This window comes from Chelonoidis abingdonii, chromosome 5, assembly GCF_003597395.2.
Source record: "Chelonoidis abingdonii isolate Lonesome George chromosome 5, CheloAbing_2.0, whole genome shotgun sequence".
Classification (NCBI taxonomy): Eukaryota; Metazoa; Chordata; order Testudines; family Testudinidae; genus Chelonoidis; species Chelonoidis abingdonii.
In genome coordinates, this window is record NC_133773.1 from 63,992,622 (window position 1) to 64,064,710 (window position 72,089).

At 39.9% G+C, this 72,089-nt stretch overlaps 2 protein-coding genes across 2 annotated transcripts; one reads left to right on the forward strand and one right to left on the reverse strand.

Annotated features, from left to right (window-relative positions):
* The first annotated feature begins 11,517 nt into the window (after nt 1-11,517).
* On the forward strand, nt 11,518-25,870 carry TDO2 (tryptophan 2,3-dioxygenase). The gene is made up of 12 exons (XM_032779103.2): nt 11,518-11,552; nt 11,936-12,041; nt 15,031-15,121; nt 16,190-16,260; nt 18,827-18,954; nt 20,720-20,906; nt 21,200-21,307; nt 22,406-22,517; nt 22,841-22,898; nt 23,295-23,374; nt 24,087-24,177; nt 25,717-25,870. The coding sequence occupies exons 1-12, from the start codon at nt 11,518-11,520 to the stop codon at nt 25,868-25,870; spliced, it is 1,221 nt and encodes a 406-aa protein (XP_032634994.1).
* Nucleotides 25,871-28,152: 2,282 nt separating this feature from the next.
* CTSO (cathepsin O) lies at nt 28,153-48,666 on the reverse strand. The gene is made up of 8 exons (XM_032779131.2): nt 48,398-48,666; nt 43,165-43,273; nt 40,887-41,020; nt 36,225-36,392; nt 35,097-35,218; nt 33,390-33,553; nt 32,773-32,865; nt 28,153-30,152 (listed from the first exon to the last, which is right to left on the reverse strand). Exons 1-8 carry the CDS (start codon nt 48,578-48,580, stop codon nt 30,118-30,120), a joined length of 1,008 nt encoding a protein of 335 aa, XP_032635022.1. The 5' UTR covers nt 48,581-48,666; the 3' UTR covers nt 28,153-30,117.
* Nucleotides 48,667-72,089: the final 23,423 nt, after the last annotated feature.

The window sequence follows — 72,089 nt, forward strand, 5'->3', positions numbered from 1 at the left end:
TCTAGAATAACCTACTGCATAGAGGATTGAAAGGAAAGAAGACTGGTCAAGCAGAAAACACAGGCTTGAATAGGGGGTCCTGTCTACTTTGCACAAGAGTAATGTTCTGAACTGCTTACAGGAAGACAGTCATGTTAGGGTTAACTTCTGGAAGAAATGAAATATTAACTGAGAATGATGTGGTGTAGATGTAGCTGTTTTGGTCCCAGGATATTGCAGAGACAAGGTAGATGAGGTAATATCTTTTATTGTACAAGCATCTACTGGTGAGAGAGACAAGCTTTCGAGCCACCCAGAGCACTTCAGATCTGGGAAAAGGTACTTCCATTATCACAGCAAAATGCAAGATTGTTTAGCATAAGTAGTTAACACATATTATAAAGGAATATTCAAGGTAGACACCTCTTCAGTCATAGGACAAAAAGGGGGAAGGGGAGAGTGGGTTACAGATTATTGTAATAAAACATAAATCCAGTGTCTTCATTAAGACCATGATTTTTTAGTGAGCATAATGAATTTAAGTTTCCAGGGTTGTCTTTTGAAAGTGTTGTGCAGGCAGACCCATAATATCTGGGCAAGGCATTCTTACTGAAGGAATAACAGGACTCATAGAAACCATTCGCAAACCACTCACCACACAAAAGGCCAGCTTCCTCCAGGACACAACCAATATCCTCTACAAACTCCATAATATTGACAACCTCCCTCAGAACACCATCCTTGTTACCACAGATGTCATTTCCCTATACACCAACATCCCTCACAATGACAGCATAGCTGGCTGCCTCAAATATTTACAGGACTATGGACAACCCTAAGATATCCATCCCAAACATATCGTCAAACTCATCTTCACTCATAACAATTTTACATTAAGCAAAAAACACCTTGTCCAAACCATGGGAACTGCCAAGGGTAAAAGGATGGCTCCTAATATGCCAACCTCTTTATAAACCACCTTGAAAAAGAATTTATGGACAAATGCACCACAAAACTAATGATTTACCTGAGATACAGTGATTTATATTTTCATCCTCTGGACAGACAGCTTAAACTCCCTCATATATTTCCACTGCAACTTCAACAACGTCACCTATCCATTAAATTCATTCTGGCACACTCCTAGATGAGCATCAACTTTCTGAACACCACAATCAACTTTTACAATGGAACCCTACAGACAAGCATATACAAGAAACCTACAGATCACTACATCATCACTACCTTCATAGATCTAGTTATCACCCCAAACACACCAAGAAATCTGTTATCATAGGCACACACATACCACAGAAAGTGTTCCAAGGAGAAAGTCTGGGATATACACCTTAATGCACTTAAAATCACCTTCATCAAACAAGGCCACTCCACCAGAGGACTAGATTGCATCATTGAACGGGCCACCCAAATACCCTGAGAGAACCTGTTTCAATATGGAAATAAACCCCCCTCTGGCTGAACACCCCTAGTTGTTACTTACCACCCCACACTGGAACCCATGCAGGATATCATGAAACAACTACAACCCATCCTGAAAGAAATATTTTCTGAATCCCCACTTCTGGCCTTCCCATTACGCCCAACCTTTCCAAGCTCATGATCAGAAGCAAGCTCCTCACAGACCAGGACACACAAACTCAAAGTGATGCTAGACCCTGCCAGAACAACAGATGCAAAACCTGCAGCCATATCTCCACGGCTATAATGATCAACACTCCCCACAACAAACCTTCATGGAACGTGGTGAACAAAACTGAATGGACAAGATGCACTCATGTTACTGCTCCAGAGATGGATTTTATGCTATGGTATTAATCAATAACAGAGAAGGAAAAAAGAGATTACAAAACATTTGAAGATAAATACAAATACTGGACCAATCAGCCAGGCTAGTGGTGCAACATTATCAGAGTTCATGTCCTGAGCCTTGCCCTGTCTCTCCCTGGGTCAGCTGTGCTGACAGTGTTACAAAACAACCAGCATCATGTGCTCAGCTGGGAGGGATGGGAGTGCCTTATATCACTGTAGTTCCTTCTACATGGCTTTTGAGTGGCATCTATAGGTTTGTGAGGGAAAGGCAGCCAGCTCTCCTCAGCTGGAGAGTCACTGCAACACAGATCCCTAGCAGTTATTAAGAGAAGGAAATGAGATTACCCCTCCAAAATAATAACTTGGCAGAGTGCTGTAAAAGTCTACAAGTTTGTGCATCTATTTAAGGTTTATCTTTGTAGGTACTGTTTTCATTGCCATTGATGTATTTAATTGTTAATAGTTTCTCCTCTCTTGGTGTTCACACCTCAACTGCTAGAAGAGGGCCTCATCCTCCCTGATTGAACTATCCTTGTTATCTCTTGCGTGATTCTTGCTTGCTTGCATATTTATACCTGCCTCTGGAAATTTCCACTACATGCATCCGACGAAGTGAGTATTCACCCATGAAAGCTCATGCTCCCATACGTTTGTTAGTCTATAAGGTGCCACAGAACTCTTTGCTGTTTAATTGGGGGAAGAAGGGAAGTTTTGTTAACAACTGTGAGGATATCTTTCTGAATATACTTTGGAAATAATGATAGAACTGTTGAGGAGGGACAACAGCCCATTGTGTTTAGAAGGCCAGTCATATTCAGCAGTTGAAAAAAATCCTCTTGGGTACTACCTTTCTTCACTATGTTTTACAAAGCAATGGTTTAGTAGTTTGCAAGACTTTGAACTTTATTCCTCTCACAAAGTACAAATGGCTGATTGGGTTATTAATGTTGTGTCAGCCTTTTTCCTTATTTGTCTAACCTTGAGTTATTGAATCTTTATTTGACTTAAAACAAACTATTTATTGCAAGTGATGGTTAACTGCAAAGGGCACTACAAGCTACGGAAATTACAAAATACTCATTGAACACATGGGAACTTTTGCTTCTGATGTGAATTTAATAGCACAGCAGTTTATATATTGATGTTTTGTGACAGAATTGATTTGTCAAAGTACTTTTTCCTGCCCAAACCCAGATCAAAGATTATATGTTTAAAGTCTTTGTTAGTAGAATCATCATCAAGTATTGTTGTTTTAATATTATCTTTCATTCACAATTTTATACATAATAAAACAAAGCAAGAGGAAATGCATATATGATTAGAGCAGTATTTCTCAAACTGGGGTCTGCGGACCCCTGGGGGTCCACGTGGGTACTCCAGGGTGTCCACGGCCCCGCTGATCAGTGTCTCCCTCTCCCTCCCAGCACCTCCTGCATGCCAGGGAACAGCTATTCAGCAACATGCAGGAGGTGCTGGGAGGGAGAGGGAGGAGCGGGGATGGGGCACACACAGGGGCGGGGGTGGAATCATGTCTGGGGCTGCCGGCCCCATTGATCAACATCTTCCCTTCCCTCTCATTACCTCCTGCTCTCCGGGGAACAGCTGTTCGGTGGCGGGCAGGAGGTGTTGGGAGGGCAGAGGAGGAGCAGGGATGGGGCGCACTTGGGGGAGGGGGCAGAAAGAGGTGGGGGAGAGGAGGAGCAGGGTGGATTGGGGACAGGAAGAGGTGGGGTGGGCTCTTGGGGGGAGGGGTGGAGTGGGAGCAGGGCCTGGCTGAGCAGGGGACTTGGGCGTCTGCAAAAAAATTTAAATCAAAATGGGGGTCCTCAGGTTGCTAAAGTTTGAGAACTGCTGGGTTACAGCATGCATTATACATAGTAATGAAAAGTTATGCTAAGCTCAATTTTCAGTGTTGCAGCACTTTATTTCTGAATGCTTTGCCACCCATTGAAATCTACAGTCCTGAATTAAGTGCCTAGAGTCCCTACACAATGTTTGGGGGTGGAGAGGGGTTTTAAAATAGGAACCACAAAAGCCAGAATGCTAAGGAGAAAGCTGCTCAAGCTAGCCAATTGAAGATGGTGAAGAGAGGAGTGGGTCCTAAGCCACACCTCTCAAAGGGACTTAGGTGTCCAAGTCCAAGCTGGAGGGAGGTGCCAAGCTACACATGGGATTCATGAACCCTCTGCTGGAGTTAGCTATTTCATGCGAGAAAGGCTGTAGCTTTCCATATAACCTTTAGCCTGGTGGTTAATATACTCACCTGTGATATGGGAGACCCAGATTCAATTCCCCTTCTACCTGATGTAGAGAAGGCATTTAAACACTGTTCAGGTGAGTGCCCTAAGAAGTGGACTATAGAGTCATTCCCACTCTCTGGCCCAATGCGTATGAATTATTTATAAACAGTGAAAGAGCAATAGCACAGACTGAGAGAGACCCATACCAGAATATCCCATAGACCAGGAGTTAGAGCACTCGTTTGAGAGGAATGAAATCTCTTGTCATCAAGCTGGGGAGAGGGAGGGAGGGAACAAAACTGGGCTGTCACACATTCCAGTGAATGCCCTAACCACTGAGCTAAACATTATAAGAGAGGCGTCCTCTACCTCCTCCATCTACCCCTGGCTATTCTGTGTGGAGCCAGGTATGCTCTGAAAATGCCTATGGGTTCTGATCCTGTAGTCAGCATAGGTGAGGGAACATCTAGCTTGGGGATCCTGCTGGGGATTAGGTGCTCAGACTGAGGTGGCTGTGACAGAAACACAGCATGTCAGCATGCTACTGATAGAAACACAGCTTCCCAGAGAGCATTAACTTTGGAAATATAGGCACCTAGAAGGGAGGGAGCAGCTGAGCGGGAATTTTGAGGTGGTACCTAAATGGTGGATGTAGGGGCCTAAGTCCTTTTGTAGATCTACCCTTTGTGACTTGCTTACCAGAGCTGCTGCTTTCAGTCCAAGCAAACAAACCAGATCTTGTTTGAATCAGCCTGAACATTATCACCCCTGAGAGAGGGTAAGCTAATCCAGACACCAGGAAGGAGAGAGGGGTGGGGTTGACAGAGAACGCTGTTAATTGGATGCCTATTCCCGTGTCCAGCCACATGTTTCCAGATGCTAAAGCATCATAACTCTAAGCCCTGCCCAAGAGAACATGGCAGTTGAGTTAAAGGCCACACAGTCGAGTTCCAAGAATATCAGTGTTTTCCTAGTCTGTTATACTGTTTATACTGAGTTTAGCCTCATGATGGAACAGAACATTCTCACTGTACAGTTACAATTAGAGTCCTTTATTGACTGGTATCTCAGTTCATCCCAGAATGCATCTGGCTTCCACACTGCAGAAACCTGAACAAGGTTAGGGGGAAGCACTCAAAGCTGATTTCCATTACAGCCTGCCCTAGTCTCCCACAGGAAGAGTAGCATCTGCATATTTTGTTGCATCAGGCCCTGAATGATTCTGGGTCTCAGACATAAAAATAGGAAAAAGGAAGATGTCACATTCAAGAGCACTGGATAATACTATTAATTAAAAAGACGGTTAAATTCTGCCCTGAGATGTATTCACATAAGGGAGCTTTATCCATACCCTGGAGCCCATTTGTGGTTGAGCTAGCATAAAGGGCTATGAAGTACCTCCTGGCCAGCTATAAGGGTCTCTCCAGTAAAAGCAGAGCCAGCACCCCACAGGAGCCCTTGGCACAGCTGATATGTCAAAGGCAGAAGAAGACATGACTGGGTCATTACTCTCCAGTAGCCCACAGGGCCATTGTAGCTGGCTTACAATCTAAGGCAGTCTTCAGGGCTGTTCTAAACTTCACCACTGGCCAAATTGCCACCTGGTAACCCTATGATTGCCACCTGGTGACAAGCCAGTTCCCCTCCACTGTCCTGGACTCTGTGCAGATCTCAGCACGGGCTGCTGATGAATCAGGGCCTTGGATCGCAGCTCGGTCCCATTGATGTTAGCCCTTACAATCAAGGAATGACAGCAGTTTGTTTACTCTTGTTTTTATTGCTTTAAAATGGTCTCCAACTGTTCACTTGAGCCCCCTTTTTTACTTTTAGGGTGAACAGAGTGAAGGATGCTAGAATCTGATTGGTTGGAGCACAGAACAAGTCTGTCTGAATGAGTGAGAATGTGGCCTTTTAAAAATGGGGGCGGTGAGCACTGGTGTCCTATGTTACGAGCTGGTTTTACAAAGAAGGCAATTTACGGGAACTGTCCTGGCTAAATACCAACTTGCCAGTTTAAGTCTCACACTCTTCATCTCTGCAGTAATTTACCGAAAGTAGCAATGATCAGTATTTTTTCCCTCAAGTTAAACACAAAACTACTTCTAACTAGTCCTGCTGGAAAGGCTGAAATTGTGCATGAATCATGGAGTATTTAATCACCGAAACTCCACTTCAGTGGTATTTCAATTGAAATCTGCAAAGAAATGGAAACTTACCTCTGAATGCAGAAGGAATCCTTTTCTATGTGTTACTATAATGACTGAGATGGGGGTAAATAATGTACAACCGCTATTAAACTCCCTTTTCCTGCACCTCACCTTAACTCCTGTTCAAGCGCAGGCCAGAATTCTGTTTTTTCGGGACTTTCCAGAAAGTATGAGACAAAGGCAACCCCAGGCAATTGTTTTCAGAATGCTGCATTTATATGTTAGTAACAGCTCCTGTTCATCTTCAAAGAGAGGGTGCCGCAAAATTTGCTAGCAAACAAATCTTTAATATGAACAAAGAAAAATATTGTAAACAATATTTTGAAATAACTGTTAAAAACTATTAAGTTGTAATTCCAATATTATTTTCTAGATGTTTTTTCATAAACTCTTTCTGCTACTATTAAGAATGTCAGACTTCTAATTAAACCTCTATGTTTTACTTTAGCCAGCTGCAATAATCAGGGAGTGAGCAGTCAGGCATAGTGGTTAGAGCAAGAGTCAGAATTAGGGTTGCCAACACTGTATTTCAAAAACAAAATGAAGATGAAATCACAGATGAGATGCGCAGGTCATGTCACCAGGATGTCAGATGAGAGACTGCCAAAGATCTTTTATGGTGAACTAGAGGAGGGAAAGTGCTGTCCGGGAGGCCAAAAGAAACATTTCAAGGACTCCCTCAAGTTATCTTTGAGCATTTCAACATAGAGTTCCCAGAGTTTTGGGATGATCTTGCTCATGATTGTTCTACCTAGTGAAGTCTCGTCCATACTGGAGCTACATGCTCTGAACATAGGAGAACTGCTGAGGCAGAGCAGAAGAGCTAGTAGCGTAAATCTCACACCAGCAGCATGTCCACAGTTAATCAAATAACCCATAGAGGCATTTCTTGTTCAGTGTGCCAGAGACAGCTCAAAGCTCAAATTGGCCTGATCAGCTACTCACATGTTCACGGAAACCAAACCAATCAGTGATGTCCTGGTCATCTTCGAACTTGGACGAACAACATTTCAAAAATAAGGGACTGTTTTCTCAGCACCTGTGCCCCACTCCTCCTCTCAATATTGTTATTCTTATTCTTATTTGTTATTAAGAAGAAGAAGCACTCACCTACATTCACCAGAGGTATTTCTTGCTGCTTTCTGCAGCACTCAGCAACTTGTGATCTTATTATATACAGATGAAGAAATAAGGGACATCCCTTGTACTAAGGGACTGTTGGCAACCCTAGTGAGAACAGATGGTCAAAATCAAAGACAGTATCAGGTACCAGGTCAAAGATCAGAGAGAGTATCAGGTGCCAGGCCAGGGGTCAGAGCTAGTATCAGGGTAAGGCGGAGGAGCAGGGGCCTGAATTAAGGGCAGGTCATCAGGAACTGGGAGTAGATGGGGTCTGCAATGAGAGAACAGGATCCAGGAGCAGGCAGGGAAGCAGTAACTGGGAGCGGTCAGGAATACAGGGCTCAGGAGTCAGGTAAGCCGGTGGTATTCATAGCTGCCACCATAGCTGCCTTCCTCTAGTTGCTAGAAAACTTCCTGGTTTATATAGTACTCCCTAGACAATTGTTTTCGCCCAATCAGGAGCTTTGGGGCAGGGCCCTCTGCAAGCTGGCCTTTCCCTGGACCATTCCCTAATTACTCAGGTGAGCTGCTGGGTGGCAGGTATGGCCTGAGTAGTGCCTGTAGGCCTGGTTTTGAGGCCTGAGATCCCTCACACCCATAAATATAACACTCCTATATCGCTGATATTCTCCAGAGGTGATTTTCCCAGGCTACTGTGTGCCTGGATTCTGAATTCTTGGTTGAGGGGATCTGGCTATGGAACAATCTTCCAGAAGAGATCAGATGAATCCTGTTTTGGGGAAATGCTTCAGAAAACTTCCTCTTTGGAAAAAGCCTTTCTATCATAAAAATGACATTTCCAACACTGACTGCCCTCCACTTTTGAATGATACAGTCTAGTTTGCTCATATCTCAAGTGAAACCAAGGGGAAATGTATCCATGTTCCTCTCATCACTATACTGAAATGTCAAAAGATTCACCTTTCAGCATAAAGACTCAAGAGCAGAGAAGTGAAGTCATTGGCATCATCCCTAGAAATGACACACCTAGCCAAGGAGTCAAATAAGGAAGGAGTTCTGCCATCATACTGATTTTTAAACACCGTATGTGAGGGACCAACATATTAATGACTTTCTTATTCTAAACGTTACATCCTAAATTTTCAAAAGTGAAGAATTATCCATGCAGCCACATGCACTAGGATTCATAAGACACATGTAGATTTAAGTTTTCAAAAGGTGCTAGTGATTTTGGCTGCCTCAGTTTTTGGCTACTCAATTTGATCGCCTCTAGAAGGGCCTCAATTTTTCAAAGTGCTGAGCATGCTTCTTCTGAAAATCCAGCATCTTTAAAGTATGTCAACTTTGGCAACCAAAATCACTAGCTACTTTTGAAAACGTAGGTGTCTGTGTCATCTGAATGTCAGTTCATGTGACTGCATGGATAGATCGGTGACAGCCAAGGGAGCTGAGTAAGACTAAGTGACTGTAATGACTATTGGTGCTCAGATTATTCTGTCATTCTGGGGTCTGGTTGAACATTTTGTTGATTTATTGGCTCTGGGGATCCCACACTTCTGCACTTATGCAGCAACACTGAATGTACAAACTGCAGAATTCTCATGTAGATGTTCTTAATATCAGCATGATGCACCTTAAGCATGATTAGGAGATTTTATTTGTGGCCCAGATAGCGCATGAGATGAACCATACATACAGCCCTTTGGCCAATATCTTTGTGATCTTTTGAAGATGTTGAGAATAATTTTTTTGTATCTTGTTGGACGTTTATATTTCATATTATTACGTAACTGAGATCCTTGGCTGCTGGTGAAATAGTAGAGAAACTGCTGGAAGACGCAGATGTGAGGATACAGGACACTAGGCCGTAGGTGGCAGGTGAGTCTTTTGTTTGGGGATGCTACTCCATAGTTTTGCCTTGTATTTACTAAACCAAATGATGTACAGGAAGACTCATGTGCAAAGGTGGCAGGCTGCCTGCTTCCAAAGCTCATTTGAAATCTCTAGTAAATCAGTACCAGTGTCAGATTTCAAATGCAGGGTCGGTGGCCAATTGCATAGGCAGCACCAAAGCCTCTCTCTGGAGCAGGAAGGCAGCCTGAGTCCATGAGCAGGTGGATGGCAAGGCCGAGGGCAGGCAGCAGGACAGGGGGGAGCCAGGCCACCCACCAGCAAAGGCAGGAAAAGGAAGAGAGGCACCCCCTGCCACAGCATGGAATGTTGCTGAAAAGTGAAAAACAATTCAAATGATGAGCCTCCAAAGGGAGCTGACATGCATCCAGCATTTTTCCCCCTTCACGGCCAGCCTTTTTTTCCCTGATTATTTGGGCAAATTATTTTGGGGAGGCTTAGCCTCTCCAAGCTTCTGATGTGTGCTGCCCATAACTAGGGCATTTGGAAACGTGATGAATTGAATGTTTTCCGGGCTATGCCACAGTGGAGCAGTGTACAAACTAGCTACTTGTTTGCTATTATTGGGAAGTGGAGGATATTTCCCCCTCCGCACCTCAAAATCTGTTTGGCAACTTGTGGCAGGCACACTCCTGCTTCCATATGTCTCATCCAAAAGCACGGAGAAATGTATCCACCATTCTCACATTATTACACTGAAATGTCAAGAGTCACCTCTATAAACAAGAAAGTACTTGGCATCATCCCTCAAAAATACACACCTAGCTGAGGAGCCAAATGGGGCCAGCAGTCAGAAGGAAATTATAAATCTTTGTCAATGAAGCAACAGTGGTGTTCAGGGTACTGTGATATTTTCCGTTTTCATTTAGTACGCTTTATGGGTGTTATGAAGGTGGTGGGGATTCCTCCCCCCTTAAAACTATTTGGGGCTCATCAGATGCCTAGCCCTTTAAGATATTTCAAGCATTTTGGAGATGTCAGGAGGAATTTTCTTTGTGTTGCATCCTGTCTGACCTATACCTTATATGATTGATTGTGCAGCTGTTGCTGAATCAGAACAGAAAGTGTTCAAAGTACTGTGATGTTTTTTGCACTGCACCAGTAGAATGCCTCATCATTGCTGCTTGGTTGCTCCAGTCACTCCATCTTCTCTTTACATGGCTAATGTGTTTAAAGCACAATTTAGCCCTTTATTTGTAAAGATTTTAAAGTTACTTGATTTGGGAGCTTATATCTTCCATTACCACACACCCTGGGTATGAAAATGTGTTAGTTCACTGGGGCAAGAGCAGTTGACTGCACCAGAGAGTTGTCATGAGGTATCAGAGGCAGACTCTGATGCTTAGGGGAGTGGCTGAAGTGTTTGCAATAAAACAGAACATTGATAATGTTCCTCTTGAAAATCCTGGCAACTTGGGGGGCACAGAGGAGAAAGAGACATATCTCAGATACTCCAACATGTGTGTCAGTTACTCCATTGTGGTTAAGCTGATTAAACAGAACTGAGTAACCATTGTCAACAAATATGAATGGGATTTTACATGAGAATATAGTTCAAGAGTTAAGAAAACCTAGTATATGTAAACCCCTGGGAAGTTATCTGCCCTATGAGAATTTACATGGATATTTATTAATAAAATAATTGTTTTGCTTTTAATTGGTGTGACTGCATAAGTAATCTTTAAAAAAAATTTTTTTTGGAGTTAATTCCAGAAGGGCTTCAGGCCACCTTTGGGATTTAGTCTGTCTCTACCCAATACAGACTTCACTCATTTTTCATCAAAAGTGCCTTGAAATTTTGACTTTAGGGTTTAAAGATTATAATCCTGTTTCAGTAATCCTTGAGATTCAATATTTAGAGCCATATTCTGCCCTTGACTCATGGACAGAATTCCCATTGATTTTTTTTTATTTGTATTAGCTTTGATCCCAGAGTATGTGCCTCCCTGAAAATGACCAAGGTCAGACGAATTTTAGTGAAAGCTGCTCACAGTATGTGACATTTGACCAACCTGAGCATTGCAACTCTTCTTGTTTTGGGTGACTCAACTAACTGAACAGCCAATAAAACAAATACTTACTGAGGTTTGTGTCTGGGTAGCTTCTGTAATTATTACTGAATGATGGGGATTGGCAGATGGAGTAGTGGGGGATTGGCCTGTACACTAAGATCAGGTTCCATAAAAGGCAGCTGCAGCAGGTTTGTGAATGTTAGTAGAATATATCCCTGGGGAACATTGCTCAGTGAGTTACTGGATTCTGGAGCCATGAGTGGGTGCCCATTTTGGGGGAACAAATATCAGTGAGTATATTTCTCTATTTACTGAATAATGTCAGTTAACATGATAGATACAATGTGAACATTAAGTGTAAAATTCAAAAGGAGGATATTAATCAACTACCAAGGTATAAATAACTATATAGACAACATTAATGAAGGGAGCTGGACTAAGAACTCTTTCGAGCATTGGCTGTTGGGATATACTAGATATGAAAGGACCTAGATACTATAGTGATATGTGTGCTATAAAGGTTGAAGATAGATACATGCTATTTATTTTGCTTATCACATATGTTCATGAAACTGAGCCACCAAAGCAGATCAGTGCTTGAATTTTAGGCACAATTACTTCTCTGACATTTTTAGCTCTGTTATTTTCTTTAGTAATTTTCTTTTATTCCTAGATTTAATTTTAATAAACTGTCTTTGGAGGATGAGGAAGAAAACAAGTCACAAGAAGGGCTGAATAAAGCCAGCAAAGGTGGACTTATCTATGGCGACTATCTACATGTAAGTGTGAAGATTAGATTATGTTACTGCCCTGATGCCTGTTACAATCTGAGATGTTGACATATGGCACTTTCCTTTCCCTCCCTCTGCCAGCGAAGGCCAACAATCAAGGCAAGTCCTTCTGATCCCTGTTCCACTCCCAGCTTTCAGGATGTATCCACAGGCAACTATATTTCTTGTCATTTGAGTTAAACAAGCTCCCACCCCAGATTCCATGACAGCTCACATACCTGTTAATGTCAATGGAATGCTTGATTATTTTTTAACTTGTTGAGGAAACAAATTGGATTTTGTTGTTTAGACAGGAATTATCTTTAGTCTTGCAGCTAAATTGTGAATGGAGAAGGGTTGAAGTAGAGAGTTACACTGAGATGCATATAACACATCACCTTGATAAATCACAGCAAAGCAGAAGATTCATTGTTTTGGCAGATGGTTAACCAGGGTAAACTCTCAGTATGCTCAGCAGGGGCTCTGCAGTTCTCATTAGCCATTGTAATTAAATCCCTGTGCTGTAATCTGAAAAAAAAAAAATACATCTAAGTGTCTGTAAAATGTTGTAAATTTAGCTCATGGACCAAGTTCTTTCATCAGTTGCACTGATGTAAGCTGAAATAAGTTAAGTTACTCTAGGCTTATACAGAATTTGTCCTAATATTTACATAATTACTTAATTACATTTAAAAACAACCTTCATTAAAAGAACGATGTCAAGCACTCAGAATTTAGGAAATGCCAGTAATAAGATTCCCAGGCAACTTTGATTCAGCACATTTGTGTGTCTGCATACAATACAGTCTTTAATCAGATGATCACCAGAGTATTTTTTCTACAGGACTTCTGCCTCGCTGAAAGTGAATTTCATTCACATATGATTTATAGACTACATTAGCTATTTTCCTTTCCCATCCCTTCCTTATCTTCTTTAATAAAAAGCAAATGAAAAAGCTGTTCAAATGGCTTTCTGAACTATACTGCCTGAAAGAACGCACAGGTATCTAACAGTCAATAGATGGCTAGATTTTGCCATTTTTCTTCATGTTAGAGATTAACAGATTTTAAAACCACAAGCAACCTTTGTGATCTCTAATCTGGCCTCCTGCATAACACAAACAATTTCCCTGAATTAATTCCTGCTTCAAGTTCAATAGTAGTGGTTGAACTAGAGCATATCTTTTAGAAAAACAGCCTATCTTAATTTTAAAACTTCTAGTGATGGAGAAAATATCACAACCCTTGGGTTCCAATGATTTACTTGTCCTCACTATTGAAAAATTGTGCCTTATTTCTCATATGAATTTGTTGAGCTTTAGCTTTCAGACATTGGATCTTATTATAGTTTTGTCTGCAGGACTGAAAAGCCCTCTACCAAATTTCTGTTCTGTATGTAGATATTTAGAGTGTGACCAAATCACCCCTTAACATTCTCTTTGATAAACTAAATAAACTGAGCGTCTAGACTTCCAGTATCTCATAATTAGGGCCCTACCAAATTCATGGTCCATTTTGGTCAATTTCACAAGCATAGGATTTAAAAAATAATAAATTTCATGATTTCAGCTATTTAAATCTGAAATTTCATGGTGTAATTGTAGGGGTCCCGACCCAAAAAGGAGTTGGGGGGGTCGCAAGGTTATTGTGTATGTGTGTGGGGGGCTTTGCAATACTGCTACCCTTACTTCTGTGCTGTTGCTGGCAGTGATGCTCTGCCTTCAGAGCTGGGCAGCTGGAGAGCAGCTGCTGCTGGCCAGGAGCCACCCTTGCTTATGCACTGCTGCTGGCAGAACACTGTCTTAAGAGCTGGGTGCCTGGATAACAGGCACTGCTCTCTGGCCACCTAGCTCTGAAGACAGTGCAGAAATAAGGGTGGCAATAACAGGGGCGGCTCCAGGCACCAGCGCAGCGAGTGCATGCATGGGGTGGCAAGCCGCAGGGGGTGACCTGCTGGTCACCATGACGGCAGCAGTCAGGCTGCCTTTGGCGGCATGCCTGTGGGAGGTCCGCCAGTCCCATGGCTTCGGCGGCAATTCGACTGCAGGTACGCCGAAGGCGCAGGACCAGTGGACCTCCTGCAGGCACACCGCCGAATCTGTGTTACCAGTGGACCTCCTGCAGGCATACCGCTGAAAGCCACCTGACTGCCGTGCTTGGGGTGGCAAAATACATAGAGCCATCCCTGGCAACTCTGTGACCACCTCCACCCCGTAAATAACCTTGTGATCCCCCCTTCAACTGCCTTTTGGGTCAAGACCCCCAATTTGAGAAACGCTGGTCTCCCCCATGAAATCTGTATAGTATAAGGCAAGGGCAGGCAACTTACGGCATACGTGCCGAGGCGGCATGCAAGCTGATTTTCAGTGGTACTCACACTGCCTGGGTCCTGGCCACCAGTCCAGGAGGCTCTGCATTTTAATTTAATTTTAAATGAAGCTTCTTCTACATTTTGAAAACCTTATTTACTTTACATGCAACAATAGTTTAGTTATATATTTTAGACTTATAGAAAGAGACCTTCTAAAAATGTTAAAATATATTACTGGCACGCGAAACCTTAAATTAGAGTGAATAAATGAAGACTCGGCACTTTTGAAAGGTTGCCAACCCCTGGTATAAGGTAAAAGCACATAAAAGAACAGATTTCAGGGAGGAGACCAGATTTCACAGTCCATGATGCATTTTTATGACCATGGATTTGGTAGGGCCCTTCTCATAAGGTATGTTTTCCAAATAGTACTTTACTCCAAATAGCCCTGCTAAAGGTGAGAGAATCATATTTCATTCATCTACTTCCAGATATAAACAACAGAAAAAAATCAATGGATTGGCTTACTATTAAAATGGAGAATAAATAAAGACCTGTTGGGTTTTTTTTGTTTGTTTGTTTAGTGGGGTTTTTTTTTGTAATATTCACATAAGTTCCCATCAGGATCATTTTGTCCAAAACCAACAGTGGAGTTTGAGATTATTACAAAAATTCTTTCTTTTAAAGCTGGACAAAATATTGAATGCTCAGGAGCTGCAGAGTGAAAAAAAGGGAAACAAGATCCATGATGAGCATCTTTTCATTGTGACCCATCAAGGTAAACTGCAGGACAGAAAAAGGTTGTTGTTTGATGCAATCACACCATTTGTTTGTTTGGAGCTAAAACATGCAGTATAGAAATGGTTTTGAATTACATGAATACCAGCTTTCTCTCCCATTCCCATGACAACACAGTATTTGTGTGTGTGTGTGTGTGAGTCCATAATCCATATTTGAAGAGTTTTAGTAGAGAATGAGAATACACCTCAACATAATTAATTATATACATAAGAATCAGGGGGCGGCTCCAGGCACCAGTGCAGCAAGTGTGTGCCTCGGGCAGCAAGCTGCGGGGAGTGGCATGCTGATTGCTGTGAGGGTGGCCTTCAGGATGCCTTTGGCAGCATGTCTGTGGAAGGTCCGCCAGTCCCGTGGTATCAGCAATAATTCAGTGGTGGGTACACCGAAGGCGAGGGACCGGTGGACCTCCCGCAGGCATTCCACTGAAAGCCACCTGACTGCCATGCTTGGGGCAGCAAAATACATTGAGCCACCCCTGATAAGAATGGAGATGGCTTAGTGACCTAAGTCTCAGGTTTAGAACACTTAGACTGCTCTGAACTAGTTGTGGTGGAGCAGATTCAGCCATCTAAAATAGTAGAATGAGTACTATGCTGTTTACTGTATTTGGGTCTTTTTTAGATGACATCCTAAAACTGAGGTTCCATCTTATCTGTTTGGACATTACACATCCCATGGTGCTTTTTGTAAGAGGACTGGTTTATCCTGGTAGCCTGGCCAGGTTTTCCCCTCTGCCCAACTGTTGCTAATATATGCCACCCTAGAGTTCTAAAAGTGAATATACTGTAATTAGTTCTGTTAACAGTCTCAGGTGCTAAATTATTCCATGCAACAATGGTCTGAAGAAGGGAAAGATTCTTTAAACAGCAGCACATTTGTAAATCAGTATTTCTTACACCCCAATCACATGGAAATAGAACATTAATTTTAAATTAAGATTTAACAATGAATTTGGAAATTAACCTCCTAATCTACTTGCCTAACTTCTTTCCACATACCAGCAATGCCAAGGAAATTAACGCTAGCAATGCCTTTCTTATTGCAGCTTATGAACTTTGGTTTAAGCAGATTCTGTGGGAACTGGACTCAGTTCGGGTGATCTTTCAGAATGGTCGTGTAAGTTATGTGCAAACATTTATCGTATGAAAACCCAAGCCTCTTTCTGAAAGTTTGATTTTTACCAAATCAACACATACCCCCAAAATGAGATTTAAGGCTGAAATTCAGGTCTTTAGTGACACCACTTTGCCATTATGATAGTCCACATATTTTGATCTGTAAAATCATGCACTGTTCTGAGGACTATATCCTCTAAAGTAACTGACCCACACAGATCACTCTTCAGGAGCAATTGCTTTGGCCAAACTTCTCAAAAGCTCTGATGATGGTTATCTGTGTGGTTTGCAAATACTAATCTAGAATTATTTTACTGCCAAAAAAGGATGGCTAGGAGAAAATTATATATAATATACTAGAGGATTTTTTCCTGTTTTATAGACAAGCAATTGTATACACTGATGTATAAAAATATTAAATATTTTGCATAAGTGAACCAGAAAATTCAGAGGTAAGGGATACTTTCAACATACAAATAATAATTTTAAATAATTTATATTTTTTAAAAAATATAGGCAAATAGGTGGCCTATAAGACAGTGATTTTTTGAAAATATAAATTATTTAAAATTATTATTTGTATGTTGAAAGTGTCCCTTACCTCTGAATTTTCTGGTCCAATTATGCAAAATATTTAATGTGGATTTTTTATCCACCAGTGTATAAATTGCTGGTAAATAAAGTAGGAAAAAATTCTCTAGTATTTGGGTGTGATTTGATGAAGCTGGTGAGGAATTATCAAATCAACAGCAGATGCTTATATGCTGAAACCTGGAAAAAAAAAGGTGAATATTTTGAAGATCTATTAACACTGCCCCAAAGTGAAATTCTTAATACACTTATGAATTGTAATGACAAACTCTTGAGTTTCCTGCGATGTGTTGTCAATCAGAGATGGCTGGCTGTATGTGATTTTAATAATAAACTGATAGTTGTAAATGAAAATCCAGCACTTGTGGATATTATAAAGATATGTAGCATTGTTTGGAAGTAGACCTGATAGTAAAATGTGGAAAAAATGATGCAAAAAGTTTCATGAAAAATTAGTTCCCTTTTTTCCCCTGAAATTTAGTATGTTGATTATTTTTGTTGAAATCGGAAATTCAGCAAAATTCCAACCATCTCTAAAATAGGACACGTTTCTCCATGAAAGTAATATTTTTATTTAAATGTAATTTAAAATGTTGAAAAATTGAAATTCAGAAACCAGTGGGAGGATTATGAAAAAGATTAAAATGTAGCATTTTCATCCATCCTTTGATATTTCTTGGTTGTGCTCAATGACTGCCTTAGCAATCTCAAGTGGAATCCTGAAGGCAATGGACGTGTTGACATAGAGTTGGCTTGGGAACTGCAGTTCCTTCCCCACTCACTTTTCCTGCTTCTTCCTTTATTCCCCCCTTCTGCTTGCTAGCAAGCATCTTCTCAGCTGTGCCACACCACTTTCTTAGCTACATTATCTCTCCTGCTTCCTCTGGCCTGCTTCTCCACTGACTCTAATTGAATTACACTGGATGACTTTGGCCTAGAATTCCAACTCTTTCAGTTTTCAGAGTGGTAGCCATGTTAGTCTGTAACAGCAAAAACAACGAGGAGTCATTGTGGCACCTTATAGATTAACACATTTATTTGAGCATAAGTTTCGTGGGCTAAAACCCACTTTATCGGATGCATGGAGTGGAAAATACAGTAGGAAGATATATATAGCAGTACGTGAAAAGATGGGAGTTGTCTTACACAGTGCGGGAGTTGAGACAAATCAATTAAAGTGGGCTAGTATCAACAGGATGAAAAATCACTTTTGTTGTGGTAATCAGAGTGGCTCATTTCAGACAGTTAACAAGAAGGTGTGAGAACAGTAGAGGCAAATTAGCACGGGGAGATTAGATTTTTTTTTTAAGTTCTTGTAGTGACTCATCCACTCCCAGTCTTTATTCAGGCCTAATTTGATGGTGTCTAGTTTGCAAATTAATTCCAGTTCTGCAGTTTCTCATTGGAGACTGTTTTTGAAGTGTATTTGTTTTTGAACACTTGCCACTTTTAAGTCTGTTATTGAGTGTCCAGGAAGGTTGAAGTGTTCTCCTACTGACTTTTGAATGTATAATTCTTGATGTCTGATCTGTGTACTGTTATATATATCTTCCTACTGTATTTTCCACTCCGTGCATCTGATGAAGTGGGTTTTAGCTCATGAAAGCTTATGCCCAAGTAAATTTGTTAGTCTATAAGGTGTCCCAACTCTTTCAGTAACTTTTTGAGTTAAAAACATGGGAAAAATAACTCCTTTATAACTGACCCAGTTAGAATGAGTAAGCAGCCAGAGCAAAAAGCCCTCATAGTTGATCTTTTAAGTATATTTAAAGCCTAAAAAATATTATTTTAGTTATATGCATGAGTCTACATTAAATACAAACCTTTGCTATTGATTTTTACATGGAATACACTGAGATACTGCAGTGATGGGTGAATAACACCCTAAAAGAGATTGATGGGTAGAACACACAGGTATAAATGGCATATCGGCTCATCATTCTCAATCTGGTCATAAGTATTTCTTTTCTAATAAGGTGAGAGATGAGAGAAATATGCTCAAGGTTGTTGCTCGAATGCACAGAATTTCAATGATCCTTAAATTACTTGTGGAGCAATTTTCAATTCTAGAAACTATGACTGCATTGGACTTCTTTGATTTCAGGTAAATATTATTTATTGATTACCATCAATGTTTATGTTAATGTCCCCACTAGAGCTAACAGTGTGGTTTGAATCCAGGACTTTCAGAACTGAAAGCGTGAGCCTCTACCACTCAGCTGAAGAACTAAATCAGTTAGGTCAGCACAATGAGTGTGTATTTGAAAGAGAAGCAGCTGTACTAATAAAATGTAAAAGTCAATAATGGTCTCTAACTTGATTGCAAGTCCAATGTATTCTCAGGTTTTTAAACAGATGTTTGTCTTAATTATTTGTATGTGACTTTGCTAGCTGAGATCACCATTACAAAACTAAAATAACAGTATGTAAATAACCAAAATGTCCTGTCATTTGGTAATGCCAAGTTAAGACTTAGCAATTTCTTTACACTATTCACAGCCACATGTTCTCTGCAACATTTTATGTCAATTCATAAACTTGTGTGGGTGAGACAAACCCACGCTCCACATCTAGAGCATGAGCTAGATGTTTTAACCCATTGCTTCTGGGGCTTCACACATCTAAATTTCATAAGGTTTGCAGTGGTCCTTGATCACTGAAATATAATGTTCCCCAAGCCTGTGGGAAGCAGCATGTTGCTGCCAGGTTTTTGCCACCAACCCTCCATCTCTCTTCACTTCCCCGTTTCCCCACCAGGAATTTCTCCTCTCCATCTACTGATAGAAGCAGACAGTATTGCCTGGAAGCTTGTATACCTCTTTCTGGCTGCTGGCCTGGCTTCTGAGATCCATCTGCCTGTTTCATTTCCAGGAAAGAACTCTTAATTCTTTCATGCCCAAGTTCCATTGCTCCATACACTCCCATTCCTTACTTTCCTGTGGTTTCCACTTGGGTCACCTGTGGTCATGGCATCCAGCTCCCATCCCTTCATGGATCCTTTTGTCAACCTATATATTTGCCTTCTAATTCTCCCTAATTCTCTTCATAATACCCCAGAAAACATCACTCATGGTCCTTAAAGGTTGCCATAATCCTTTTCTCCCATTTTTAAATTTAAAAAAAAAAACAGGGAGAGAGAGAGAAAATAAGTGGATTAACCATCTATTTTGAGGGATTCTCAATTGAAATTTTCAGAAATGTATTATTGTATAATAGGCAATTATACAACCAAGTCAACGACTTTCAATTCCATTATTATAACCACAGTATCCCATATTTTTGAACCACTAAATTTGCCAGGGAATGGGAATCATGGCTATTCTTATTAATTAGTTCTTCCAACTTGCCAACATGGTTTAATTTTACATCAGTCCCACATAACAAAAACTTGCCATGATAACACTGACACCTTATCCTTTTGTCCAGAAAAAAACCCAGACAAAAAATTGTTCTGATCTATGAAATAATTTAAACACCAATAAACATATCATAGTTTATTTTAATTTTAATGACTCAAGACACCTTTCTTAATACCTGTTTGGCTATGTATGTTTAGAAATAAATTAATATTCATATTAAATTTCCTTCTGCGCATATTTTTTTTAAATATTGATTTCAATATATAATTTGCTGTTATTTACTTAAAAATAAAGAAATCAGATTTTCATTGTGATATCTGGGTTGCAACAAAGGAAATGTCAATGTTGTGGTATATCAGAGCATTTGTTTGATATGCTTTTAATGTTAGAAATGTCTCTCTCTCTCTCTCTCTCTCTCTCTCTCTCTATTTAGTTATGGATAGGAAAACCACACTATACCCTTATTTTTGAAATAATATGTCATTACTCTATCTTTTTCTATACCCAAAGAGATTACTTAAGCCCAGCATCAGGTTTTCAGAGCCTGCAGTTTCGCCTATTAGAGAATAAGATTGGTGTCCCACAGAGCCTGAGAGTCCCTTATAACAGAAGGCATTACCGTGACAACTTCAAGGGACATGAGAATGAACTGCTGCTTAAGTCAGAGCAGGAGCCAACACTTCTGCAGTTAGTGGAGGTAAGTGTTTAAGTGTAGACCTGCCCTATTTTAAATTCATATTCTTACCCAATTTTGGAAGGAGAAATTGATTGAGAAATTCCCAGTTTCTCAAAGGTATTTAGGCATTTTATTGAAATCAATGGGAGTGAGATCCCTAAACACTTTTTGGGCTGATGTGACTTGTCCAGATCTACAGAGGGAGTCAATGTTAGACGGGATTAGAAGTGGGGAGTTTGTCTTCCAACTGTAGGATCATTTAAGAGTAACTCATGATCTCTATCACCTATTTGCTTTGTTATTTTATTTTTAAGGCATGGTTGGAAAGAACACCAGGACTAGAACCAGAAGGATTTAATTTCTGGGGAAAATTTGAAGTGAATGTGTTAAAAAGTCTCGAAGAGGAACTGGCAATGGTTCAGGTAAATTATGTGTCCTTAGTCTATCAATAAGCATAAGATATGTGATAAAAGAAGATCCTGCCATTTTAGTTTAACATTTTAACCCAATCACTGTTCCTTTCCCTTGGTTCATTCAGTCTTAAACAAACTTTGTTTTTAAGGAGCAACAGAACTATGCACTTGTTTCAGGCATATATGGACCAGTTTATAATTTGACTTCTAAAACATGTGCTATTTGAGTGATTTTTTTGTTTGGAAAAAACAAGGTTGAAATCCTGACTCCAGTGAAGGCAATAAGAGTTTTGCCATTGACTTCACTGGGGCCAGAATTTCACCCCAGGCACTTGAGTTTGAAGATCAAAGTGCAACTCTTACAAGAACAAGCCCATGGGAATCCCTATGGAAGGAAATGTTTGCATACACCATTGTGAGATGGAACTGGGCTGTTTCACATAGCTTTACTAAATTGTACATATGGGTTTGACAAGAAGGGATTTCCGCATGCTGATATTGAACTTATTGAACTATATATGAATATTAGCAGGAGAAGAATGTTTTGCTTTTAAAAACAAATCATTTAGTTGCTCAGGAGGACAAAAAAATCTAGATGTGAGTGATTATGTATCTAACAAAATGCTCTCATGAATTTTGAGGATTGAATTTCTTTAGTTCAAATCACATTTTTAATGAAAAAATAATTCTATATTTAAAATCTGGGAAATTTTGACCAGCTCTAAGATTAATATCTTTCTAAATGTTGGGTTTCTTTTTCTTTCTTCATTCAAATGAAGAAACTATAAAATCAGATTTCTAAGAACTTAAGGACAGATTTTTTTAAAAAAGAATTAATTATGTAATTGTGTTCCCGTCTTGTGCATGCATTGATCTCAACTAGGTATGAAAACTGGCTAACTGATGTGGTGATTTAGGTACATTTGTGCATGCACTGGTTGTAATATTTGCATAGGCAATGGTACAGCTAACTTGTTTGAAAACATGGTCCTCACACAAAATGTGTAAATTCATAGTAGTATGATGCTGAAAATTGCAACTGTTAATAAATAATTCAAGAAGCGTAGGCCTCTTCTAAAAATAATTATTTTGTTTTCTATTTTAAAGGTCAAACAAGAGTCAGAGGAAAAAGAGGACCTACTGGCTGAACTTCAAAAACAAAAAGAGGTTCTTATTTCATTATTTGATGAAAAACGCCATGAACATCTTCTTAGTAAAGGTAGGTTTATGTTCACATCTGAAAAAGGTAGTTTCATAACAGTAACTGGACCCTTTGTGAAAAGAAGTTTAAAAATACTAGGAAGAAAGTTATCTTAGAAAGTTACTTGTGATTTGCTTTTTTTAAATCTTGAGTTTTATGATGATTTGGCAATTTTCCAGGTAATGGTGGAATTCAGTATACAGCTACTTTTGAAGCAACTCTGATAGCTAAGCACTATAATGTATACTTTTTTCCCACCATATATTTTTGTAAACTATAGTGGACTCCGGACATTTGTAGGAAAATTAACACAAAAACTAATAAAATTTTTAATTTTGCAGGAGAAAGAAGACTGTCTTATAACGCATTGAAAGGAGCTTTAATGATCTACTTCTACAGGTACAATAAGGCGATATTTCTGCAAGATTTAGTGGGAATGTTGACAAAAGGAAGAAATCAAGGGTAGATGATGTATTATACACCAAAAATTGTGGATGTACACAATTTGCGATTTGTTGAATAGCTATTTTAAATCATATACTGTACTTTAGCAGGGTCCTTAAATTCTCCTAAGGCCAAATTGCTATAAACATGGAACAAAATGCAACTCACATTTTAGGAGGGTGAAAGAACCTATTAGAATACTGATTTTTGTATTGGTAGAAGCAATGTAGGGGGAAAAATTACCGAAGTCAGTGCTACGCACACTTGAAGTGGTACTTTGACAAAATGGCATAAGAAAATATCAGTAAGGTAATAACAACTTTCTGTGTGTCTTGTATTTCATTTTTCAAGAGAGGAGCCTCGCTTTCAGGTTCCCTTTCAGCTTCTTACTTCTCTCATGGATATTGATATACTCATGACCAAATGGAGATGTAAGTTTGCCCTTCTTTATTGTAGTAGTATCTCTTTCAGGTACAAGATTGTTTTTCCCTTTATTACTATAGTTGTGACCAAGGTGAGTTCAGTTAGAATTCAGAAGACTTCTTCCCATTCTTATTCTAAGGACAACTGCTTTTGCTTTGATCTGGAGGGCAAATGTAACACTTCCTTAGCTGTTGATGCATGTACATGGAAAAGCCATTGCTTTCCTTTTGAAACTAAACCTATCACCTCCATGATGTGCCTAAAATTGGGAAAACATCTTTTTATTTAGGAGAACTACCGTATATTTCTCAGTTTCTCCCCACACCTCATGACTCTTCTCTATCCAAACATACTTTGCACTCTCTTACCCCGTCTATATAACAGGGTGAAACATGTTGCAATCTATGGGACGACAGTTAACGGTATTCCTTACTCAATATGTAGTATGCTGAAGAGTGATAAAGTCTCTCTGATGACCTAGTGGGTCACCCTCTCTATGACCTTTATCTCTGATGTCCCAGGAAAATGGTCATAAGCATTCCCCTGAACCTGAGAACCTCACATGAAACTGATACAATACAACTTGCTATCTGGCCAACTTTAATTGGTATGTCAGTGGTTAACACCATTACAACCAAACCTTTGTTTGTATCCTAAAGCAGCAATTTAATATAAAAAGTAAGTTATAAATGCCAAATTCTATTGATTTCTGTTGCTTAGACAACCATGTCTGCATGGTGCACAGAATGATTGGCAGCAAGGCTGGCACTGGAGGATCATCAGGCTATCAGTATTTGCGCTCAACAGTGAGGTAAGCATGAAGAAAAATAATTTAAACTTCACAATATTATTCTTTACCACTCCTTAATCTGCATACAGTACCTTACGTTAATATGAATAATACTTTTCATTTAGTCATATCCAGGTAAAAAGTATTTTAGTATTAGTGAAAGATTCCAGAAAAAAGAGCATAGCCTCAAACTTACTGACAATAAGCAATTAAAATTACATAACCAGTGTCTACCGACACTTTGAACAGTGGTGTCTTTATATAAATAGCTGTGTTTATATGGTGACCTTTTATCTTAGAAGCTAAACTATTCTTTGAATTTAGGGACCGGGAACACTTGAACATATGCTGGTAAAAGCTATTAGCTTTACTGTTTATAGCTTTTCAGTTCCTTTTTGTGTTTTGTCAGTCAACTTGTGAGAGAGGTTTTGTTTTTTTCCTCCCAAGTGACAGCAGGGGATAGTCATAGAAGTCAATGCAGATGTGAAGATTGGTTTATTACAATAATTGAGAGTGGGAGGAGTGTCTAATTAATCAGTTAGAGTTGTCATCCATCAGAATTGTTGGACTTCCCTGCTGTGCAAGGCACAGATGATCATGGATCTTGGCTCCATGTTTCACTGACCAATTCTCCAGTGCAGCACTTCAGATGGAAAAATAGCTTCCTGCCTGTTGCATCCGTCATAAGAGCAACTGAATAGGGCTGGAAGCTTCAGCCTTGCCTAGCTCTTTCTCATTCTGGAATATGCACAGTTTCAGTCATTTAATATTTTCTAATATTCAGTCAGTCAAGCTTGAAGCTTACATTTGTATCTACACTTTGACAGTTGAATTTTGTGCCTGGAGAGCAAAATGCAAAAAACACTTTGGATTGTTTGAAGCATACATTAAAAACATCTCTTCATCTAGCTGGAATCTTTTTGTTTTGTTTTGTTTTTTTGATGGAAGGTATTATGCAACTAGTAGTTTCAAACACTGTTGCTTTTGGCAACTGCTCTAATATTAATTTAGCTCACTCCCCTGAATTATGTTTGAGATAATTATCTGTAATTTTCATCAAACTGTCAAAGTAGAAATGCACCAGTTTTGGGATTTTAGTACAAATGTAACTTGGGCTAGGGTTACAAAAGGCTCTTAGGCTTTTCAGTGAATCTAAATTTCAAGCCTAAATCAGCTAATGACTGTGAGTAGAAGCCATGAAAAAAACATGGTTTTGACATAAAGGCAGTTTTGGTTGAGTCTCATTTAGTGGCTCATTTAAGAATGAAAAATCATAGAGATTGAAACCACGTGAATCCAAATCAACTTTGTGTCCTTCAGCTCTAGTCTGAACTGCCACACTTGGTGGAAAGAATCCGAAATCATTACTAGTGGATGTTTTCAGTTAGAAGATCATGGGGGTTGGCTTGTGCAGTATATCATTCAAACACATTGGGAGTCCCCAGGACCCATTGTAATGTAATTTGATAGATCTGAACCAAGATTAGGCTTTGTAAACGCCAATTATGGCATCTCTAGGCTACCATATTAAAGTTAATGCATCTGATTTTATTTTTTCAGTGACAGGTACAAGGTGTTCGTAGATTTGTTCAACCTCTCAACATTTTTGGTGCCGAGACACTGGATACCAAAGATGAACCCAACTATTCATAAATTCCTTTACACAGCAGAATATTGTGACAGCTCCTACTTTAGTAGTGATGATTCAGATTAAAGAACCTTCCATGGTGATCCATTTTTAAAGAACTTTGAACTGTTATATGAATTGGTTTTGACCTTTTGTGAGGTCCCTTAAATTTATTAAATGTTACAAAGCATGTATATATATTTATGCATGCCAAGCTGTAAGATTTAAAGCATGTGATGAAATTCTGGACACATTAAATAGCATAGTTTAGAGATTATACTAATTACTAAATTTTCATATTGAGGTATTTTTAAAACATTACAGAAATAAGAAGGCACAGTTTGCTGAAGGAAACAGTATACAGAGATATTAATGACACTCGGCAATACTGGATCAGCTGAATTTCTATGGTTAATGCTTGGGATTCATTTTGCTCAGTATCTTTACAGAAATATTTCTGTTACCAAAAATCACATAGGATTTCTAAAATTTCTTTTAGTTTAAATAATCCAATTTACTTTACTATATTTATATTTATTTTTGCATTTCTGGCAGCTTGGACAATGAAAGTGCACTAATCAGTTTTTCTTTTGTTTAGTTCATTTCTCATCAATTTCAGGTTTTCATGCACTAGAAAATGCTTTAGGATGATGATGATTTACTTTTAAAATTATGCCTCTGTTGGGCATTTTTATTGTACTGAGATTTTTATACAGCTAAATTTTAGAAAGTCTAAATATTGAGCCAAACTGGACCTGACAGTGTCCTAAGTAATTTATATGAAAAGAAAAAATCTTTATTCTTATGTCATAATAAAAATGTGTAATAATGTATAACTGTAAGAGTAACAAAAAATAAATATCTGATATTCTGTTAAATACTTGTTATATTTATATATTTATCTTTGTCTCATACTTCATTTTTTCACTTAAAATAAATGGCTGTTAAAAACGTAAAGCTCTTTTTTCTTCTTTTTTTTATTTTAAAAGGAATTTAGTAGTATAAATTAGTTCCAGAATGAAGGCATTAGAAAGAGAAGTCCTTTTTATTTATCCAAAGTACTGTATAGCAAGGGTAGCAGTAATACAAAGTTCCATTGTACCATTCTGCCAATTTGCCTCAAATCAGGACTAAAACACATTACCTTGTAGGGTGTGAAGACAGTACGTATTCCTGTCCATTAAATCTTTGCATTTGAACAGATGAAGATTTTAATACTCTTCATGCTTGTTCACTGAGAAACAGACAGACTATCAGTAGCAGCCAGATGGCAACAACTTTTAAGCATAAGACAACAAACAAAAATTCATTATTGCTCTTACTGAACCTCAGATGGAACCTGTACTGATGCTATTCTTCCAATAAGTAATAAATGCTACTGCTTAATTGTCCTGACCAGTCTTTTTCATATCCATGGAAAACTTCTCTTAAAGCAAAGGGGCTTAGTTAAAAAGCACAACAAATCCTGCATCTTGGCAGGGGGTCAGACTAGATGACCCTTGTGGTCCCTTCTAACATCAGGTTTTATAATTCTACGAAACAATAGAAAAGTGTTCCAAATGGAGGCATTGTACTCAGCCACCTCTGTGTTTGTTTCTAAAGTCTGCCTTTCAGAAATTGGATGCTATAGTAACTGTAGTTAGAACTCTTTTTGGTAGCTCCACTGAGTGGCCTTATCTCACTGGTTTACAAAACTGAAGTTGCAGCCTTGCTCTTGCTAGCCTAGACACGTGTATTGCTACTAACTCAATTTTGCTAGCAGAACAAGTTACCAGCGAGACAACTTAAAGTAACAGTACTTTTGCACTCAGGAATTTTCCCTCCTATGTTTTGATAATCCAAGATCCGATTAATAGATTCATAGATTCCAAGGCCACAACTGACCATTATGATCATCTAATCTTACCTCCTGAATAACACAGGCCACAGAAAAGCATCCAATATTGATTTTAAAATGGTCAGAGAGAGATAATCCACCATGATAAGTAGTTCTAATGAATAATTACTCATTGTTAAAAAATTATGTCTTATTTCCTGTCAGAATTTGCTTAGCTTCAATGTCTAGGCGTTGGATCATGTGATATCTTTCTCTGCTAGGTTGAAGAGCCCATTATTAAATATTTGTTCCTCTTATAAGTAAAGTAGGTACTTATAGACTCTAATCAAGTCACTCCTTAACCTTTTCTTTGTTAAGCCAGAATGACAAATGGAGCATAGCATCAACACAAACAGTAAACATTGTGAGACACAGGATAAACTGGGGAGAGTTAGCAAAACGGTAAGTAAACAGAAACAGCAGCCACTACTGGAACTTCATAAAGCTTTTCTTATCCCTTTAGCACACTTGGAATATAACAATAGGATTCAAGTGAATGTTCAAAATTCTTTATTTAGAAAGAATATTGTTAAAACACATATTCAAAATTGTAATTAGCAAACCTGTTCAAATTTAACATAGTGCAAAATACTTGTAAAATCTCTTCACAATTCAACTAAAAGTTACAAATGTGTTTTTATAAAAAATGTAAATATTGACTCACAATTATTTCTATAGAGCAAAAATGGACTACCCCAGACAAGAAGAGCAAAAATTCACAAAAGTTACTAAATAAATAAATGATACTGGAATGCTTTAAAATTCAGAAATGACATTGCTTTCTATTCTTATGTTCTCCAGATCAAAAAAGTTCAATGCCTTTATAATCATGTTTGAGATTTCCTCTGACCAGCACATGGACAAGGACAGAGATAAATTGGTCTTGTATTGAAACTAATGCACCAATCTGTGCCTAGAGGGATGATCTCTGTGACAAGCCAGTTAAAGGTGCTGGTTGGGGAAATACAGAGAGAAAATGAGGTATCTCAGTAGCCCTTCTTTATTCTCCTACTAATAATTAGCAACAATTGATGATTAGCCCTGAAAAAGGATGGACTGTTAGAAGACAGATATTAATATGCAGAACACAAATTTAGTGACTTATAGGCATCTTTTAGCTATGATAATCATAGTCTGAATTTCCCTTTGGCAGAAGTGTAATTAATGGAGGTAGAGAGAGGAGATTGAAGCAGGTGCCACTCCAACACTTTTTAAAGAATGAAATGGCCCATTTGCAACCTTACATGCAAACAGAGGGTACAGCAGATATGCTTTCATATCTCAGGTTGGTTATTGCAGTTCCCCTAATTGGCTAACTGCTCTCTGAACTAATAGGTAATCAAGTACATTGGAAGACAAGAACTATTAATTCATTCTGAATTCTCCAAAATGCCCTGGCACTTCCCCCCAAAAATCTCCTATCTTGAAGAGCATAAAAACTAGATTTAATAAGACATGAGAGGCGAGGGTCAAAGACACTCAAAGGGAGAGGGTGAGCAGAGATGTGGTTACACAAGAAGGCATATATAAATTTTGATGGTTCCATCACTATGTGGTGTGCTTTCTTTCCTTCCTCATTCTTCTTTTAGCCTTCACAATACCAGTGAGCTGTTAGGAGAAATGATAATGTGGTTCCAACCTGCTTGTTTAGGTATATAATGCAGAGTGGCCCATAAGAAAACTGAAGACGAGAGGCAGAGAAAGCAGAAGAGAGAAAGTCCATGCTATGCAAACAGCACCTGCTGTCAAACAAAGTTACAAGAAAAGCCAATTCAGGCACTTCAGAAAGTGCAGGAGTGATAACAAAGAATTGTCATTTCACACAAGGTTTCTGAAAATGAAAGACAAGAGGAAATGGAAAGACACATCATGTTTCTCCACATATTAAAGTGCCTTCAGACTGCACCCTGCCATACCGCTAGATTTCTGGATTGAAAACTTTCAGCAAACATTATCTCCTGTCACTTCTTCCCTTGTTCCATTTCATTCTGAACCAACTGTGATGTTAGTGACATTCTAGGACTTGCTACCAGGATTTGTAAGTGGGCATTATTTGGGACTGAGAAACTTCCAGTGCTCCATGCCTTCCATCTAGGGTCCACATTTAAAATATTTCAACAGGCATTGCATAAAGCTCAAACTTCCAAACTGACCACCAGAGTGCCACTCTTGTTTCATCTTTCTTTCTCAGAACCAAGGGTCAAGTGTATGGTACTCTGCAGAGTTGTCTGTGCAGCCCCAATCAAGTTTAGGGTCACAGACTCTGGAAGCTGAAGCATCTTCCTGAATTCTGGATGCACTATATCTGTAATGCCCAGGAGACCAATCCCTAATACTAAAATAGTTCTAAAAAATTTTGAAGTAAAATATCTTCATATTGAATAAGTGTAAATTTACAGAATATCAGTATCTGCCAAATTACTGCCAGCAGGGTGGTTTTTCGTTTGGCCAGTCGGTGTCAAACAAACACAGATGAAACTGTATCTGCTATACCTAGAAGAAGTAAAACACAAACTAGATGTTGAATAAGAATTAAGAAAGCATTTATTTCAAACTGAACTTGCTGTCCTGAATAACCAACTGAAACTTAACCCCAAAAGTCCTACTTCATGAGCCAGTATAGGTGAAATGCAAAGAAAAAGGAAACAAAACTAAACTGTTTTGCCTTTTACTCCTTTAAATTGTATGAAAACAGCTACAGTTCTGACCTCCCCATACAAAATAAAAGGGTTCTCCTTTATTTTCACATTAAAGCTGTTCGGTTCTTTTCTTTGGGGAATTTAATGCAACTCTGGTGAACTTACAATGTGTTAACACAACTGGATGTTGAAATGTGAGCTGTAGTTTTCCTAGTTTCAGACTCAAAATCCTTTCCCTTTTCCCCTAAGGACTGGAAAAACTACTTGTAAAATTTTACCATTCCAGTGTGCTGTCATGTTCTAGGTCCTCCACAGATTACACAGGGCCCATTACAGATAAATTTGTGTCTCCAGTATAGCATGTTTTCTGGGGCCCCACCCTTCCATTTTACTCTCATTTCATCCCAGTTACAGATATTTGTGGAGGACCCTACTACAATTGTCCATCCTTTTCTACTCTCTTATTAGCACTCCTAAACATCCTCCAGGAAAAAGGTAGTGGACAGAAAGGATGAGTTAAATAGCCCTGTATAGTGAGTGGTGGGCATGCCACATTTTCACCATCAAAAGCTGCAGGAGAGAAAGTGACTCAGCAATCCTTCCTGAGGATGCCCAGGATGCAGGAAGTCTCCACCCTTGTTCACACTCATTTCAACTCTCTTTGAGTAGCTATACTTCACCCAAGCTTGCACCAAAGAACAGCCCCTGTATTCTACTTGGGTGCAATTGTGACAGGCTCTTGTCCGAAATGAGGAGGGTGGGAGATAGAAGGGAAGGCTTCTGCATCCATGTAAGGGCCTGTCACAATCTAGTCCTAAATCAGGAACTAATGTCTAATTCAAAAAAAGAAAAATTATGAACAGAGAAAAACTAAGATTAATAGATTCACAGAATTTCTACTGCTCCCCTCTGGTGAATTTAGGGTTCAGGCAATTTGGTTTTGTTTCTTTCTGAGGAAGCTTAAGAGACAACTGGGTTAACTGAATTAGTGATTTAGTGAGCTTTAATTTTACTGATTGTTCTCTTGGTCCACCTCTACAGTTGGCTTGCTTTAGTTATCATGACTCAAATCAATAGTGTTACCAGGTAGCTAGTTCATACAATAATAAATGAATATTATCAAATTTAAACAGCTAATTAAGGGCCCAATCTTCCTTCCTTGGTAAGGAATGGTGTCCTTAGCCTCTGACAGAGGCTGGAGATGGATGGCAGGAGAGAGCTCACTTGATCCTTGCCTGTTAGGTTCACTCCCTCTGCGGCACCTGGCATTGGACACTGTCGGTAGACAGATACTGGGCTAGATGGACCTTTGGTCTGACCCGGTACGGCCGCTCTTATGTTCCAAGTGGGACTGGGTCCTAGGGGCCTGATTCGTGTTGCCCTGATCTTTGTGTAATCACATCAGTGCAAAGTGGGAGCAAAATGTTATCCAGTCTGTTTTACTCACTTTGCACTAGTGTAATTGACTACCCAAGGTACTAAGCAATTGTGAATCAGGACCTGTATGTGTGAGATATGGGGTTTTATGGTAGGTAAGTCCAAAAAACTGACACACCTAACCTCAGACAGACTAACAAACCCAACATTGCATTAGTTGCTGTTAGGATTCCTGTACAAAAGGTAGACAGAATAACTATTAGTCCAATTATTGTAATCAGATGTGAGACCCTCATTTGGGAATAAGGGTCTGATCTCGTGAGCTGCTGATGAGACTTCATCCCCTCACAGAATCAGATCCTAAACAAAGTTCAAAATAAAAATGGCAGATGGTCTTGTCAGGAGACTTGGTGAAAGATAATTTAGGGACTATTTGTGCAGGAAAACCTACAGGCAAGAACCCTGTATCCTTTGCAGAATCACTGGGCTGCACACAGGTATAAGAGTCCATGTTCGCAGATTTGCTTGCAGGACTGAATCCTTGCATAATAAGGTTCTCTGTGCCCATATAATTTAACTAAACTAACATGTACTTTAACTTGTTATGCCTTAGAGCTTTAAATTTCCAAAGTGCTTTATGAATATTAACTAATCATTTAAATGTATGAATTAGCTCCACTAGCAAAGATTCAGAGGGGTAGCCGTGTTAATCTGTATCCACAAAAACAACGAGGAGTCTGGCGGCACTTTAAACCAATAAATAAAACAGATTTATTTGGGCATAAGCTTTTGTGGTTAAAAAACCCACATCTTCAGATGCATCTTTTTTACCCACGAAAGCTTATGCCCGAATAAATCTGTTAGTCTTTAAGGTGCCTCCAGACTCCTCATTGTTTTTAGCAAAGATTTTGTTTTCTTTACGTGTTGTTTTTCACCTGCACTCATCTCGTCCTGTTTTTATAAATAAAGTGATTTTGTCGTTTTTACAATCTGAACTTCTAGCTGAAGTGTTTTCCAGATCCTTTCACTTATATGGAAAAATATAGTCCAGCATGTGCCTTTACTGTTCAAGCCAACAGTTTGTTTTTTTGACTTACCACAGACATTACTACCTATTTTAATATGGGCATAACCATTTATTCCCCATGTGCGCCCCCACGAGTTGCGTACAATCCAGTAAGGGATGCTACCTGTAAAAAGAGATATTTTTTTCATTAATAATTAAAGAAAATAGCAAATTTGGGAAACCTGATAAAACTCTTAATGCATTGTCTAATTTATCAGTCATTATAATGTTTCACAGTTTATGCTGACTTGATGTAATGCTAGTGGAATCTACTATTAACAGTATAACCAACAAGCAGGTGTCATGCTGCTGCTAGTACAGCATAGCCTCATTCTTGAGGAACTAACATTGAAACACTATACTTACATCATATACTAGATTGACAGAATTTGTGCTAACTTGTATTCTTATTGCTATGTTGTCAAGGGGGCTCTGCAAGGGTGCATTGGGGGTATGTCTGCATGGATCACATTGCAAGTACAGTGCCTAGATGGGCTCAACATTTAACTGTTTTTTGTTTTAAGATAGCTTAAATATACTCGTTTCTAGCCACCTTTTTTTTTTTTTTAAATAAAAGCCACCATTACTCAGTGAAGCAGAATAAATATAAAATCCACAGTTTTGTGACTCTAGCTAATGAAATTTTACCTGTTCTATCAAAACCAGTAATGAGAACAGCATGATTTGCTTTTCCACTGGAGCAGTGATACTGTATGATCCCACCCAGATAATCCTGCCAGCTAACCGCATCTACTGTCACTGCCAAAGGTCCACAGTTAACAAGCTTCTTCATCATTTCGTCTTCCTGGCCACTACAAAAAAGATAAAGAGTCATAAACCAAAACTGTTAAACTTTAATGTGTCAAAACAATCTCCAAGTCACTCAGCTGATTCTGTCCAATTTAATATTCAAATAACCAAGCTGTTTCCCGTGAAAGTTAAACTTCACAGGTTTATACGTCAAGACAAAAACAGGGTAAGGTAGGTGATACAAAGCAAAGAATTTGCCTGTAAAAGAAATGATAATTAAGTAGATTTTGGGTACAACTGCAGGGGAACAGCAGGTACTATGTAGCTGTGATTCTCCTCTTCCTCATTTAGAATGTGGCTTTTGACAATCCATTAAATACATTAACACACTACAAAGAAAACCTTAATGAGTCTTTAATATGTTTTTTGAAGCTTAAAGCAGCTTTCCTCCCAAAGTGTAGGCTTTGGACAATTGGTAACCAAAGCTGTATTAGAATATGTATTAAACATTACATTTTAGCTAACAAAATGAGCAATTCTAATGAAAGATAACTAAATGTGTTAGTGTAAAAGTACGTTGTACAATGAATGTGTTGGTAACATTGCTGGCCAATCATTAATAGGAATTCTAAATTAGTTTGTCCACTTACACTTTTCTATGGTTATTTTAAAAGTACTGCTCTCAGAACAAAATCAGTTAAATCAAGTGATTAACACCCTCTCATAATTTTTTTTTACTGGAGTTATGCAATGGCCCTAAAATATTCTCAGCCACTCTAAGTATGTTTAATTTGGTTATTACCAAAATTATTCAGTAATAAAGCTATGGAATTACTTATTTTTAGCTATTTGTGTCTGGTTGTCACCCTCCTACTACCGGAATGATTTTTCGCCTGGTGTTTTTGAAAGCAAATTGTATTGTACTAACAATTAAAAAAATTAGAGAGTCAACTTAATACAAAATTAAAAAGAAAACAAGTTGTCTTTACCAAATTCAGTCAATAGCAGTGTTTGCTCAAGTCACAAGCTGGAAAGTGAGGGATGTTTGCAGTGGAAAGGAATGCAAATAGATATAGACTGAAGTAATCAAACACTGATTATTTTTTGTTCATCGAAGTTTGTTGACAGCAGTAGGAGCTGTTGTTCATGAGGTATAGGTGACTTAACATTCAAAAAGTATACGCATAAAATTGAAACCAAAGAGAGAGTGCACTATGACTTTTTAGTAGCTGAAAATGATTTTTACTCTGATTCAGACCTGAAGAAGAACTCTGTGTAACTCAAACACTTCTCTCTCTCTTCAAAGAAATTGGTCCAGTAACAGGTATTACCTTACCCACCTTGTCTCTCTAATATCCTGGAACCAACATGGCTGCAACAACCGCATTCTACTCTTACTGTGATTTAAAGAATCTGGACCACAAATGCCCAAATGAATATGATTTTATATATAGTGGCAGGATTAACATATATCTACATGACTGACTAATGTCATCAGTAAAAATAACCTTTGGCTACCCAACGCAGTGAAGGCTCTGACTTCAATTCATAGCCCATGGACACAGGAAAAAGGTACAGCAAATAAAAAGAATCAATAGTGGTTACCTGAAGTCATACGCAGTATAATCTGTGATTGAAACTCCAATATCAGAGGACTGGAAATAATGGCACAGTCCTGTTTGAGCTTTAAAAGTGTATTCAGAATCTTTCACCAATTTTACTTGTGTCTGCAAGAAGATATATTAATGAATGTTTGGTGCTAAAGCCAAAAAGGGTATAAAAGCTGGTGTCTTGAGTAATCTCCTGGCACTGCAGAATTGCAAGTGGTGTGGAGCCTGTACATTCATGCATACTAACCCTCGACAGAAGTTTTAAGAACCACTGACCCCTCATAAGTACCTCTGTAAAATATTGTATTTACAAACAATTCATCTTATATGGCCAAAACCTCAAACCGGCATCTACCAGAACAGCTGGGACTGAGCTGGCAGGGGAGTACTCACAGAGGAATCCTTCCTCTCCAGCCACAGTGCAGCTGTGGACGTTCTACACAGGCTACTTCCACCTATTTGCTAATGAAACACCATCTGCACGCCTTGTATGCCTTTGGTGGAGGGCAGAGGGTCTATGCAGCAATGTCTCTACCCATTTCAGCTTCTTGAGCTGGCATGCAAGGAACCCATGCAGAATGGGGATGCACACTCCATATCATGAAAAATTAAATTTCTCTTCTGGAGCTGTTACGATCCTGGCTCACATCCACCTTATTCTTCAGGATGAGAGAGCTCTTTAAATAGAATAGTTAGGCATGTAAATCTATATTATGACAGTTAAATAAATGGCTTATTTTACAGTGGCATGAAGTGCCTGCCCCTTCTGTTTGTCTGAATGGGAGCTTAGGTTCTTAACACCACTGAAAAATCAGACCCTAAAATTCATGGTGAACTGAAATGAAGATGTTATTGAATTCCAGAGGCTGATTTGCTCATAGTGCATACCTGGGGGCTGATTTGTTGCATTCATAAGGAATGCATTTAAATCTTCCAACTTATACACAGCTTTAAACTTTGGTTACTCTGGATTCCATGTGGAACTAACTAGGTTCCAGTAAGTTAGACATGCTGTAATCCATGCACATTTTGTGCTACCTGCTGCTTTTTGTTTGTTTTTATAAAATACATTAGTATAGAAAATCTACAAGGAACATTTTAAGATTTATGAAAAGACTCAGACCTGATTCAGCCAGCTGAGAGCACTAACAGTAGAGCCACCATGGCAGCCGTAATTGTTGTATGAACAGTCAATGACCTGCTGTACACTGAGTTCTTCCAGAATCTTCATTTTGATTGCATAGGCAGATTCTATTCCACCCACAACGCTGAAAGCCCAGCAGCCTCCACACTGGGGAGAGAAAAATCCAATATTTGTCACTGAATAGCAGTTATAGGCAGAAAACTAAACAAAACAAAAAAAGAAAAGGAAGTAGTTTAAATATAGCATGTTTCTTCTTATTGTTTTAATTACTGAAGCATCAGCCAAAAATCACTGTAAACAGTGTCTTCTTGTATCCAATATCATGTTTTAAAATTAACTTAAGCCTTTTTACTATTTGTTCTAGAACTGTGAATTTTCTTCTCCATGATTTAGCATTCCTAATTTCCTATTCTAAGAACTCTTTCTATACTCCCCCCCAATTTGTCTTTACTAACACTAAAACAATCTCTTCAGTATACAGAACCTAAACCACTCTCTGTCCTATGAATAATATTCTCCTAATCTGGGTTTTGACTCTTTTGTTACGCTGGAACTTTTTTTATTTTAACCAAACAATTTTCTTTGGTTTAGAACTAGATGGAATTTTTTTTAATTAGTAACTGTCATAAACAGATAGCTAAGGGTTAATGTTTCTTTTACCTGTAAAGGGTTAACAAAGGGAACCAAACACCTGACCAGAGGACCAATCAGGAAACAAGATTTTTCAAAGCTCAGAGAGGGAATTTTTGGGTGTGTGTCTTTTGTCGTGTCGCTCGCTATGAGAGTGATCTCTATCTCCAGGCTTTTCTAATCTTCTGTTTCCAAGTGTAAGTACAAAGGTAGAAACAATAGTTTTTATATTGTTTTGTATTACATGTGTGTAGTTTGCTGGAATGTTTAAATTGTATTTCTTTGGATAAGGCTGTTTATCATTTTCTTTAAGCCAAACACCCGTATATTTGTCAGTGATACAGAGATCATTTTAGTTCTTTTTTTTCTTTCTTTTAAAGACCTATTGGATTTCTCCTAGTTAGAACTCACCAGGGAATGGGGAGGAAGGAAACATGGGAAGGGAAAATCTCTTTGTGTCAGAGTGCAAAGCTTACCTTTGCAGGGACTCTGACTAAGCGTAAAGAAAACTTGATCCTCTGTGTTTGCATTTCAGGACTTGAAACAGGGTAATCTCTAGTGTACCCAGGGTGGGAAATCTGGGGGAAGTAAAGAGGGGAAGGGAAGTGGTTATTCCCTTGTGTTGTAAGACTCAGGGCATCTGAGTCCTTGGGGTCCCCCAGGGAAGGTTTTGGGGAGACCAGAGTGAGGCAGGCACTGGAATTCCTGTCTGGTGGCAGCGCTATCAGATCCAAGCTGGTAATTAAGCTTGGAGGGTTCATGCAGGCACCCACATTTTGGACGCTAAGGTTCAGAATTGGGACTTATGCTTATGATAGTAACATGATGTAATTAATAAGGATGTATCTAGTCTATTTTCAACAGTTATGTTTAAATAATTCTTGTTACAGAAAGTTGCTATGTCTAGTTTATATTTTGAAAAGTAACAACTAGGTGAAAGAATAAAAGGACAATGTATAAAGTGTGAGGCACAAGGCATAAATGATCTGAGGAGCATGATTTAGGGTATGTCTGCATCACAATAAAACACCCATGGCTGGTCCAGATCAGCTGACTCAGGCTCACAGGACTCGGGGACTCTAAAATTGCAGCGTAGGCGTCCAGGCTTGGACTGGAGCCTGGGCTGTGAGGCCCTCCCCAAGCATTGATTCCCAGAGCCCACACTCCAGCCCAAGCCCAGACATCTATGTTGCAATTTTATAGCCCCACAGCCTGAGGCCCGCAAGCCTGAGTCAGCTGACCTGGCTCAGTCACAGGTGTTTTATTGCAGTGCAGACATACCCATAGGGTCTATTATACTATGAAGAGTCAAAAGAGAATAATACTGGCCCAGATTCTCAGCTTTAATGCAGCAGTGAATGAGGGGCATCAGAGAGTGAATAATGACTCCCTGATTCTCCTCCTGGTCTTCGATGCAGGTTAGAGCTGCCTAGTGTTTGCTTCAGCCAGCTACAGTCCCCAAGGGACTGTAACCAGCTGGAGATAGCTGGAGCCAACTTTGCTCTGGCTACCCTTCTGACCTGCCACTGATATGTCCCTGCCTGCTCCCAGCAGTCTACCTGTAAGGTTTATGGAAAGGGAGGCACTGGAGTTGAATTCTACATCCATTGGAGACTTCCCCACACTGAGGGAATTCCCAGCAGAGGGTCTGTGGTCAACGGCTGCTCCCTTTTGAGCCACTAACAGATACAAATAACAAGGCTGAGTAGTAAATCTGTTTCATTCTGTTTAGAAAAATACTAAGGCTTGAGCATGTAAATCTGGGGATGTAAATAGTTTTAGTCAATCAGACTGGAGATTTAAAAACCATAGCTGTATCAAGTACATACTTTTATATAACTCTGTAGCTTGTAGACATTTTAACTGACCTCTACACAGGTAAAGGTACTCGAATATAATGTATATGGAATAATTCCTTTCCTCATACTGGTGTGTAGCGGGATGGTTACTCGCTCCTGCCCTTAGGGGTTTAAAAGCAGCCCTGGAGAGGGCTGCTGCTCTAAAAGCTGCGCTGATTGGGGAAGCAGCCACAGCTGGACCACACCTCAATCAGGCCATAGCTGGCCTGTATAAAAAGGCTGGGAGCCAGCAGCTCAATAGTCTTCCTCTGCCTGTAGAGGGACAAGGGCCTGGCTGCAGAGAGCTAGAGACAGGGTACCATACCATACCATACCATACCATACCATACCATACCATACCATACCATACCATACCAGACGAGCTCCAGCCTGGCCTAGCATAAGGGCAACAGGTACTGGGGGTTGCAGAGGGTAACCCAGGGGTAGGGAAAGACAGCAGGTCCAAACCCAGCCTTGCCAGTGATGAGTAGGCCGATACTGCAGTCTGCCCCAGGGCATGGGGGCTAGATGATGACTGGCAGTAGCCTTATACTGAGGTGAGGTGGGGATAGTGGGTTGGGGTTTCCTGGGGAGGGAAGATCCTGAGAGAAAGGGGTTACTGCCAGGGGGCAGCACTCCATCTAACAGGGCACTGGAGTCCAGAGAAGGATGGAGTTGAGGGGCAAGTGGTAGTGGATCACTGACCTGCAGAGGGTGCTCTGGGCTGGAAATTGCGCTAATTCCCTGAGAGACCAGCAGGAGGTGCTGCAGGGGTGAGTCTGCATGCTTATATGGTGTAATTTAAAAATCAGTACATAAGCAAAATGTATATTATATAAGGTATTTTTGTTCTGATCATACATTAAAAAGTAATGTATGTTGCCTATAATCAAAGGACTTTAGAAGTCCTTTACATATTCCAAGAAACTTCATTATGTTGTAAAATCTAGCTAATTAGAGCTTTGTCTTATCAATACTTTTACATCAGTTGGATTTCCTCTTTTAATGAATTTACACATTTATTGGGTCTATGTTGGTTTTTCCCCCCCCCCCCCACAAGTCCTCCCATATACTTGTGAAAACAAACTGTTTAAATCTCAAGAGGCTTTCCTGTTGCATGTCAGCACTGAATGCAAAAAACTGCTCTTGAGTCAGTAACTCATACAATGGCAGAACTGATCTCCGTATCAGAATTTGGGACAAAATATTGACATTTTTTGACAGAACAGAATGTTCTGAAATATTTGGATTCAGAAGCATTTACGTGTTTTATTTTGATACTTTTACTGAAACAAAACACTTCCAAATCAGAACATTTCATTTCAGTTTTTCACAGCAAATCAAACTGTTTCATTTTAACTGAGTTCAGCACTAAGCTGTGTCCATCTGAGCTACAGGAGCATGTTAGGGTGCCTCATGACCCATTTGCTCTCTGTGGGATGGACCCCTTGGTCATGTTTTGATTTAGGATGACCAACTTGAAACAAAATATTTCCTTTAGATTTTCTCAAAGAACAATAAAAAAATGTTGGCAATATTAACATTTTCTCCACAAAAAATTTTGACTTTGCAGAAGCCACAAAAAACCATTAGACAGAAAATTTCCAACTAGCTCTCATATGGAGATACATGGTAGTCACCTCATTTAATGCAATTAGGGCATTCCAAATATTTTATTGCCATTGTTTTGGGAAATGATCCCTGTCCATCTGTATATCCCTTCTGATCACCATGATCACAGTACCCTTTTTAAATGACATTTTAAGCTTAAAATTCATCTAGAAGGATCCTAAAATGTACATAAAAATAACATTCATCATTGAAATGCAGCCATCTCTGAGGATGAATACACAGATTTTTAGCAGAGCACAGCAACATTGCTGTACAGCAAATAAATAGACACTATGTATGAGTTTTAGGTAGGCAAAATATAATCTCTATTTGAATTTGAACAGGACCCTTAGATTAAGCTCCCCTACAGTCAATGCCACTCTACAAATTAATCAGGCAATGATGTATGCTTAGATGCATCATATGCCATGTAGATCTCCTTTTCAAGCCTGAGCATGCTACCAGGAACAGTCCAGGTAGGAGAAATGTATTAATCCCAGTCTATAATATGTGCAACAATAAAATACTGAATGTTAGGAAGAAAAGAAAATCCAGAGCTTACTGTCTGCTGATTTCTCACTTGGGTGACAACGTTCTTGTCCCTCCAGTCAAACTTTGCTGGTAACGGTGTTTCTTTTCTCTTCAGCACTTCTGTGTATCTGGGAACGCTGTAAGGTCTGCTTTTTAAATAAATAGCTAAACAGAGACAAACATAAGCTACTACAGTTTATAACATTACAGAAAGAACACTAGAAAGTTATTAAAATCTAATTGTGAGCTGTAGTTTTGAGTACCATACCACATTTTAAATTCTTTTCAAATATATAAAGATAAAATTCAAGTAATCCAAAACAATCACTATATTCTAGATCAGGGATTGGTAACCTTTGGTACACAGCCTGCTAGGATAAGCACCCTGGTGGGCTAGGCAGGTTTGTTTACCTGCCATGTCCGCAGGTTTGGCCGACCGCAGCTCCCACTGGCTGCAGTTCGCTGTTCCAGGCCAATGAGATGTATGTGGGCCAAGGGATGTACTGACCACGTCTTCCTGCCACCCCATTGGCTGGAGCGGCGAACTACGGCCAGTGGGAGCCGCGATCAGCTGAACCTGCAGATGCGGCAGGTAAACAAACCAGCCCAGCCCACCAGGTGGGCCACATGCCAAAGGTTGCCAATCCCTGTTCTAGATCTATTTTAAAATATTCTGTATTTCTAGCAAAGGGGATAACTCTGGAATTTGAGTGTGGGCCTCTCTATTAGGGGGTTCCATTAGAGCTGGTTAAAAAAAATAAGTCAAACTGATTTTTGGAAAACAACCTAAATTTAAATTTTTCATAATTTGTAGTTTTTCATTTTGGTGGAAAAAATTCCATTCATTGTTAATTTTCCCTTCACTCCCTCTCCCCTCCTCCACTGGAAAAAGGAGAGAGAGAATAAAAACAATGAATAAGCACTAAAACCAAATAACTCTTAAATGAAAATTTTCATTAAAATGTTCATTGCAATTGAAACCTCATTTTTCAGCAAAAATATTTTTCATCTGTTCTAGATCTTACTAGCCTGTGCCAGTGTCTATTTCACTCATTTCAGTCTAGGCCATCATTTTTCCTTCCAAAAAGCTGATGGATTGAAAAAACAGCCCACAAATTTCGATAAACCTACCACGATTTTGGCCCCACAGATATCTAATTGCAAACAAGTACAGCAGTGGCATGGCAAAGTTTTTTCCAGTTTAGATGATGCCCAGTTTTCAGGTGCATGAAGTGATGATGAATAGCTTCATAAGGGAAGGATTTAACCCCAAAAGTGTATAACATATATACATTTATGAATGCAATAGGCAAAATCCACTTAAGTCACATATTTATCCAGGCCTAGTGGAGAGGGACTGCTGGGTGACATCTGACAAATCACCTTGCCTCTCTGCTTCAGTTTCCCCATTTGAAAAATGGAGATAATGACAGCTAATGATGAAAAGTACTGTAGAAGAGCTAGGCATTATTACTGTGCTATAAAGAGGTAACAGTCAAGACATTTTAAGATTTAGGGCAAAAGATTTTTTTTTTTGGTTACAAAATCACAGGCATTAATTTTACTTTTTTTTTGTAAAATTGTTTCTTTGTACGTCTGTACATAAAACCATAGTCTATGACCTTCCACTTGACATAGTTTTATTTGTGTGGTGGTGCTTGACAGATTTGGTGGATTGGCAATAGACCTTTCATCCAAACCTCTTTCACGGATTGGCAATTCTACTGTGTCACCAGTGTGGTCAGATACAAAGCCCACTGATGTCAGTGGTGATCTCTCTCTTTACTTCAGTGAGCTTTAGATCAGGTACTAAATTGGAAAGCCAGTCCTACAAAGCCTAAAAATGATTTAACACAGCTAGACTGACATACATAGCAAACGTGTGTTTCTTTAAGGATCATCACAATGCAGAAATATTTTCAATCAGTCTTTTAGAAGAACCTAAATGTGTTCTCACTCAGCATAAAATCAGTTCAGCACAATTCTTTTAATACTTTGTGTAACAGATCAACCTTTCAACTTGATAGCTGTAGCTAAAGGACCTTCTTAACACCAACAGAAACAGACAACAGTCTGGTTTCTGAATCAGGTTCAAGTTCTGTGACAATCCAACCTTGTAAACCCAAGCAAGTGTGGAAAGCACTGCTGTAGCATTTAGACATACTTACAAGCAGAGACTTTAATCAGTACTAAATATAGTTAACAGTTTGCTAATTTGAAACAATTCAATATGACACAAGAAGAGGGGAGGGCAAAATTACAGAGCAAAATAATAAAAATATGAGATTAGCAGCATGCTAGTTCTTTACCTTTAAAATCTTCAGGAAACAAGTGAGAAAACTGATTTATTCCATAGAAAGCAGTCGTATTGTCATCTGATGATAAAGAATTCAAACTCCTAATTCTTTTAATACTTTCCTAGAAAAGAAAATTACAAATTCTTGAATTTCTGTTCCTTTAAGAAATGTAACCATCTTTGCAGGGCTTGTAGAGTTTGCTCTACATCTACATGTCTGAGTACTAAGCATATTAACCATGGTGAAAACCACCAGTGCTTGCAGTATTTAGGGACAAAACAACATTGTGTCATCTTTATTATGTGTTGTATTTAGTTGTAACATTCTCTATCAACTTTCTGTGTTTTAAACTGTCTCTTTCTTCTGTTGTAGCTTCTTTTCATTCTTGGCTTCACTTTACTTTTTCTTTCTTCTATAGGGCACAGTATCTTTTCCTCTGCTGCCTTTGGTATCTCATTTGTTCTTTTCCTTCTCTCTTCCTAAAACTCTTATGTCTCTTTTCTTTCTCTACATCACATACCACTTTCTCTTTTATTCTCTCCTCCCATATATTTTTTTCTCTTCTTCCACTTCGCCCTCCCTCCCTAAGTATAGGTTCACAAATAGATATTTAGAATACTTTGCAAACTTTATTTTGGATCAAGCATATATTGCCATTTTGAAAAACAGAAGATCTAAGGTATCTGGTACCGGGGTTGCTGATGTTCTTTGTTTTGTTTGTTTATGTTTAGTGGTTGTATGCCTTTGTTTGGCATTTAGATATTATACTCTATACATGATTTGGCTCAATTTATCCAGCTGTGGGCTATTGGAAATGCATTTTCTAATATTATGGATGGGCAATTGTTTTTGAAGTTGTATTTTTTTCTTGTTTCTAACACATTTTATGTACCGAGTGTGTGTGTATGTATATGTGTATGAGAGAAATACAGTCTTCTTTCTTCTAACTTATCCCATCAGTTCCTCATCTCTCCCCTGCCCACTCCCACTTACACATCCAACAGATTCAGTCACACAATGGACTAGAAAAGTTTAACACAAACCAAATAGCCAGAGAACAAAACCTAAAAGGGACAAAGGCTGACATGAAGGAAGCCCCTCAGTCTAAGTGAGAAGCCAACTCTCTGCCAACCTGCTGAGAGTCTTACCAGTGTGCTGAATCTAATCTGTAGATTGGCAGGAAAATACTGCATCACTTTGTACTCAGTTCACCTTTGGAAGGTTTTCTATGCAACCACATGGTTGGAAACTTAATTTGTATTTAAAACTAGAGATTTAAGGTACCAGAGAAGCTGATGGCAATTACACAGGAAAGCTCTCTACTTGGGCAAGTCAATATTTCAAACTCTGTTAATCTATTATTTATTAAGCATTCAAAGGGAGCACATTCACATTCAGGACCCATTTATCACTACAATCCCTGTCCTGAAGAGTTTATGGTGCAGAAGACAAACATGGAAAGAAAGCTGGAGAACCAGTGGAAGGTTCAAACTTCTTCAAAATATTTTTCATTGTTTTTTCTATTGTGGACTTGCAAAAGCAGTGGATCTTTAGAAGAATTTTTAAATCTAAAATCATGCCTTTTTCCCTCCTAGAAGTAAGGTTCTATTTTCTTAGTATCTTGCAGAAGCAGCATACCTTACAAGCAAATTTTTGAGCACTTATGGTCAAACATAAGGGTTGTGGGCAAAAAAAGGTCAAAAAAAAGGGTCATGGGCAAAGTAAGGCCTGTGGAGCCTAAAGCAGATTTATATACTAATACAAAATGAACTGCAGATATTTGCACTGGTAGGTCTGGGTTCCTAAAACTGCTGCCCAAGGAGCTTCTGATAGTCTAGAGAAGTAAACAGTGCACAAGAGGATGTTATAAGGGGAAGCTGGCCACGAAAGGACAAAGTGGTCTTCAAATTGAAAAAGCTGAACAAGAACTGCTACATCTGATGACAAACATTCACGTCATCTCTGGTACTTGTAAAAGCAGCAAAGAGTCCTGTGGCACCTTATAGACTAACAGACATATTGGAGCATGAGCTTTCGTGGGTGAATACCCACTTCGTCGGATGCATCGAAAGCTCATGCTCCAATACGTCTGTTAGTCTATAAGGTGCCACAGGACTCTTTGCTGCTTTTACAGATCCGGACTAACACGGCTACCCCTTTGATACTTGCTCACTGATTAACTTATGAGTATCCAGGCAGCTGACTTGGCTACTTATTTGAAAGAATATCAAATTGGAATGGCAGATCATTTCTATTTTTAAAAATGATCTACCAGCCACTGTGATTTATGGATATATGGTACGATGAAATACCTCAGAAATCAAAATACTCAACAGTTTGAAGATGCATCAGAATATAAAGTGGTAATATATAAAGTGGTAATTCTGCATCATAGAATATTGTGAAAAGTATTGATGCTGACAGATCCAATGGTTACTGCTCAACTGTATGTAACATTACAAAATTATTTAAAAATATTGGAGCACATCAGTCCACATTAAATAAATGCAAGGAACATGTAATTGTTATACATTTTATATCCTATTTCCTAGATTCTGAGAAAGAAAAAAGCATGCTACGAGACGCTCACTACAGCTGCCCCAAGGGACCAGGAAGAGGGCTCCTTGACCGCTACATACATTTGAAGGGAACTAAGGGCCAGATTTTAGAAGTATCCAGATGCCTAAATAATTTGAAAAATCTGCCCCAAATGATCAGGAAATGTTTTCATCAAAGTATCTCCTTATAAACTACAAAACTTAGTAAAACAATCTGACTTGTTTCACCTTGTTTTACAGCCACAAATTTTAGGATGAAACCTTAAAAATTTGAGATTCTGCCTCATGTGTGTGTATATACACAAAAAGATCCCATGTATATACACAAAAGATTCCTTTTCCCTGTTTGCATAGTGCTGCTCTCCAAACCAACAAAACAAACAGCCTCAAAGAGGTCTCCTCCCCCTCCAAGCCACGCTTCTGGTCAGCAGAGCTCCTGGAGTTGGAGAGATCCTCTTATAGAAGAGGTGTTGCCAACATTACACTGTCTGTGAGAGGCCCTCATCTTTGGCACTTCTTCCACCCCTCTACCCCAAATCTGTTGACATTCAGCTCATGCTGCAAAGTGCAACTTTTTACCCAGGCTTTTAGAAAGGGAGGGGTTTTGAAAAAGGCTTGCATATATGATATGAGAGTGTTTTGGGCTACGGTTGCAGTAATATTTAATTTGCTCTTTCTAGTTGGTCATTTTGGGGTTTTGCAGAAGCTGCTAGTCATTTTTTACATTTGTATTTTTTAAAATATTAGTTTGCAAAGTCCTTTAGGATGAAAGGCACCTATGTACATTAATAAAGGAAAACAGCACTATTATCTGAAAATATGAGGCAGAGAATGGGCAACAGGGGATGGATCCTGCTCATTCCCTCTGAGGCACCTGGTACTGGCCACTGTTTGAAAGCGGGATACCAGGCTAAATGGACCTTTGGTCTGACTCAGCATGGCCATTTCTTATGTGGCCACTATGAGTCAAGGGTTTCAAGACAATGAGAGGGGAGCTGGCAGAGTTCAAGTATACAGAACTTAGTCCCACAACCTTACACACTAAGAGGAGTCTGCTCTGTATCAAATCTGGAAACTAGAAGTGGAGAGTAGAAAATGTCACCATCTGACTGAGAATTGGGCAAACTCATAGGGTTTTGTTAGACCAATGCTGACACCTTATGGGAGAAAAGAAAAGTACAGGTAATAGTTTGGGGAAATCTTTCCTCCAAACAGAGTCAGGGTTTTGTGGCCCAGGAAATCCATTGCTATGCCTCTCCTCTTATTTTGAAGGAAGATTTCAGTTCTCCTTTTCTTTAAAATGTCAGTGCAAACTTTAGTACACAAGGGTGAATGAGACCCAAAGTGTTTTCAATCCTCTGACTGACTATCCTCTCCTTCATGAACTGATCCATTTGTAGTCATTTACAATGTTACAATTCTACCCATTCTCCAGTCATCCATAAAATTCCTGGGGGAAAAACAGGGTAGACAAGACATGATAGGTTCAGTTCTCCACTATGTTTTGCCTGGTGTTATCTACTTATATCCATGCAAAGAATGCACCAGCTGTAACCATTCTGATTTGCTGATATTTCACACCCACTTAACACACTGTAAATCATTACACAAAGTGAAAGATAGTGGAGAATAACGTGAAAAGCCAGGCATCAATTTAAAACAATTTTTTAATTCTTTCTTTATACATCTGAAAGCAAAAAACACAATTCCCTCCTTTTCCATACCACCTTTAAAAGATGTGTGCGGCACATTTCACCACATACTACATAATCCCCCCCACCACACAACACTGATTGAATTTTAAGTACTGTATACTCTTTCCTGGCAGCTATAGAATCAAGACTGGCCAGATATTCACGATGGTGGGGGGAGGAGGAAAGGGGAGTCTGGTTCTTGAAAGAGGCTGACCCTTAACACATGGACCTGTGGGGTCAGGGGGAATGTTTTAGTAGCAGTTTATGACCATAGAGAGAGCCAGCTTTGGGAACTGAGGTGGGGAGAGGGCAGTAGGTGGCAGGGATGGAGCCTGAGCAGCCAAAAGGCAGGGTGAGTGGTGAATATGGAGGCTGAGCAACTGGCAGGCAAGAGATCTGGGTGGCAGCTACAGAGGCTGAGTGGCAGGCTGCAGGGTAGCAGCTATGGAGATTGGCTGGCAGGCAGGCAGGAGTGCCTGGCTGGGATGGAGGCTTAGTGGCCAACCGGCAGGCCAGAGGGATGGGTGACTGGAGTGGAGGCTCACCAGTCCACTGACAGGCAGGCAGGAGGGGTGGACCATGGATGGCAGGTGTGGAGGCTGAGCAACGGGCAGGACTGGGGGTGGGTATGGAGGCGGGGGGTGGCTGGCTGGCAGGATGGGTTGATGGTGAATATGGAGGCTGAGTTGCAGCCAGGAGGGGGTGGCTGGCACATAGTGGGTCCCCTTCCTAACCAACTCTGGCAAGCAGAGGCAGCGGGTGGGAGGCCCCGGGCAGGATAGGGGCCCAGGGCAGGGCGGCTGGCTCTGGGGACGTACATGTGCAGGGTGGGTGGGGGGTTGCTGGCAAGGAGGCGCTGGGGGTGGCAGGTGCAGCAGGACGGGGAGGTTGCTTGGGGGAGCTGCAGGCAGAGACGGAGCGGGGGTGCGGCCGGGGAGGCCGGAGCGACCTAAGGCCCACGCAGGGGTGAGCACAGGAGCAGTCGGTACCTACCCGCAGGGCGGCCTCCTCTCGCCCATCCCGGCTGCCCCAGCGAGCGTGGGAGAGGCTCAGGGAGCCGGGCAACTCAGTGCGGCCGCCGCTGTTACCCCGTGGCTGGATCCCCGAGGGCTGCGGGGAGGAGCGGCCCCCGCCGGGGAGCAGGCGGCACAAGAGCCAGAGCCCCAGCAGCTTCATGGAGCCCGGGGCTGCTCGCCGCGCCAGCGGGGGGGGCTAGTTTCCCTTTCACTTTCCAGGCTCCGGCGACTCCTCCTGCTGCCGCTGCGGTGGCAGAGTGTGGAGCACAGCGCTGGGAGTACGATCACTGGGGCCACCCCTTCCACACACCCGGGCTTTAGTCTGACTCTGATACTTTCAGCAGCCTCCCACTCCCTGCTGTAAGAAGGGACAGCTAACCCCAAGCTCAGGGGCCGCTCCAGGCCCCAGCAAGCCAAGCCCAACCCGTGCTTGGGGCTGCGTGCCGCGAGGGGCGCTCTGCTGGCACGTCTGCAGGAGGTAAAACGGAGCCGCGGAACCGGCGACAGGTAGAGCGCCCCCAGCCGTGTGCTGCTGTGCTTCGGGCAGCGAAATGTCTATAGAGCCGCCCCTGCTCACCCTGCAGCTCTTAATCGAGCTGGGAACTCTTGGGGGGTGACAGGTTTCAGAGGGGAGCCCTGTTAGTTTGTATCAGCATAAACAATGAGGAATCTTTGGGGCATCTTAGAGACAGGACTGCCCAGAGGATTCAGGGGGTCTGGGGCAAAGCATGGGAGCTGCGACATTTGTACTCACTCGGTGGTGGACCGGGTCTTTGGCGGCATTTCGGTGGCTGAAATGCTGCCAAAGACCTGGAGCAACTGAAGCCCCCCCCCCCCTCCCGCCACCGTCGGCGAAATGCTGTCCAAAGACCCAGATCGCCGCTGGGCTAGGGCTCGCGGGGCCCCTGCAGGGCCTGGGGCAAATTGCCCCACTTGCCCTCCCCCTTCCCCTGGGCAGCCCTGCTTAGACACTAACCAATTTGTTTGGGCATAAGTTTTTGTAGGCTAAAACCCACTTTAGAGTTGGAAAATACAGCAGGCAGGTATTACAGAGCACATGAAGAGATGGGAGTTGCCTTTCCAAGTGGGGGATCAGTGCTAATGAGCCAATTCAGTTAAGATGGAAGTAGCATATTCTCAATAGTTGACAAGAAGAGATGAATGCCAAAGGAGAGAACATCACTATTGTAGTGCTAATGAGGCCAATTAGCTTCAGCTTGGGGGGCTGTCTGTAAGTGAGGGCCCCAACCTGAAGCTAATACTCGCCAGCAAATACACACCACACAACAAAAACCCTAACCCAGGAACCAATCCCTGCAACAAACCCTGTTGCCAACTCTGTCCGAACATCTAGTCAAGGGACGCCATCATAGGACCTAACCACATCAGCCCCACTATCGGGTTCATTCACCTGCACATCTACCAATGTGATATATGCCATCATGTGCCAGAAATGCCTCTCTGCCATGTACATTGGCCAAACCGGACAGTCTCTAAGCAAAAGAATAAATGGACACAAACCAGACATCAAGAATTATAACATTAAAAAACCAATAGGAGAACACTTCAGTTTCCCTGGACACTCAATAACAGACTTAAAAGTGGCAATTCTTCAACCAAAAAATTCTTCAAAAACAGACTCCAATGAGAAATTACAGAACTGGAATTAATTTACAAACTGGACACCATCAAATTAGGCCTGAATAAAGACTGAGAGTGGATGGGTCAATACAACAACTAATTTCCCTTCACTGATACTCACACCTTTTTGTCAACTGTTTGAAATGGGCGACCTTGATAGTATTGGCCTCATTAATACTACAAAAGTGATTTTTCCTTCCCTTGGCATTAACCCCTTGTTGCCTAGTTTCAACAGCTGACAAGTTTGTGTCATAATATCTGCTTTTAAAAATCAAGCTACAATGTTAATGCTGATGACGATTTGTGACATTCAGTGCTTCTGCTGACAATATAAACATAAATGAAAAAAAATGCTATCTAAATGCAATGCAAAACTTGTAAATTTCAGTTTTGAACTACTATATAAAAAGTGTCTACTTACAAGCTTTTGTTCGGGCATCAAAAGTCAGAAGTTACTTGTCATAGTAGCACCTCCAGTTATGCTGAGATGAAATGTTGCAACAAAAAATAGCTGCCTTTCCCTCTCCTCTCCGCCCCCAAAAGGTGGGGAAACAAAGGAGAATAGGGTAACTGAATAAACTATCCGAAAAAAATGATAATGAAAGTAATGAAAACTGTCAGTCAATGTTACAGGGCATAGTTCTATTACCACTGATTAGAAGGAAGGATTGAGGAATACTTTGGTGTATTGGATGGGGTAAGAGGTACTGGAAAGGGATGTTATCCCTGTGGGGGCAGAGTTAAGGTTGTGGTTAGTGGACTGTGATGTACACCATTGTGGTAGTGGAAAGCTATATATCTGTGCAGAAAACAGTACAGAGTATGTATGCTCATTTATGTCCTTTCAACTGCCACATTCTTACTCTCCTCAATGCTAACACTGATCTGACTTGCCATTTGCTAGCTAATGGTTGATGATTTGCTGACTGTGGAACTGTAGAGGAGTTGGTGTTGTAGTTGTACTCCTCACTGAAGTGCAGCTACCTGTTCGGTAGGGTAGACAGACGAGGAGCCTGGTAGATTAAATTCTGTAGGGAGTTCAGCTACCAGCTGGTCTAATTCTGTAGTTCTTAGCTTGTGAATCTCCTTTGGCTTGCTAGTTCCTATTATTAATCTGATAAGTCTCATCATTACAGCGGGATCAACTAAATTAGCCTACCTTCCATAGAGATACTGTAACAGATTTAAGACCGATGAACTATGCATTATTTTCCTAAACTTTGAGGAAAAGCTTAAAAATTATTTACCCAATCACGCTGTGAAGACTCCAGTTCATGCTGGAACACTGTTTGAACTTTGTTACGAGAAATGGACATTTGTTGATATGTTGTAGGGCTACTAAGGCATGCATATTTTGAGTTTGTTCAAGGTTTCCTTATTCTGATTTAAGATTGTTTGGACTACAAGGATTATTGGAAATGCTAGACAAGCTGCATTAAACAATTTAGATGCTTTCCATGGAATGTGTAGCATAAAACCCAGAATAACCCAAGGAGTGGGCAAGGGCTTATTTCATCTATGTTTTTACTTTTGTTGGGTTGTGTTTTGTGTCTGTCCTTTTTTACTTGTCTTTATTTTCTGATCCACATTATAAGTATCAAGCCTACTGAATGTCAGGCCAGCATGTTTTTCAGGTTTTATCACTGTACCATAGCCAGCCAAAGGGCTAGTTTTGTCTGATTCTCAGACATTGTCTCTGCGAGTTCCTACCAGAGAGAGAAAGAAACTTTATCTAGCCGTGTGACTACACCTCCGAATCAGCCTTTCCAATCAGGTATTAGGTGGTTCAGAGATCCTGGCTATTTGAGAAAAAAGCCACCGTTCTAGCCTGCAGCTGACAATGGTTGCCAGCTAACTCCCACTAGACTGCCAAAGAAGCATCTGTTCTTTTTTCCTTTTCTTTTCTCCTCTTTTTCTGATATTTGTGTTTGGTTGAAGAAAGTTACCTGACAAAACCAACTTTCTAACTAAGCTGAGCACATTTTGGTTGTAAAGTGAATAATATTGAAAGTTGAGAAACAAAAGTTGGTTTTGTAGTTTGCAATTTTTCTGACATATTTGGGCTAATAGTGAAGAAGATTAACTTACTATTTGCAATTAAAAAGCAAGGCTGAGACCGTTGAAAAGAACCCTAATGTTAGACCTGGAATGCAGAGTAAACTTCAGAATAAACCAGTAATCACAATGGAATCCACAGACATTCTTGTTGCAGATAAGTCTGCCAGCGCTGTAAAGTGATCATATCTGGCTTTATGACCTCTTTCCTAACCCCCCATATAAGTAGTGTTCAGGAGTGGGCCAGGGTTGTGACCATAAGTGGGAAAGTGTAAGACTAGGGTTTACCACACTCAGGTGATTCTGACTTAGCGGAACAGCTGTCAGGGGACCATTCCAGCTGCTTAAGTTAGAGCAGTGCTGGTTTTGGTACTGTAATTCTCTTTGGCTAGAATATCTTGAGGCACATGCAAGAGCTTGGAGAGTTTGAACCATTCGGATTCTGATAGTTGTTTCCCTGATATAAATCCAGAATTGATTTCAGTGAAGTTACCACTAATTTACAGTGGTATAATGGAGAACAGAACATGGATGAACACATAATAGGGGATTAGAATGGGAACTGGATATCAGGAATAGCATCAGCGATAGCAAATGTTGAGATGCAAAGGTTAAACAGATGAACAATCAGTTATTGCAACCATAGTCTCTGCTTCTAGAAATACTATTGGAAGATGTTCCAAGGACTCAATGGAATCTGACATCATTTAGACAATTTGATGTGTTCTCATGTGCCATTAAGCCTGTCTGATGTTTCAGGTGTATAAGTGTAATGATCTTTTTCTAATTCAACCAGCAGATATTTTGCGCTGGGCAGAAAAAAATGCCTGCTCCATGTGTCCTAGTAGATGGCTAATTGTCTACATTCAAATCCAGCTAAGATTTTTTGATGGAAGATGTCCTGGCTCATAAGCTAGTTGTCTACTTTCTGGTTAGGAACACACACAAAAAAATGCTTGACGAGAATCCACATCTCTCCAGATCAGAGATAATTTAGCATAATGTGATTCCTGATCTTGGCCCAAAGAGCAGACTGAATGTGATCACCACATATAAGATTACTGAAATTATTAATCAAAGAATTACAAGGCAGTTGGTCTGAAAAGATACATCTTTAGCAAATTCAACTTATTGCAGTTCCCTGAGCAATTGATTGTATCTTGCTAGTAAGCAAATAGAAATATAGACTTTTTTTTCTTCTTAATCTTTGTTTTCTAGGGTGTAATGATCTGGATAGCCCGATATCATCAAGTTCCAATTCGTGCATTTATTGTTGCTGTCCTACAGGTTGCATAAATCACAATATTTTTTAATCCATTAGATAGGACACATTAGTAGAAATGACAAGAAAGGAATGTCCATAGAGAGGGAGAAGGAGCTGGAGGAATGTCTCTTGCCCTGAATGCAGAGAGTGGAGATATTGAACTTTAACAACCAAAGTCTATAACCATGATTTTAATCAGACACGATCCTCTGCATTAGGGGACTTACCAATCATTTTGTCCTCTCTGTGTGAGTTTAGGGCAGCCCTGACTCTAATGAAATAACCATGAAGAAACTATGCACAGAAAACTCAAGGATTTTCCTGCCTCTTTTGAGGGTTTCTTCCCAACATAGGAGAGAATCTGGCTCTCTGTATATTTTCCCCTGTCCAGTGCCACAGTAGAATGAATTGAATTCAAGCTCACAGTGCAGAAGCCATTTGGACTTTTTGGTTTAAGTGCAGTGCTACTTTATTTAAAACCATAAAATCACTTGTATTTATCAATTCTCAGTATTTTAAAAATAGAGGACATAGTGCTATATCTGCTCAAGCAGATCATAGTGCTCTTAAAATAACTGAAGAGTAGATAGGAGCACTGCTGCATATGTCCAAACGAATCTTCAGAAAAGTTATTTTCTTCTTCCTTTCTTTTTCTGATAAGTCATTTTCAGCATTTAAGACTATATAGAAATAATGAGGATTTTAAAAAAGTATAAGTTTGATTTTATTTATCATTAAAAATGCCCACTGGATTCATTTTATTGCAATTTATATTTTAGCCATGGAACCTGATACATGATTTACAATCCATACAAATATATATACAAAGTATTCATTTGAAAATTTTCATGCCATGTCATTTCATTTCTATAAGAGTATTGTACAGTTTATAATTATTGTGAAATTTTTGCAAGAAAACAGTGGATTAACATTTACATTATTCAGCATCAAGATATAACAAGTCATACATATCTTCAATATCACCCCCATCTGGTTAAACTACCTCCACAAAGTTAATCAATATTTATAAAATCAGCCTTTCTTGATTACTATGTCACATGACCCAATGTTACTTGGTAGTGTAATTATAACTGTCAGAGATAAGGCTTCTGTGAGAATCTTGATTTTGAATTTCCTGACTAGTGGGTTTAAAATCTCAGATTTAAAATAGCATTCACATCATTTTTGCACTGAATAATATAATTGCACGTGACAGCTCATTTTTCCAGTCACTTCAGAAACAGCACAAAGATGTACACATTTAAATATAGCTTTGAAATTAAGTCTAATGCAAACTTTTATAGTTGTTCCACTATGTCATGAATACTGTGGGCCAAATTCTCTTCCAGCCTAATGCTATTGACTTCAATGAAGTTTTGTCAGCAGAGCATTTAGCTTTATACCAGTGCAACTGGGAATCTATTGTTTGCAAATGATGCTCACAGATTGAACTCTATTTGCTTAATTTTAATATATATATTTTTCTCCCTAAAATAGACAATTTGGTGCTATCTGATGACTACACAAAATTGTTCTAAATATATGCCTCAGCTGTCCTGCTGAGGAAAGATATTTTACTAACTCATGCACAGACAATCTCAAGATTCAGTATGAAGGAAATATTTTACTAAACACATGAGGGCAGCAAAGGACTTTTGAAAATACTTGTAGAAGGTGCTGTTATAAAACTCACCTTTATTGGAAAAGTACATGTATCCCAGGCTAATTTACAGTAAAAATTCTGTGTGGCAGATCAGGAGGAAACTGTGTTTCTCCTGGGTTTGCCCTCTGTGTGTGCGAAACAGGTGTGTCAGTTTATCTTGCTCATGGGGACAGAGAGACAGTGTTAATAGTAATGCTTGTGCCCTTCTCTGATGACTCTCAGTTTTATCTGGCAGAATGGAAGAACAACAAATAACAGACGGTAGGGGACTGACTGACAAAGCAAAGTACTGATTTGTTGTTCTGCTTCACAATGCTTTCTTTTTTCATGCTGTTTTCCTTATAGATATAGATAGATACAGATATAACACTTAATTGTGTTCTGAGTTACTCCAGTGTAAATCTGGATTTGCTCCATGGAAATTAAAAGAATTTCACTAGTATAAGTAAGATCAGAATCAAACCCATAAAGAGGAATACATAAAAATACATAAAAAATCATCCTGACATGAGTTTGTATAGACTATATTACATAGGAAAGCCATGCATCAATTACAAAGATAATCCCAAACAAGCACCGTTAAAACCTTTTTACTGTACCATTCTATTGTGTATTTTATGTCACAGTATTTTACAGAAAAACTACTTTAAGAAATGTGTAAAATTATATTTGGTTGGTTTCAGCAATTAATTGATCTTATTGGTGTTTTTCCATATCCTTTTACCTTTCTGGAAAGCCATGTCCTCTTCACTTCAGGGATCCAGCTTCATAGTGTGGAAAGAGACCTGATAAATATTACATTTTAGGAAGATGTAAAGCTGATGTTACAATTTTACGGCTAATACCTTGCTATGAGCCAAGCACTGTGTCTGATTACAAAGGGGGAACCCCCAACTTCTTGATGATATAAAGTACCCACTTCTGTCTTGTCCTGAACCTCAGAACAGTGTTATTGTGGGTGTGGGGCAGGGGGAGAGAAGAGGGAAGAGGCACAATTCCACATCAGCAGAGGGCAAAAAATAAATATTTTGTAGCCTATTTTCTTTTGAAATGCTGCTGTTTAGAAGATACCCAGAGCTTTAAATAGTTACAGCTAAGATTTGTTAATGGCCAGAGTGTGAGGAGATCAAAGATAAGAATTATATGCAGTTTATACTTTATCATAGCAAATGACACAGAAAGGTGCATTTACAAATTAATGCAATAAGTTATGTCTAAGATGATGAGATATGCTCTGTTAGAAGGTGTTAAACCCATAGCCAATAATGAGCTGTGTTAAATAGCAACTGCTTAAGGCACTTGGTGAGATAATGTTACCTTCAGTTCTGATAGGGAGTTAAGCAGCAGTAACTAGGTCTATTAACTTTTATGAACAGCAATCTCATGGAAATAAGATGTTAAAATAATATGCAAAATTTGCCAAATTGCTTCTTTTTGTACTGTACTGTCAGCAACCTTTCAGAAGAGACATTTTACACACCTGGAGGCAAACTGTGGCTTGGTCTACACTAGGGACTTATGTCAGGATAACTGCATCACTCAGGGGTATGGATAGTTATCTGTCTACACTAATCCCCAGTGTAGACAGTGCTATGTTGACAGGAGGGTTTCTCCCTTCAGCATAGCTACTGCTGGTCGGGGAGGTGGAGTACCTTTGCTCTCCCATCAGCATAGGTAGCATCTTCACTAACTGCTACAGTGGCGCAGCTGCACTGTTGCAGCTGTGCCACTGCAGCTGTCCAAGTGTAGACAAGCCCTGAGCAATTTTTCCTAAGAATATTTGTTGTAATGAGTTAGAAAGTCTAAGGGCTTGTCTACCATACAAAATTAAGTTGACCTAAGTTAGGTCGACGTACAGCCACCGCAGTAATCAAAGTGGTGATTCATGGCCACACTATGCTCCTTCCGTGGGTGGTACACATCCTCACCAGAAGCGCTTCCACCGACTGAAGTGAGGCATTGTAGGACACTGACAGCTGGAGCCTGGCAGCCGTGAGACTGACAGCCTCTGCTGTCAGCTCCACATGGGGTTCTCAGCTGGGGCTCTCCCGGATCCCTGTGCTGACAGCCCAAGCTGTCAGATGGGTCCAGGGATCACAGCTGTCCCTTCCGCACCCCAGATTGGGCTGTCAGCACCAGGGTGGAACGGGAGCACCTGTGAACCCCATGCGGAGCTGAAAGCCAACTGGCAGTGTACGTAATGCAGTGTCGACACTGCGTCGCCCTAAATACATCGTCCTAAGTACTATGCCTCTTGCAGAGGTGGAGTTATTACGTCAATGTGGTGGGCAATTTACTTTATATTGTAGTGCAGACACTTACAGGTCAACATAAGTTGTCTTACATTGATTTAACTAATGCCTTGCCTGTTCTGAGAATATGCCTTATGCCAGTTACCAATATAGTTACACTTATATAAATCCTGAGTGTAGACAAGGTAAACCAAAATTGCACTCCTAGGGTTAAATCCTGGCTTTATTGAAGTCAATGAAAGTTTTGCCATTGAGTTAGATGTGGTCAGAATTTTATCCCGGACACTTACCCAATATAAACCTCCATAATGTGAATCATGAATGAAGGCTGAGACTGGGACTTATTCTCAGTGTAGACAAGACTAATAGATATGTCTACATAGCAAAAAAAGACCCAGTGCAGCGAGTCTCAGAGCCTCAGGTCAACTGACGGGGGATAGGGGCATGCACATTCCAGGGCTAAAAATAGCAGTGTAGAAGTCCTTGCTCAGGCTGGATCCTGAGTAGGGTAACCAGGTGTCCAGTTCTGGTCAAAAAGGGACCCTGGCGGCTCTGGTCAGTGCTGCTGTATGGGCCATTAAAAGTCTGGTCGGCGGTGCTGTGGAGAGATAGATTAGTCCCTACCTGTCCTGGCTCTGTGCTGCGCCACAGAAGCAACCAGCAAATCTGGCTCCTAGATGGGGGGCAGGGGGGCACGGGGCTCCATGCACTGCAGCCGCCCCAAGCAACTTATCTGCACTCCCATTGGCCAGGAACCACAGCCAATGAGATCTGCAGGGGCAGTCCCGGAGGGTGAGAGCAGCACGCAGAGCTGCCTGCCATGCCTCTGCCTAGGAGCCAGACATGCTGGCCTCTTCTGGGTCTCAGTGTAGAGTCAGGACAGGCAGGAAGCCTGCCTTAGTCCCGCCGCTATGCCGCTGACCGAGAGCTGTAGAGGCAAGCCTGTGTCCCAATCCTGTGCCCCAGCCCTGAGCACCATCAAACCTGGAGCCCCCTCCTGTACCCCTCATCCCCATCCCTAGATGGAGCCCTCAACAGCCCGGCATCCCAAACCCCTCCCCCAGCCCAGAGTCCCCTCCCACACCCTGAACCCCTCTGCCCCACCACTAACCTGGATCCCCTCCTTCACCCCAAACCCCTCATCCTTGGCCACACCCCAGAGCCTGAACCCCAAGACAGAGCCCGACCCCCCCCTGCACCCTATCTCAACCCACAATCCCCTCTCGCATGCTGAACCCCTCATCCCCAGCCCACTCCAGAACTCACACCCTCAGCCCTACCCAATCCCCTCCCGCACCTCAACCCCCTTCCCCAGCCAGTAGTCCCCTCCCACCCACTGAACCCCTAATTTCTGGTCCCACCCCAAAGCTCACACCCCCAATTAGAGCCTTCCCACCCATCCGCACCCCAAACCCTTGCCCCAGCCCAATGAAAATGAGTGAGAGTGGGGGAGAGTGAGCCACTGAGGGAGGGGGAATGTAGTGAATGTGGGGCAGGGCCTCGGGGCAGGGCAGGGGTGTGGTCTCAGGGAAGAGACGGGGGTAGGGTGTTCTGTTTTGTGCAATTAGAAAGTTGGCAAACATAATCCTGGGCTCTGAAACCTGGGGGAGGAGAGGGCATCTCAACCCCAGGCTCCAGCCTAAGCTTGAATGTGTATTATTCTATTTTTAGCCCCACAGCTCAAGTCTTGAGAGCCTGAGTCTGTTGACCTGGACTCCGACTTGCTGCTGCAAGGTTGTTGGGGTTTTTTTGCTCTGCTTAAATTCTACTTTGTTTTTGGTAGTTGCAGTTAAACAACTATATTAGAGATGTTTCTTCTGACTGCTCTTGAGCAAGAAATTACTGGTTTCAGTGAGCGTCACTTGTAGTGTGTCTCTAATTAAACACAATTATAAAAAATGAACACTAGACATCTGACTTAAATGTAGGAAATTCTTAGTTAAGGCTTCTTATTCCAAACTTAACCCATACCAATGTGCTTGGGTGGCACTGTGCTTTGAGAATAAGTTGAGAAGAAGCATGCCATCCATGCACTAATACTATAATGTATTTTAATGTAGGGTGTATTTTTTGTTTGTGTGTTTTAATATCTTTCAGGGTTAGCCAGAGTACATGGATCTGGGATAAAATTAAAGCTGTAACTGAAAGGATGTTAGGATGACCTCTGTGGATCTGGTAATGTTTAGCTCTTGCTATAGATTCACACCCCTGAGAGCCACAGCTATGCCAACCTCACCCTGGTGTATACACACTTAGAACAAAAGAAGAATTATTCTGTTAACCTGCTGCCACTTGGATAGGTGGATTACCTACAAACCCCCTTTCATTGCTATAGGAAGTACCTACATTATGGCACTATAGCCACCACAACTATTAAAAAAACTATTGAAAATTGCTTATTGAATACTGTACTTTCCCCAGTGATTCATTTACAGCTTTAGTACCCTGCTGAGAGGTGAGGAAATAAACTACATGACCCATGAGGTCCCTTCAGGTCCTTATTTCTGTTATTCAATGATTGTGTTTTCAGTTGAATGCCATCTTTATTTTGGGCTATTCGTTATTCAGGTGTTGCTATTTGGAAAAAACAATCAATAAAAATGCACCTCATACAAAGAGCTCAGAGTTATTACACTGATTAAAAAGTGGGAGCCAAAATTAAAGGCAAATATTCATTTACTACACTGAAAGGCAGAATGCCCAGAGGCTGAGATAGGTTTTCCTTTACTGAAATGAATGCAATCATTTTATGAATAAGAATTTGAGCATATTTGCAACTCAGAGGGAAGTACCAAAAATGAACTAAGCTCATATAAATTTTAACAGCATGAAAATCACTCAGCCAAATCAATTGTGGGGTTATTATTTATTTGTTGCATATGTTTGGATTTAAACAATATTCAAAATTATTTAAAATGAAACATTGACTGTGTTGTAAAATTGATGCATTTTCCAATGCTGTAAACAAATATGTGTTCTTACAATTATTTTATGGGCCTCATTCTGAATTTACATGGATGTAAAACAAAAATAGCTCCATTGATGTCAATGAAATTGCCCTGCTGTAAAATCAATGTCCTAGAGAGTAGAATCGGGTCTTATGTATTTATTTAGTTATGGACCTTGGCTTGCAGCTTCAGTTGTTAGGGGGAAGGGTAAAATCTTTTTACAGCCTCTAGTCTTTCTCTTACAAAACAGCAATTTCAGCTTTCTGTATAATTCCCTAAATGGTAGTGCAAGTGAAGTTTCCCAGAAGATTAAATTACATTGTTTTGAAAAAATCAGATGATGTCAGAAACCATTCCACAAAGAAACAAAGTTCCATTAATTACTGAGGAATATTTACTTGATTTGGAATTATTTTAAACATTTTAAGAATGTATTCCACCCTTCCTATGTTACTAGGTCTTAAAATCCCAATTTTAAAGGAATACTGTCAAATCTATCAAGCTTAAACTTAGATCCATCAACACTGTTTTGGTTCCTGAATATATTGCACTGCCCTTTGGCTTTGCCCACAGAGTAGGGGCTCTGAAAGTCACATTTTCAAAAGAGCTCTTTTACCGTTTAGATTCCTAAATGATGTAGCCAGATTTTCAAAAGCTCTCAGCACCAGTCAGCTGTTTTGATGTATAACTGAACAGATGGAAAATTGGAAAAGCAACTATCTCTGCACATGCCTCCCATGATGGAGAAGAAACCTATTACTTCAGGTTTGTTGTAATAGGGTCCTTTAGCTGAGAGGTTGGGAGTTTATTAAAGTTGCAACCTTCTGTCTTGAGGGAAACTTAAGAGGACATTAAAGAAGGTCATTCCTAAAAAAGGCTTTCAAGAAATAGATCCATCTTAATAGAAAAGTAATTTGATATTTTCATTTTTGTCTCAAGTTTTTTCTTTTTGTATGTTTTAATTACCAAACAAAGTATAAAACAAGAGTTTACTCTGTTCAGTCCATCTTATCTTATTGGATGCTTCAGGGCAGTAATAAAATAATTTGGCATTTGAAACATCACATTTGTTTCCACAGAATCGCTGGTGCTAGGTTTTGCGGGAAAAATCCTTAATAGTAGAGGTGGTCAGAAATGTTTGAAATTTCAGTTAAAAGTAAGAAATTCTTTTTGTCAATACATGTTTTCTGTTTTCCAAACAGCTCTAGTTAACACTGGTATACCTGAAAGAGCATATTGCTTATGGAAATATATTTGTAGTAGTGTTCTTTGTCAAGTGTAAGCTAATATAAAAGTGTCTTTAAGCTGTTGGGGCTATCCACCTGGCCAATAGCCCTTTCAGCTGTTGATGTGGTACTAGATTGTAATGATGCTGGTGACAATGTCCTGTTGTATTAGTTATGATATTTGCCTTTGCACAGTAATCTATGGGGCTACAGAAATGAAATTCACAGACAGGTGTTAATGTGTAATTATGATCAGAATACATTCCTGCTTGTCTTTTTAAGATAAAGCATTCCATTTATATTTCATGGCATGTGGCCATCTGGCTTGGACTCAGCCACTGCTCTGCTTGTTGACAGGTGACCATGTAGAAAGAGTTTCTTTTTCATTTCTGGTGTTAGATTTCCTATTGTATAATTTAATGTAACCTGAATTTCTCTTAGTTATGGTTCAAGAGGAGAGTGTTGTATATACACCCTAACCCCCTGCCCTGAAACAATGTCAATAACCCTCCTTAGCTCAGGTGGCAGCAGGAGGTGCAACAACAATTTTGATTCTTCCTGACTGTAGAACAATGCGTCAGCTCTGTGGATTGTTCAGATGTCATCAGTTCAAGGCCTCTAAGAACTGAAGAGTGCTGCCCACCTTGTTGTTCAACCCTCTGTAGCTATGCCTGATACAACTTGCTCTAAATAATGTCTTAGTGTAGTACTAGTATTTAAGTTTGATGATGCATGATTTTGCTATACCTTCAATATTTGATTAAATATTAAGAGGCTGCTTTTCCACTACCAGGTACTTTGTGTCATCATTTATCCCCCCATATAAAGTGAATGCAAAGTAGGTGTAAAATGCTCCCAAATCAGATTTTTTACACCCACATCATATAGATTTAAGGGACTACACTAGATGCTAGGCAGTGGAATTTATTTGAGTGCAATTTAAAAATACTTTGAGTAATTTATTACCATTATGTCAAATGAATAATATCAACATGAATCATAGCAAATGTTGATGTAATTTATCTATCCCTATTTTCCTGTTAGCAGGAAGAATAGGTAATTCCTAAAATACAGAATACATTCTCTTCAGTATTAAAAGCTCAGACTGACTGGCCCCAACAGTTAATAATTGAGATGTTCTTTGCCTTAACTGTGCATTGTAATTTGGAGCTGATTCTATCCTGAAGCATGTGGAACTAAAGACTGTTGGGGTCAGTCCAGAAGAAAAATAACTGTTCTAGTAAGAGGTACTTAATTAAGCCCAGCTCTGAGAATAGAGAATATTTTTAAGGTGCATTATAAGCAGATCTGATTAAGCTTGCCATAAGATTTTTTTCTTCCACTTAAGACTCCCAGATTACAGCTCTGCCCTCTATAACTCCATATGAGCAGTTACTAGCACAAGTTCCTGCAGAAACCAACTTTTAAATTCATTTGATACGAACATTTGACCATGGAAGCTTAAAATTTGTTTTCCATGTTCATTGTGGTAGCCAAGTTCATTTGCACAAATGTTTATGAAAAACAATCACAAACAGGGCACCAACATGTCTGAAGTAAAAACAAAACCTTTTTAGAAGATTTGAACAAATATTTGTGTTTCAATATTTGTTCAACTAAAACTAATAAAACTAATGTATTTTTCTCAAACTGGACTTTCACTCCAGCCATTTCAGCAATAGTTTTAAAAATCACTGCCATCTCAGACCACTGATATGTTCAAATTTTCCTAATAACTTTCACCCTTTCAAAAGGGTTGTTTTGTTTTGCTATGTTTTTTAGGAGTGTGGTGTTTCTAATTATGCTTAATGCAATCCTTTACATTTGAAACTAATCTTTGTTGCAAGCTAACTGCAAAATCTGCATGTAATGCAATAGGACTTTCTACAGCACTAATTAAAAGGCTCTATCATCACTAATACTACTTTTGATTTATTATTTTTTCTGGTTGTCTTGAAGAGCAGATAATTCTTCAATCTCTAATGCAGGTCAAAATATAAAATAGATTAACAGTCTTTGAAGGACGAATCTATTTGTAATAGACATAAGGGTGACTCTTCCCCAATCTCAGTTATAGTGCTTAACTGCAAAGGCAAGCTTTAAACAGACACTAGTCTGTAAGTCATTGGAAAGTTTTATGTATATATATATATACTTTGCCTGTTTAGCTTTCCTAAAGTACATTAAGAATGTCCTTAGTGGGTTTTGGCCTATAATCATTTTGCGTGGGAATGGCCCTTTTGTCATTAAAACACCACCTTTGGGCACTAGAAAGAGGAATCTGATGAGACCATAACAATCTAATATGCGCACACTGCTTGACACATCAAGAATCTTTTATGAATGTATTCAGTTCATTGAAGTGTTAGGCCCCAGGCTGTGAAATGGTCTTCAGTAACTGTAAGGAAGAAAAGAGTGATTCAAATGCAAGTTTAGCCCCAGAATACTGATTAGTTGCAAGTGATTTGTTCTTAGGGAAATTACATGTTTTTGATATCCCACTTGGTCCTTTCCAGTGCAACTGGGTCTTTGCACCTATTCTAGAGTCTGATGTTGCAGCAGCATCTCCATGAGTCTAAGCATCAGTGGTGACTCCAGGCACCAGTACTCCAAGCACGTACCTGGGGCGGCAAGCCATGGGAGGCGCCTTGCCGGTCCCTATGAGAGTGGCAGTCAGGCTGCCTTCTGCGGGAGGTCCGCCATCCCGCAGATTCGGCGGCAATTCGGCAGCGGGTACGCTGACGTTGCGGGATCGGCAGACCTTCCACAGGCAAGCCACCAAAGGCTGTCTGACTGCTTGCTTGGGGTGGCAAAAAAACTAGAGCCACTACTGCTATGCTTAGCAGTAGTGTAAACTTATATCTGCTGAATGTGTCCTGCACACTGCTAAACATGCACATCATTGTAAGATATTTAGACACACTCATAGTAACTTGGGAGAGAAATAATTGAAAGGAATGATTATATTTTGTAACTTTTTTGTTACTATTTCATTTTTAGTAAATGACTGCGCGGGTACAGGAAAAACACTTTCTGTATGAATAAGTTAACTTGACAAACTGTGGTGGCCCGGTAATGGCTTAGATTGTACTTACCTAAAAGTAAAACATCAAATTAGACTGGTAATGCATTTTTGGACAGCCCTTCAATAAATGATGTAGTCTTTCTGGGACTGGATTTAGAAACACTGTTGCTGATTTATAAATGATTTATCTTCAGCTTCTTTTGAACAAGAATTTGTGAGAGAGCAGGAGACAAAACTATGTCCAGTACTATTTCAGGAAACAGGAACTGAATAATTATTGTATTTCAGTGAGTGATTATGGGCAAAGATTTCCCCCTATTTAATAGTAGTAATATGATTATAGGCCATTGAATAGTATTTTTTTTCTACTATTCAGATTGCCAGTTTTCAAAGTACTATAAGCAACAGTATATTTTAAACATAACTTGAAGAAGAATTACCAGTAAGTGGCATCTCCCAGTGTGTTAAAAATGATCTAAAGCAGATATAAAATTATTTTGTTAAAATAGTTTCATTGGGATGGATGTGAGCTTACTGACTAGTATACAGCACTTTTTTTCTTTAAACTTTATCATGCTGGATGCTCCACTCAAGAAACAGTGGGGATCAAAATGCCGTACTGTTCTCACCTACTGTATATACACGAATACATGCAACATAGCTTCTTACATGCACAAATATCTGTGTATCTACTGTATCTGTATAGACATCAGTGAATTATTGTTTATATGCAAATACAATTTAGTAGCAGGGTTATCTAACTCATATTTTGCAACAGTTTATCTTGCATTATAAACCAAAGCAGTAAGATAAACTTCAAAGTAATAAAAGGAATACTGAAGTTCTGTTTAAAATGATGTTCAAGTGGGTTGCTATGGAAACTGCTGAGAAAAGGTTACACTATTCTTATACCATTCTGTGTTAGTTTTTCAGAAAGCTGTTACATAACTGGAGTTTTAAAACAGCCAGAACATTTGAGTGTTATATAAATCTTTTCACATTTAACTCTATCCACGTTCAAACTAGAATGCATTTTAAGGTCAATAATGGTTAAATAATGAAGTCTATGTTGTGGATTTTAAACAGGGCTGAAAAACAGACTATTAACCCTTTGCAGCTGAAATGGTTAGTTCTAATGTCATGAGCTTCTTAGAGAGAACGTTAAAAATTGACAAGTCTGAAGGTACACATCTAGGAACAAAAAAGTAGGCCATACTTGCAGAATGAGACTCTTATCCTAGGAAACAGTGTCTCTGAAAAATATTTGGGGTTCATAGTGGACAATGAGACGGGAATCTTGAGTAGGTGCAGAGAGATTATTTTAGCTAGGAATTTCACTGATGTGATTGCTGCTGGACTACTGTGTTCTGTTGTGGTATCCACAATTCAAGAAGGATATTGATAAATTGGAAAGGGTTCAGAAAAAGAACCACAAGTTGATTAAATGATTAGAAAACATTCCTTAGGGTGATAGACTCCAGGAACTCAATCGACTGAGCATAACAAGGAAAAGGCTAAGGGGTGGCTTGATTACAGACTATAAGTACCTACATGGGGAATAAATATTTAATAACAGTCTCTCCAGTCTAGAAGAGAAAGGACTAACATGATCCAATGTCTCAAAGTTAAAGCTAGGCAAATTCAGACTGGCACTAAGGTGAACATTTTTAATGGTGAGATTAATTAATCATTGGAACAATTTATCCAGGATTGGGATGGAGTCTCCATTACTGACAATTTTAAAATCAAGATTGGATGGTTTTCTAAAAGATTTGCTTGAGGGATGATTTGGGGGGCAGTTCTATGGCCTGTGCTGTACAGGAAGTCAAAGTAGATGATCACAATGGTCCCTTCTGGCCTTAGAACCTATGACTCATTGGGTTTGACTTGTTGTCTTTCAGTACTCTGCCTCCATGGACAAAACACTTGCTTTTGAATGAGTTCTTTATTTAAAGAGCTTGCTTGATCAACTGGCACAAACAACCTGTGGGTTTTGATTTAAATTCTGATCTCAGATGTGCTGTTGAGCATTACAGGAGCTGATTTTACAATATATGCCTCTCTGTTTGGTCTGTGTGATCAGAACTGAGCTTTCTAAAAATGTTTCTAGTTCTGTACCAGGCTTAATATCTTAGATGAAATGCAGATATAAATAAAATTGACTTGTTTGTTCTTTTCTGAGGTCTATATTATATCCTTCCCAGGGAAAATTGATGAAAGATGGATAGAGGGAACAGGAAATTCAGCAAGGAGTAGAGGTTTCCTCCTAACCTCAGTGGAAGGGGTTATGAAGCACCAAATCTGCAGAGCCCAGGGACCCAAAAGGATCAGTGCTTCCAACCCACTGGGTCTCTGAGCCTCTGCAGGTGAGAACTGATTCTTTTAGATGCTTTGTCAATCACATCATATCCTCTGATAACAAGGCTTCATCGGGTGCTATGCCCCCAGGCACCATGAAGTGTGGCTTCTCTCCAGTTCCTCCTCATTCTGTCCTGGTCATGTCCCTTTCTGACTCTCAGAACCTCGATTTTACACAATTAGGATGAAGGGGCTTCTGTGGACTCAGCAAGTAAGGGGATCACACTGCAGAATCTTATGCTCAGCCTGCTTCCATACCTGTCCCACTTCATCTACCTGATCTAGTTACCCTTCTTTCCTAATACTACTCAGAAGAATAAGGTCATGATTTTGTGCCACCACAAGAACAATACTGGCAGCACTGATATATGTGCACAGATGAATTTATTACATTTTCTTGGGCCTCTTTTTAATCTTATCATGAATTCACTTTATTAAGTCAACATATGAAAATGACAGGGTTTTAAACACTGCCATATCTCATCAAATCTTTCCTGGTGAACTAGAAATGTACAGACAATTCTGAGATGTATAAACAAGTGCATAAAAGATTAAAACAATTGAGACAGTCATAGGGGATGTGATGTTTTCATTTCCTTTAAGGGTTGTTATCCCAAGGGGAATACATTAGTGAAGACAGATAGTGAAAGTAAGGAGTGTTGTGTGTGAAGGGTGACTGAATTTCAGATAGTGAATTATACACCACAGACTGACCTTAATTAGGTGCTTGATAATTTGTGAGAAGAAGGCAATCTCTCTGTTCATACCATCGAGATGCCAGTTTGAACATAGTGGTGAATTTTCTCCCTAGAGTCTCCTCTCTTCTCAGGCCTGGGTATCTATCATATATCCCCATAGACACTGGAAACATTTTATGCAGAGATGGTCTTATAGACAGCCTGCCTTCCTCCTTGTGATTCCATAGCATTCTATGGCTACTACAGCAATTGCTTCCCTGGAAAAATAACATTAGGAAACTTTAATTTATTTTTCACCTTTTTAAAATGCAATATAGTAAGAGGAAATAATAAGGAGTCGTGATTTGCCAGTTCTCTGACATGCTCACACAGAACCCCAGGCTCACCCCTAATTAAGTTGGTCTGTGTTCCTCTTCAGAACTTGAACATCAGCCCAAATTCTGGAAACCTGGACTGATGAAATCTGGACAGCATCCTCCCACCCTACTTGCCTCTTTCTTCTCAGGTTCACTCCTACCTCTCCCAGCCCTCAGGGCTTCCTTATAAACATTAGATATATTAAGAAGGACAAAGAGACTTTTCTATGGGTCTTCATCATATTGTGGGGTTCCAGCCCAACTTTCAGAAGGTCACCAGGCAAAGTTGAATTCTCCTCACAGTCCTACTGTACAGAGGAGACTTTGGCAAACCAGTAAAGTGCCTAAAACCACTATTACTTATTGCTAATAATACTCAAGTAAGCAGGCTATACTGAACCACTCTTTCTTATTGCTAAAAGTAGCCAAGTCAGCAGGACATAAATTGGTCATGCAGTGGCCTCAGCATAACCAAGGCAGGAGGGGAAGGGGTTTTGGGTGCCACAGACAAGGCAGCTTGACCCCACGTCCTTCCTGCTAAGAATGTTGAAGTTGTTGATCTATGTATTTTAGAAAAACAGGAAGTCTGTCTATATGTGCCCCCGGGAATGTTTGTCAGGGCCCCAAGGCATGGACACTGAAAAAAAAAAATAAAAACATATCTGGTAAACTGATGACCATAAGGAAATCTCTTGCTTGATCTTTAAAAACTGCTTGCTTAGCACATTTTCTTTGAGGGATATGTCATTATGTTACTAATGAATAAATAAGGGGAAACGTTTGAGGTAACCGGGCTTCTCAGAAGGGGCTCTTCAGGGATACTCCCTCAGGACACATCTTGGGGTCCCCACTGGAAGACGGAAGTTTGGCCAGCGGAAGCCTGTCACAGTGCAGCTCGAAGGCCACACTCAGCTTCAGTAATTATCGAGGGTTGAGGGTGTTTTACTAACCTGTTGCGACTGTGTGTAAGTGCTTGAGATTAAGTAAGGTTTAGCTTTAAGTGAAAGCACTCTTGTGTTGTCCTGTTTGTGCCAGCCATCTATCCTTGATTTATTTCCTGACACCACCTCACACAGAGTAAAAGTAACCAAGAGCTTTGGGTTAAAAGAACCCTGGGTAATACTACCACGAGAGCAAATATGTAAACATATAGGTAAATACTATAAAATTAGCTTATACAGGCATTTCTTTGGTGATCCATCTGCATAGTGTCTGAGTACCTCCAGTGTGTCTTGGCTCCTTCATTGGACTTTTGTGACTCATATTTACTGTTATGAATGTTGCAGTCCTTTAACATATTAAAATGTGACATGCTATGACTCCCATGAAACATCTGTGTCCTTTTCATACATATAGTAAGGGGTTTTTTTGGAAGTGGCCTTGCCCTTGAACAGGGCAATGGAAAATCAGGTCTCGCTTTGTGGGCAATCCCTGCATAATTGACCGAGTCAGAAGAGTTCTTCACACTGGCAGTGAAACCTCTTAACTTCTAGCATCTGGCTGTTATGGAACTCCCTATACCCAGCTGTTCTGGCTACCAGCTGGTCAAACCTCAGCGATTGGCAGGAGAAGCAGAACTGTTTTCCAGCTCACACTCTTCCAGTAGGGCCGTGGGCCCCTTGAAGTCTCTTTCTATGATTGGAGTTTAGTGGGAGGATCATAATTTTTCCAGCCAAATATTTTTTGTTGCTCTTCCCTGTACTTTCTCTCCTTTTGATAATGAGGTTGCAATGACTTTTTACACGAATCTTATGAAGTGATCCTCCTTTTTTGGATTAGAATTTGAGTTTGCATTTTAATATATGAACTATTTGTTTTGTTCAGCACTGGAGAGAATAGCAAGCACAGTTATATTTTCCTGTAAGTCAGTTCAGTTATCTAGTACAGTGGGACAAAATAATATTAATTTTACAGATAGGTTTGGGCTCCATCATATAATGGCCAAACGAAAAGCGAGTACTGTGCAACTTGTCATCGTCTTTCAACTCATCCCAAACTCTCCACCACTCTGTCATTTTCCCCTCAAAGAAAGGGTAACTGTCATTTTCAACTGTTGGTTCCTGAACATAGACAATCTTTAGGTGCCTCAAAACTGAGTTAAAAAATGTATATGCTCCCACTCCATGAAACAATGAACTTCCCACACACAAAATCTATTTGCTGGTTTATAATGCTGATCTTCCAAAAGATAACTGTACACTTTGAATTTGATTTAATAAATAGTTATTTACATCATTGTTCACAATTATAAAGGTTAAGTTATTAAATTTCTTGGTCGCCAGACATCTTCGATGTCTTTTAATGTATTTTTTCATCAGTTTAAAGAGAGAGACACAAGATATTTAAAAGAAAAGGAAAGATGACATTTGTTTAAATTTTTCCAGTTATTATATTACATAATTTCCTGGGGCAAATGAAAGAACAGACTGCTCAAAATTAATGGGAAAAAGATGATATCAATATCATTTGTACTTGTGGTGGGATATATGATAAGGATGAAGAAAAGTGAATGAATAAAAGGACAAAACTGACCCATTTGTCATAGCAGAGCAATTAAGCCTGCTACTAGCAAACAGGTCATCACACTGTCAACTGATGTAATGGAGAATCTTGTAACAGAGATGGATACTAATAGTAAGAAACTGTCAGCACATACACATAGACAGAGAAAGATAAGAGCATCTACTGTAACTGTAAAGGAGTCTTTCAACTTTAACAACTTGGACACTATCTGGTTAGTTTCATATGAAATGTTTGCCTGTGGGTTAATTAGATTTGTTACTGTCCTATTGTGCATTTGTGACATTGGTCTCTTTAATGCTTTTATCATTCATCTTGCCCCTCGATACAGGTGTCTGAATGTCTGACAGAATGTACATATATACTTATTTTTCTGTGTAAGTGGTGTCAATATTTTACATGATTGAAACAGCTATCACAACTAACAGAATTCTGCTTTGTGGGCTTGGAGGAGAACAACCTTCCTAAAATAAGTCTGTCCTGTCTCTGTCCACAAGTTGTATGTAAGATAAAACCTACCTCTCTAATGTCCCTCTTCCCATTTGCCCTGGTTAGGATCATTATTTTATTCAGATTCCATTTCTAGTATATTAATAAGGGAACGTTTCACCTTGTTCACATTTAAAGCTAAGAATAGTTTATTGAAACTGTCCACCTTTTAACTCTCTATCTTTCAAGTCTTCATCTTCGTCTTTGTGATGGCTTTCATCTCAACAGACCCTGTGGCAGAATCTCAAATGACTTTCCCTATTTAAGGCTTTACTTCTTTCTGAACACCTCCTGCCAAAGTATTCTATCTTTGGAGCACTCTGTTCTGTTCGGAGAACCTGAGCACCATGTTTCTCTATATATCTAGGACTGACATATTCTTCTGTAAGAAACATAAAAATGGGGTTTTAAATGGTTCCTGAAAACATGGATTGAACATTGTTATTCTAGCCAGTTTGAATAAAGCCCTGTGATAGGGTATTCACTTACACTGAAGAACAACAGGTTAATGGAAGCCTCAAGGGCCTACCACACCCTATCTGAAAGAGAAGCAGTGACAGTGAGTCCTCCAAAACAGTCTAGGGAGGCTGCATCGGAAGCAGCCAATTGGAGGGAGGCTGCATGGAGCAGCCAATCAGGGCCCAGTGGGTTCACACAATAAGGAGCTGCAGGGCAGAGCAGGTCAGTGGCTGCTTGGTGTTCAGGGAGTGAGGACTGTGTTTCTGAGAGAATAGGGGAGTATCTTGGATAGAGCAGCTGCTAGCAGGGACTGGGGGAGCAAGAAGGAGTTCCTCACTGTCTGCAGGAACTAGCTGGCTCAAGGCCATGAGGAGAGGGCAAAGAAGGTGCTGGGGCTTCAGGCAAGTGGCCCAGGGAACTGAAGCAACAGAGATGAAAGTTAAAGAGGTGCAGCAGGAGGTTGCTATCCACAGGTTTCCTGTGCTGGGACCCAGAGTAGTGGGTGTGCCTGGGGAAGTGGCAGGATTGGACTGAGATACCTACTCCAGAAGGGGGAAAACATGGATGGTGACATGGCTGGAGGGCCGAGTCATGAAGAGGATGCTGTAGTACTTGGACTGAGGTGGGTCTGCAGGTGGAGAAGAGATGAGAGAGGCACCATCTGGAGAGGGTGCATCAGTTGGAAGAACTAATCCCCATGACAGCCAGCAGGAGG

Bases quoted from the DNA above. Each gene is read 5' to 3' on its own strand.
- TDO2 (XM_032779103.2), top strand. From the start codon at position 11,518: ATGAGTGGGTGCCCATTTTGGGGGAACAAATATCA. The intron at 15,122-16,189 runs GTAAACTGCAGG...TTCTTATTGCAG, and splicing joins TTTCATTGTGACCCATCAAG to CTTATGAACTTTGGTTTAAG. The intron at 23,375-24,086 runs GTAAGTTTGCCC...TCTGTTGCTTAG, and splicing joins ACTCATGACCAAATGGAGAT to ACAACCATGTCTGCATGGTG.
- CTSO (XM_032779131.2), bottom strand. From the start codon at position 48,580: ATGAAGCTGCTGGGGCTCTGGCTCTTGTGCCGCCTGCTCCCCGGCGGG. The intron at 33,554-35,096 runs GTAACCACTATT...TCTTTTTTGTAG, and splicing joins TATACTGCGTATGACTTCAG to TGGCCAGGAAGACGAAATGA. The intron at 32,866-33,389 runs GTAAAATTTCAT...CTCTTTTTACAG, and splicing joins TACTGGTTTTGATAGAACAG to GTAGCATCCCTTACTGGATT.